We start from the raw sequence: 70,401 nt of genomic DNA, 5'->3' as shown, positions 1-70,401 counted from the left end.
TGGTTTGTGACACAAACTTTCTCATCTGACTAAAACGAGACCACCTTTGCAAACTCATTTGCTTGTACAATCTAGTCAAGGCTTTCAAACGTGGAAGTTTAGAGCACTAGACTGTTTTGGTCCATGTCCTATAATTATATGCGGTAGATATATTTTTTAATATTCCAGTCTTGAATACTCACATGCTTAGAGAAGTTCACAATTGCCAACTTTTTTCCCGTGTGCAATAAATCTGCTCCACTTGCCCAAACTTTTCAAAATGCTTCTTCAGGATATTCTTCCTCTTCAGGTTGGTGGGAACATTTTTGCATTTGACCATTGTAATTATTTCTGCAGATAAGCATCAGGAACTCAATACGGAGGCCCCGATTCAGCAAAGCACTTAGCATGTACTTAAATTCATGGGCGACCCTCAAAAAGGAGGTGGAAAAAACGAAGCAAGCAGAGTCATGGTTCATGGTTGTATCCCCTAAAGAGGGCTGTAGCAAATTACTTCTTCACCCCCTCCACACATAAGCAGCAAAATCCAGGAGAAAATGTGCTTCTTGCAAGCCAAATGCCTTTTGATGCCTCCCCTTCAAGGCAGAGTTACTCAGCACTGCCACTAATGCAGGGCTATGGCTAAATGCCACAGTTTAACTTAATATGCACAATGGATATGAATTTCCACTGTGCTGATGCAATAGTGTGATATATTACATCAAAGACAAGTATTGACATTTTAATCTTGTGTGTGTGCATGCGTGTGTGTGTCCTTCCTAGAGAGAGAGAAAACTGATTTACATAGTGTGTGTCCTTTAGGCTGGACATGTCTATGAATTACAGTAGATTCTTGGAGGATACACAGATTTAATGAATACTATGCTCCAAATTCATAATGAATCTAGGAAGCTTTAAGGAAGTCTAAGCTGGGATAATGTGTGTCTTCCTTTGACCCCCTCAGTACACAAGATATAACATGTAGACAAAGCTTAAACTCAGACTCCCTTAGACCCAGCTGGATTCACAGTTGGCTAGAAATGTGTAATTTGCATTCCCTTACATCACCTAGAATTTGGACCACTGTACCCAGATGGCTCAAGGAGAGTCTATTGCCCAGTCACCATTGCCCTGCACCTTCTGTTGTCATTTACACCAGTGCAACACGACCATTATGACTTGGTAGCATTTACACCCACTTTGCACAGGTGTAGATCACTACTCAAGGTACAGGGCAACACAGCTCAGAGTAGGCGTTGGTGTAACACACATGACAAGGGGGCCACAGAGAGGCAGAAGCAACTAACAGAAGGATGTAAGAAAGTGTTATTTACACCCTTTTTATTGATGGCTTTTTCTGCCATACCTTCAAAGGCAGTCTTCCTTAGCAACCACCTCAAAGGCAGGAGGTGTAAAACAGAAAGTTTTACAGATGAAACGCAGAAGAAAAACTGCAAACAAGCCACCCTGCTACCTTATGCTGCTAGAGGTATTCATTTCCAATCACCTGATTCACAGACTACTATTAGTTCCTGGTGTTCACCTTCCTTAGTTTCCCTGTTAGTTTCTTCCTCCTTTAATGCCACTGAAAGCCAGGGCATTGTAAAAACAGGTGGGCTTAGTCCTGGCAAAGCAATTGGCATAGTTTCTCCAGATTCACGAGTAACTCTCTCCTTGGTCAACTCCTTGTCAGTCAGCTGTCCATCATTGTTCCATTATAACCCAATCTGGGATGTTCAGCTCACTCAGCCTCTGCTGGGCCTGTTCCACCTGCCAAACCACTTGCCCTGGGAAGGGTGATGGTCAGTCCCATGTGTCCCATGTTCCTTTTCTCTTTTCACTCTCTTTATGAGGCTGAGAGGCAGCTCAGTCCAACCTGCTGCTTCTTCATGTCTACACTTGGTAGTACGACTCATACTGAAGGACTCCCTCAAAGTCCCACCAGATGGATCAGACAGACTAGTGAAACTAGTTCTTCCATATTGTATTTCTAGTCCTCTCTTTTTGACTCCTATTTTGCTTGATAGAACAGGGGCAAATAAAGAGGGTGTATTATTGCTGCTTTCAGGGGTTATAAAACTGGAATTTGTACTGGGACTCGAGCTGCTCATCTTTTGAGAAAAGCCAAAAGCGCCCAACCCTCCACTTTCACTACTATGTGGATGGAAAACTTTCAAAGAGGTTGGGATGTTCTGGCTCTGTGTTTTCTCTGGCTCAAAACCAGCACCCCAGGTTAGTTTGACCATCTCATGTTCAGATCATTCAAAGCTGAAGTTGCGTACCTTAGTTCGAATTTGGGGGGTAGTGTAGACCAGGCCATAGTGTTATAGATCCCACTGTCTAGATCTGACTCTCCTTTTCTTAATTTTGTCCTGCTACTCCTAGTTTTGTGGAGTTGTACAATACAAAACAATACCCTTCAACTCTCTCTAGAACTAGGTCTCCATCACCTACGTTATACACATCTAGCTCTCAGTTGTTACTCCTAAGTCAATCCGTCCAACCCCATAACTGTGCAGATTGTTTTTTTCACACTTTATCTTTCAGATCTGGGCATCTGGGGTCCAGTCTCGCTCTTTTAAAGTCGATGGAAGGATACCCACTGTTAGAACAGAAATCAATTTTTAAAATACCAATCCAAACAGCTATTGTGCAAATAGTTTGCTATCATATCCGGACAGTACTTGATTTTCTATACATAGTTAGGAGTAAATAGTTCACTAAGCCAACTAAATCATGAACAACAAATTACTAATATAGTTAATATTCCTGTTTTGTTATAAATAAAAGTTTCTATGTTTAAATGAGTGACTGAAAAGCCCATTCTTAACAATATAAATATTCCACTTATGTTAAAATGAAATGTTTAGATGTTTAAAGCACTCACTGCTTGATCCTTCCCCTGATTCGGTGTCCAGGGTAAGGGCTGTGGACGGTTGGTAGGGGATCTTGGTAAGGGTGATGAAGAGCTCCTGGCTGTCGTTGAAATCAGCGGTGCAAGCGCTGTCGACTGCCTCGTCCTCCTCATTTTCTTCCTCATCTTCCCCCTCACCTAACATTTCCGAGGAGGAACCGGCCGTGGACAATATCCCATCCTCGGAGTCCACGGTCACTGGTGGGGTAGTGGTGGCGGCCGCACTTAGGATGGAATGCAGTGCCTCGTAGAAACGTGATGTGTGGGGCTGGGATCCGGAGCGTCGGTTTGCCTCTTTGGTTTTTTGGTAGCCTTGTCTCAGCTCCTTGATTTTCACGCGGCACTGCGTTGCATCCCGGCTGTATCCTCTCTCTGCCATGGCTTTAGAGATCTTCTCGTAGATCTTTGCATTCCTTCTTTTGGAGCGCAGCTCTGAAAGCACGGACTCATCGCCCCACACAGCGATGAGATCCAAGACTTCCCGATCAGTCCATGCTGGGGCCCTCTTTCTATTAGATTGCACGGCCAACTCTGCTGGAGAGCTCTGCATCGTTGCCAGTGCTGCTGAGCTCTCCACGCTGTCCAAACAGAAAATGAGATTCAAACTGGCCAGACAGGAAAAGGAATTCAAATTTTCCCGGGGCTTTTCCTGTGTGGCTGGTCAGAGCATCCGAGCTCGAAGTGCTGTCCAGAGCGTCAACAGAGTGGTGCACTGTGGGATAGCTCCCGGAGCTATTACCGTCGATTTCCATCCACACCTAGCCTAATTCGATATTGCCATTTCGAATTTAGCGCTACTCCTCTCGTTTTCGAGGATTACAGAAGTCGAATTTAAAAGAGCTCTATTTCGAACTAAGTAGCTTCCTGGTGTGGACGGGTGCAGGGTTAATTCGATGTAACGGCGCTAAATTCGATATAAGCTCCTAGTGTAGACCAGGCCTTAGTAAGGACCTAAAGGAGACTGATTGACCATCTAACAGCGTTAGAAACATGCCGCTTAGCTAAGCAACAGCTAGGGGGAGATATGACAGCCATCTACAAATATATGAAGGCTGTAAACCCCCAAGGATGGAGAGGAATTACTGAGCATCATGCAAGTGTGTATAACTGACAGTTAAGTACCAAGAAGAAATTCAGAAGAGGAGTATTTAGGCTAAAATATACAGGAAAATATCTGAAAATCGGATGAAATGGAAGCCCCAATCCAAGAGACGTTCAGCTGGTCTGGTTTAAGACCAGAAGATATATTTTAGGACACTGATAGGGAGATGTATTAAGGGGATGATCCTGCACCCTCTGAAGGCTTTTCTATCTGTAAACTATGAACTATTTTGTGCTCATGAAATTGGGGGACAAATAGTACGGGTAGAGTCAGGCAAAGTTGAGACCTGAGCTGTGCCATCTTACACACACGCACAGCTCCGGCAATACAGCTCCGTTTTGATCTGTAAACATGCTGATTTTCCAGTTGTGGGCCTGTCCGACTGCGAGACTGACAATTCTGAAATGGTTTGTGACACAAACTTTCTCATCTGACTAAAACGAGACCACCTTTGCAAACTCATTTGCTTGTACAATCTAGTCAAGGCTTTCAAACGTGGAAGTTTAGAGCACTAGACTGTTTTGGTCCATGTCCTATAATTATATGCGGTAGATATATTTTTTAATATTCCAGTCTTGAATACTCACATGCTTAGAGAAGTTCACAATTGCCAACTTTTTTCCCGTGTGCAATAAATCTGCTCCACTTGCCCAAACTTTTCAAAATGCTTCTTCAGGATATTCTTCCTCTTCAGGTTGGTGGGAACATTTTTGCGTTTGACCATTGTAATTATTTCTGCAGATAAGCATCAGGAACTCAATACGGAGGCCCCGATTCAGCAAAGCACTTAGCATGTACTTAAATTCATGGGCGACCCTCAAAAAGGAGGTGGAAAAAACGAAGCAAGCAGAGTCATGGTTCATGGTTGTATCCCCTAAAGAGGGCTGTAGCAAATTACTTCTTCACCCCCTCCCCACATAAGCAGCAAAATCCAGGAGAAAATGCGCTTCTTGCAAGCCAAATGCCTTTTGATGCCTCCCCTTCAAGGCAGAGTTACTCAGCACTGCCACTAATGCAGGGCTATGGCTAAATGCCACAGTTTAACTTAATATGCACAATGGATATGAATTTCCACTGTGCTGATGCAATAGTGTGATATATTACATCAAAGACAAGTATTGACATTTTAATCTTGTATGTGTGCATGCGTGTGTGTGTCCTTCCTAGAGAGAGAGAAAACTGATTTACATAGTGTGTGTCCTTTAGGCTGGACATGTCTATGAATTACAGTAGATTCTTGGAGGATACACAGATTTAATGAATACTATGCTCCAAATTCATAATGAATCTAGGAAGCTTTAAGGAAGTCTAAGCTGGGATAATGTGTGTCTTCCTTTGACCCCCTCAGTACACAAGATATAACATGTAGACAAAGCTTAAACTCAGACTCCCTTAGACCCAGCTGGATTCACAGTTGGCTAGAAATGTGTAATTTGCATTCCCTTACATCACCTAGAATTTGGACCACTGTACCCAGATGGCTCAAGGAGAGTCTATTGCCCAGTCACCATTGCCCTGCACCTTCTGTTGTCATTTACACCAGTGCAACACGACCATTATGACTTGGTAGCATTTACACCCACTTTGCACAGGTGTAGATCACTACTCAAGGTACAGGGCAACACAGCTCAGAGTAGGCGTTGGTGTAACACACATGACAAGGGGGCCACAGAGAGGCAGAAGCAACTAACAGAAGGATGTAAGAAAGTGTTATTTACACCCTTTTTATTGATGGCTTTTTCTGCCATACCTTCAAAGGCAGTCTTCCTTAGCAACCACCTCAAAGGCAGGAGGTGTAAAACAGAAAGTTTTACAGATGAAACGCAGAAGAAAAACTGCAAACAAGCCACCCTGCTACCTTATGCTGCTAGAGGTATTCATTTCCAATCACCTGATTCACAGACTACTATTAGTTCCTGGTGTTCACCTTCCTTAGTTTCCCTGTTAGTTTCTTCCTCCTTTAATGCCACTGAAAGCCAGGGCATTGTAAAAACAGGTGGGCTTAGTCCTGGCAAAGCAATTGGCATAGTTTCTCCAGATTCACGAGTAACTCTCTCCTTGGTCAACTCCTTGTCAGTCAGCTGTCCATCATTGTTCCATTATAACCCAATCTGGGATGTTCAGCTCACTCAGCCTCTGCTGGGCCTGTTCCACCTGCCAAACCAATTGCCCTGGGAAGGGTGATGGTCAGTCCCATGTGTCCCATGTTCCTTTTCTCTTTTCACTCTCTTTATGAGGCTGAGAGGCAGCTCAGTCCAACCTGCTGCTTCTTCATGTCTACACTTGGTAGTACGACTCATACTGAAGGACTCCCTCAAAGTCCCACCAGATGGATCAGACAGACTAGTGAAACTAGTTCTTCCATATTGTATTTCTAGTCCTCTCTTTTTGACTCCTATTTTGCTTGATAGAACAGGGGCAAATAAAGAGGGTGTATTATTGCTGCTTTCAGGGGTTATAAAACTGGAATTTGTACTGGGACTCGAGCTGCTCATCTCTTGAGAAAAGCCAAAAGCGCCCAACCCTCCACTTTCACTACTATGTGGATGGAAAACTTTCAAAGAGGTTGGGATGTTCTGGCTCTGTGTTTTCTCTGGCTCAAAACCAGCACCCCAGGTTAGTTTGACCATCTCATGTTCAGATCATTCAAAGCTGAATTCTGCTTTTTTCAAGACCATTACTTAACATGCCTTCAGATGAAAGTCCAAAGTCAGGTATATTCAGAAGAGTTCCATGTTTAGCAGATTGTTTAAGACTGATGCTTTGGTTGCCAGCAACAGGAGACCTGGCTGGTGGGGAAGAAACCACAAAAGGTGTAGTTTGTTCATGCCCATAACACTCTTTATACGCAGATGTTGTCCAGAAGTCACTGTGCTGCCCAAATCCCAAGGTTTGCCTTGCTCCTAACGGCTGGGTAAAGCTGAATGACTGTGCAAACTCCGGGTTCTGTGCCGACCCTCCACAGCTCTGTCCAAAATGGGAAGGCTGACTGAACCTATATGTTTCCTGAGCAATGAGACATATTCCAATATACAGTTAAAACCAATAGAGAGTCAATATTTGCACCCACCCAGTCCCTGAACCATTGCTGCTTCTCACCACACTTGGCTGGGGAGGTAGAGTCCATACACGGAGAACACGTTCCTTACCCATTGCTCTGACCACAACCACCCCTTCTTGGAGACCCTCCACTAGCTTCCACTTCATCAAATATAAATATCAGCTGTGCTTTGCCCAGTCCACTTCTAAGTATTTCAAGGTAGGAGGCTTCCACTGCTTCCCTGTCAGATTACATCATAGGCCAGGTCTACACCCAGCCGCTAGTTCGGCGGCTGGGAATCGAAGTTCCGGGTTCGATTTATCGCGTCTGGTCTGGACGCGATAAATCGATCCCGGAAGCGCTCGCCGTCGACTGCGGTACTCCAGCTCGGCGAGAGGAGTACCGCGGAGTCGACGGGGAGCCTGCCTGCCGCGTGTGGACCGCGTCTGAACCGCGGTAAGTTCGAACTAAGGTATGTCGACTTCAGCTACGTTATTCACGTAGCTGAAGTTGCGTACCTTAGTTCGAATTTGGGGGGTAGTGTAGACCAGGCCATAGTGTTATAGATCCCACTGTCTAGATCTGACTCTCCTTTTCTTAATTTTGTCCTGCTACTCCTAGTTTTGCGGAGTTGTACAATACAAAACAATACCCTTCAACTCTCTCTAGAACTATGTCTCCATCACCTACGTTATACACATCTAGCTCTCAGTTGTTACTCCTAAGTCAATCCGTCCAACCCCATAACTGTGCAGATTGTTTTTTTCACACTTTATCTTTCAGATCTGGGCATCTGGGGTCCAGTCTAGCTCTTTTAAAGTCGATGGAAGGATACCCACTGTTAGAACAGAAATCAATTTTTAAAATACCAATCAAAACAGCTATTGTGCAAATAGTTTGCTATCATTTTAAACAACAGCAGTGTGTTTGCTAGATTTGTAATTTGTTTTATACATATGGCATTACCAACCCAAAATGGTCTAAAAGCATAAGTCAGGCCACCAAAGATCATGGGTTTGGCTTCCAGAAAAGCATCCAGTCTGGATTTAAAGCTATCAAGAGATAGAGAACCCTCCCTTTCCCTTAATAACCTTAACATTAAAAATACATGCCTTCTTTCTAATTTGAATTGGGCTTTAGCTTCCAGCCATTGGTTCTTGGTATGCCTTACTCCACTACAAGCTCATGAGTACTCAGTATATTTTCCCTGTGAAGACACTGTGATCAAGTCACCTCCCATTCTTCTTTTTGATAAGCTAAACAGATTGAGATTTTCAAGTCTCGCACTTCAAAGCATTTTCTCCAGCCCTCAAATCATTTTTGTGGTTGTTTTCTGCACCCTCTCAAATTTTTCAAAATCCTTTTATAAACTGGACACAGTATTCCAGTATCAGTCTCTCCAACACCATATACGGGGTAAAATCATCTCCGCATTGCTTACATCTGCAAGGATTCCATTAGCACTTTGTCACAGCATGGCTCTAGGAACTCAAATTGAATAGCTTGTCCCATATGACATCTAAAGGGTATCCATGTTACCACATCCACTGGCACTACAGGGGTGGGATTTGAACTCTGTACTTTTGACATCCTAGGCTAGGATGTTTTCTCCACACAAGGAAGACACCTCATAAAGTCAGAGTCCATATTATTGTACAGACACCGAACTGTGGACACTAGTATTGTTATTTATAACTTGTATTACCTCTCACGTCTGGGGATGGAGCTGGGCATTATCCAAGATAAAAGTGTAAGTTCTCTTTTGTTATATTGAGGGAGTATATCTCATGGGGGAATATTCTCTTAAGGCTGCATTCTCAATGGCTGAATATCCTTCACTAGAGATGTTTTCCTCATTTCTTACTTTACACTAACGGAGATCAGGTGGTAACAGGCAGCAATCCCAAGCGAGTGCATGCAAAGACAAGTTTGGATCTTCACGTGTGTACAGGGCCAATTCAACAAGGCTCATTTGAAATAAAAAAACAAACCAGCTTAGTAAGTAACTTCTTACTAGGCTTGGATAAATACTGCAAAACAATTTCCATTAATATTTGTTTGAATTTTAAACACATTTCCACTGGCTGTGTTCACACTCCTGTTGTGTTTGCTCTCCACAAACACTGGTGTAATTGAGAATTAATAGCATAAATGATCAGAGAAAGCAAATGTTAAGCATACACATTTGCAGGTATTTGTAATGAGTGAACATAAAATTTACTTTCTGAGAGTGTTTGCAGATGACATCTGGTTTCATAAATTATGCCCATCTACTCAGGGACAAAAGCTATATCATATGACTTATGGCCTGCTGGGTGACCTTGGGCAAGTCACTTCACTGCTCTGTGCCTCAGTTTCCACATGTGTAAAATGTGGATAATGATACTACTGTCCTTTTCTAAAGCACGTTAAGGTTTACTGATGAAAAACACTATATAACAGCTAGGTATTATTATGAAGCCATTCAGTTTTAGGTCTCATAGCTCAAATGTAATGTTGTGTTGACTAACAAGCCATAGGGTAAACAAAATGATGTTGAATGTTTTCCCATCACAACATTCTCAAGTGTGTTTGTTATTGGTTTGCAGGAATGTGCAAACAGAAATAGAGGCAAAATTCCCTGGCTGTGAATCACTCACTCAGCTCTAATTGTTGGACGGGGTGCTCTCCACACACACAAACAGAAGTCCTGCATGCAGCCAGCCCTACAATGAGCATTTTTCTGTTTATCCTCACAGGAGACTAACTTAAGATTGCTGATCATTGCAAACAGGACCCCAGACATGACATGGAGCAAACACAGCCCCCACCAGCTCCCTTCTTTTCCAACTGATGGTATGTGATGCTCAATCCTTACCTGCAGCTCAGCTCCAAAGCAACCACTGCACCCTGGCTACATGCAAGGAATATGTTCAGATGCTTTTGATTTCCTCCAACCTGGAGACAGAGGGGGCAGACTTGTGAGCTACCAACCAATGACCCAGTTCCATAATTCTCCTAATAGTGGTCCCTTTACCATACACATAGTAATACTGTAGCCCTACAATGCACAGTATTACATATGGCTCAGCATAAATTCTTATAACAGAAGGGATGTAATATAAGCCATGCCCCTGTGAGTGCAATGAACCTGTTGCCAATGGGGGCGGAGGGGCTCCCTGCCCCCAGAGTATGGAGCTGAATTGTGACAAGGAGCTGGTGGGTTGTGCTGGGGCCAGCGCGGCTCTGGGCAGGCCCAGTCAGCTCCAAGGACCACGCTCTCAGCCCATCTAGGCTGATGTGGCTTCATCCCAGCAGCAGGATGCGCATGTTTCGGGCGGGGAGCGTTCCTCTCCCAAATCCTTAGCGCTTGATACTGTAGTTTCCTCCCCTGCACTCAGAAGTGCACTGCCTCACAGCCCAGCTCCCTTCCCCAGAGCCAGACTTCACCCCCCATTCCCTGCTCCCTATAACATCCTGAGTCCCTCTTCCATCCCCCTCAGCTTAGCTTCTCATAAGCCAGAAGATGGCCACCATTTTCAACTCCACACCAGGCTCTAGAACCTGCCTCTGTGACCCCCATGGCTCCACCCCCACACTGCCCCCAGGGGTCCACACCCCCTGCTTCTGTGACACCCTCACCTCCAACCCCCACACTGCCCCCAGGGCCCCACACATCCTGCCTCTGTGACACCCCCTACCTCCAACCACCCCAAGTACCCACACCCCCTGCCTCTGTGACACCTTCCCCTCCAACCCCCCCAGGTCCCCAGGTCTCCACACACAGTGCCTCTGTGACACCTCCCTGCCTCCAACTCCCCCAGGTCCCCACACCCCTGCCTTTGTAACACCCCCACCTCCAACCCCCACACTGCCCTCAGGGCCCAACACATTCTGCCTTTGTGACATTCCCTACCTCCAACCACCCCAGGTACCCACACTCCCTGCCTCTGTGACACCCCCCTGCCTCTGACCCCCCCACATCCCCACACCCCTGCCTTTGTAACACCCCCACCTCCAACCCCCACACTGCCCCCAGGGGCCCACATCCTGCTGCTGTGATTACCTCCTCCCCCAACTGTCCCAGATCCTTCACCTGGTTGCCACTTATCACCCCTGAGGAAAACTGCATCAACCAATCCCTTATATGAACTTTCCCCATCTGTTCTCTGCTGGCCTGTTAATGTTCGGCGAATAGCTCACCCCAGTCAGGGGACCCGGGCCGCTCCTTTCCCTCCTCATCCACCCCCATGGGAAGGCCATTCTCTGCTCCTACCTCCCTTGTCTCCTAGGCTGCTGTTGCCAACTGGGTTTTACTCCTCCTGGTCTGGGTGATGCTGGTACCAATCACCGGGCAATACCACCACCACCTGCCTCTTCTGATGTGTTACCAAGCCTGGAGCTCCTGCATTTAACGTCCCACAGCTCGGCTCCCTCCAGAGGTGGTGGAATGAGGGGCGGTACTGAGCACAAAATAGGACCCTTAGGTGTCTTGTTCTCAAATTCCAAATTTGCAGGACAGCCCCTTGAGATATGGGACTATCCTGGTAAAAGGCACGTTGTCTTGCAGTACTGCCAGCCCTTGTGAGTTTTTCTGTATCTTGTGATATTTTGTGTTATTTTTAAAGCTACAGCTCCTGGAGTCAAGTGATTATTTAAAATAAAAAAGTACATTTCTAGCCCTCATGGTTGAGGAAAAAAGCTTACAAACGTGACTCCCAAAAGTAATCACTGTTGATTTGGTAGCATTTTGCAATAGTATAAATAACAAATCCAAGTGCAAGGTAGCAATATTGCCCACCCCCAAAGATTCACAAATCATGAAAACCCTAAACATCATGAGATTAGACCAACAATCATGAGATTTAAAAAAAAGAATATGCTGTAGTTTTTTGGTTGGTCTTTTGTACTCTCCTGTCCCCCCAGTGTGTTTGTGAGATAGCGTTGCCAACACTTCCATATTTATTGTGTAAGGTGCTTGTGCCCCTCCACAGCCCACCCCATACCCAACAATTAATTCTGCACCCTGTCCCCAAATCAATCCTCTCTCCAGATCAACACTGCTCGTCCCCCTGTGTCCTCATCATTTCTGCCCCACCTCTTCTCCGTCTCCTCCGTTCCTTCTGAAGCTGCTGTGTCTCTTCCTCTCCCCTCTCCCAGAGATGGGTGTTGCAGGGAGTGGAGCCTCTCTGAGCTCCTCTCTCCTCCACTCCTGTGACAGTGGTGTTGGCAACTAAGGGGCAGAGACCTCTGACTGCTTCCTGCACAGCCTTGATTGGCCACTCTTCCTCACGACCGGAGATAGTGGGAAAGACAGCCAATCAGAAGCCAGGCTGAAATTCCCAAGAGGGCTGGAGATTCTCACATCATCACCAGACAGGCTTCAGCCCTGGCTAAAATCCTGCAACCTGTGAAAAAGTCACAAGCGCTGACACCACTGCGGCAGCAGAGAATCAGGCTTTTTATATAGTGCATATAATAATATTAATAATACCCAGCTCTTATAGAGTGCTTTTTTACTGGTAGCTCTCAAAGCACTTTACAAAGGAATTCAGTATCATTATTCCCATTTTACAGATGGAGAAACTGAGGTACAGAGCAGTGAAGTGACTTACCCAACGTCATCCACCACTCCCAGCAGGTCAGTGGCAGAGCTGGGAAGAGAATTAAGGTTTCCTGAGGGCCACTCCCCAGTATCTATCCCCCTAAGACAAAAACAGGGCAAATTGCAGCCACTATGTACTGTGCAACAGCAGGTGAATACTTTTTCCAGAGCTGTGTCTTCACACTGATTTCAATGCATACAAATAAAAAGGAAGTAAACAACAATACATGTTACATTCAAGCTCCAGTTAAAACAGCAGCATTTTACTCTAGCGGAGTATGTCACATATTATGTGGTAAGTATAGGATACTAATTATAGTAGGTGCTTTTTGGACAATTTAAAGGCCCCATCATATTCAGTCCTGCCACCAGGGGTTCCCTGGGATTTGCTATAGTGGGATCAAACCTATAACTTTACACTTTTCATTATTTTAAGTATCTCTGTTATGTCCCCTCTCACCATCCAGCTAATCTAAGCAACATGAATGTCTTCAATTTCTCCTCATCTGGAAGTACTTCCCTGCCTCTAATTACTTTTGCTGTTTTCTATTTTTGGAGGTGACGAGATCAGAACATAATGCAGTTAGGAAGCAGAGGGTCAACCACGAATTTATATCATATCAGTTTTTATTTTACATCTTCCAGTTTTACATTACATATTATAAAAACAGTCCATTTGATAAATATGCACATAAATAAATGATAGATACAATAAATAACTTAAATAAAAATCAGATTTGTTTAAATAAGGATCGCATCAGATGGCTTAACATTATGTCAGCCAGTAAAACAAAAATAGATTCTAGGAATCTTATACAGCAACACCTTCTATGCATGAAAATTATTGCATTTTCCAGCATCTTTCTAAGACACTAATGAAATACTCACTAGTCTGTAAATCAAAGAAACAGGGTGAAAAAACTAGTCCTTTAAATTAAAATAAATAACGGCAACACTTAACATACTATTGGCAAATATTTTTGTGTAGCAATAAACCAATACAATAAATAATAATATCCTCTAGGGCCAAATTTTAATCCCACTGAAATCAGTGGCCAATCTCCCATTGATTTCAGGGGGAACAGGCCCTACACTTTAGCTGCAGTTAAGGAATTGGCCTACAACCAATCAGCTACTGGCAATTGGAGTCAGACAGGTCTGTTCCTGAAGATCAGTTGTATGTGAATCTTTTGTTCAGAGATCATGGGTGATGGGTATCCGTGGTAAAATGCCAAGATGGAAAGAGCATCACGCCTGGTTAAAATACAGTGTCCTGTAGGAAGGATTCAGGGTTCCCATTCGCTGGGCTCTCCAGTGTCTGATTACATGCATGAGGTGAGACAGTGTAAAGATCTGGCGTTTAGGTGCAGGACTCCATGTAGGCTGCGCACTTCAAGTCATTGTTCAGCAGTCGGAAGAGATTGAGGATCACAGATGCTTCCAGGCATCCTGGAGTTTCCTGGGACAGGAGAGAGGGAGTGAACACATTTGTAACAGAGAATGGCTGGCTAGCAATGGGCCAGCGAAAGCTACTGCACACAGGCCTGATGGAGGGGGGAGGTGTAAATAGATAGGGAGCACAGAGCATGCAGAAAAAGGGTGAACAGAGCAGTGTCTACACAGGAACTTCAAGGAAAGCTAATCTGAACTAACTGTGTGAATTTGAAGTGGGTTAGTTAAATGGCATTAAATTCCTGTGTGAACACCCTCATTCAAAATTAAAGTGGTCTAATTTGGTTACTTTACTTCACTTCCAGAGATCACTTAAACTCTGAATAACAGCATCAATACAGGGCTTTAAAGCAGTTTAACTAATCCACTTTGAACTCACAACTTTAGTTAATTCAGATTAATTTTCCTGGATGTCCTTGTGTAGACAAGACCTTACAAACACTCTAAGGGTACGTCTATACTACCCGCCAGATTGGCGGGTAGAGTTCGATGTAATGGGGATCAATTTATCGCATCTCGTCTCGATGCGATAAATCGATCCGCGAATCGACGCCCGTACTCCACCTCGGCAGGAGGAGTAAGCGGCGTCGACGGGGGAGCTGTGGCAGTCGACTCGCCACCGTGAGGACGGCCAGGTAAGTCGAACTAAGATACTTCAACTTCAGCTACGCGAATAGCGTAGCTGAAGTTGCGTATCTTAGTTCGAACCACCCCACTAGTGTAGCCCAGGCCTACTCTAAGTAAATACTCATTTACACGGTGGTCTAATGTCCTGTAATTCTTAGTATACAACAATGTGTGCTGTAGTCTATTACATTAACCAGTGAGTTTGAATGAAGCAAAAGGCACAGTGATCTGGGGTAATAGTAAATTTGAAGGGTATTATCTTTGGCTCTATCTGATTCCGAAGAAGGGCTGGGCATTGGCAGATCTGTACGAATGAATTATCTCTGGGCCTCTTTTCCCATTGCCCAGCCCAGCATCTACACCTCTTCAAAGTGAATAGCAAGTTAGTGTAAAGCTTTACCCACAGTGTGAGAGAGGGGTTTTTCAGATTTGGCAGCATTTTGTAAAAATATAAATGATTCCACAAGGTACAAGGTGCAAAGCAATGGAGGATCAGATGCCACATGTTTATCTGAAACTCTGCTATTTGCATCCTATGCAAGGACCCAAGCTAGGCCACAAGGGAAAGGCTGTTTTCTGGATGCCTGGTCCATTACAGTCTGCAGCAGATGTAATGACCCTTCCTGATATGAGAAATTTACCAACTTTCTGAACTAATTCAGTCTCAGGACACCTGGACTGCAGAAGCCCCTGGACAATATACAGGGCACCATCCTGCACTGGCCCCATGGGAAGGGAATGGAGCTGATGATCCTGTACAGATTTGTTCCCACTAACATGTGATGAAAGTTTGTCTTGTGTGTTTGCCAAATGTACTCACCATCTTCTTGGCTGCGTGGAATTTTTGGAGCCAGCTAGTCAGCCTCCCGGAGCGTCGATGGGAGTCAGGCTGATGTCTGGTCTGAAAAGAAAATCAATACATGAAGCAGACTGGCACATGAGTAGAGATTTCAGGAACAGTGGCTGAGCCTCCTACCTCTCGGTACAAGCCCCAAGGCACAAATTGGTTTGATTGAGTTTATCTCGTTCTTTAGACGTGTGGATTCCATGTTAACCTGCCATGTTCTATTAATAATACAATACCAAGCATTTGTATGGTACTTTTCAACTTCAGAAGTGTTTGAAGCATTAACTAAGGGCTTTACTGAGCCACGTGGGAATGGCCCTGTGTAGGGGGAGGTATGCCTTGTGCTGCCCAGAAGAGCTCTGGGAGGAACTCCCATGAATAGAAACCGAACATGCCCTGGAGCTGAGCAGGAGTGCAGCATACTCCTCCAGTGTATGCAGCCGCCCATGGGTCTGTCTCCTCCCGGTTCCTCCCCACTTCCACTGCGATGTTCTGGGGGGCACATGGAAACAACAGTAGCTGTGCTACAGAGAGAATAGTATCTGCAGTGATACCAAACTACAGCCCACGAGCTGAAGGAGGGGACGTACCTGCTTGCACAGTAGCAGAGCAGCCGGGCATCATCTGTCCCTAACTAGTTAATCAAGTTAATTAGCTAATTAGATTATGTATATAAGCAAGGCATACGGCAGCTACGTAATCCGGACACTTTCATTGTTATAAAAGGGGGTACAAACCAAAGTCCACAATTACTGGCACAAGGATGACTAGATCCTGGATCCACTTAAGAAATTAATGCTGTTGGGAGTTCAATAGACAACTCCCAGTCCCACTGTGGCGAGAGACATTTGCAATCCAATACTCACGCAGCTCTTCAAGTCCTCTCTGATGTGCCTCAGGATTTCTAATGGCCTCACGAGCGGCTCGGACAGACTGGGATCCTCAAAGTTCTCCAGCACGTCAATAACGAGGTGCAGCTCCTCCTTTACCAGGATCACTCTGTCGTGCACCTAGGGAGAGAATGTGCAGGTAAAACAGTGTGTCCAGGGGAGTCGCAGACACGGAGATAAGGAATGTCTGTGTTAGCAGCAGGTAGGCGTGGCCTGCTTAGGGAGACTTTCCAAAGCCATGGCCAATGGGAAGACACCTAAGACGCAGGGAAGGTGTGAATCCACTCTGTACACAGAGCCTGCTAATCATGAACCTTTGGACTCTGTTGCTTACACCTTCCTTCCTTGGAATCCAACAACATTTTGTGCTTCAGATCAATCTCAAACCTTTTTTATCTTACAAAAATCTGAAGATATATTTGGCCTGTGCAAGTATTTTTTTTTTTGCTGGTGATTTGGTGAACGGTTTCTGGATCTTCAAAGTGGCTGTACATAGATGTGGATATGATTTTAGAGTACTAAAATATTCTCTCATGGGAAACCAAAATACAGAAACTGAGGATTTCCTGCCACACGACCTGGAGCTGCTTATGTGAGGGAGGTTAACCAAGTTCAGTCTGGAAATAGATGATAAAGACAGGTGTGGATGAGTTGGCGGTGACAAAGCCTTTGGTTTGTTGAACACTGAGGATAACGTTAGTATCATGCCTTGTATTAACAGGGAACAAGGTAGAGATGTTGAGATGTAAATTGTTTCCTGGCTCAATTATTTGTTAAACTGATTCACAGTCTCAACGTTTGTCTGGCTTCCCAGCCCTAAGGATGTACAAAATATAGAAATAGAAAAAGGGCCAGATTCCAACCTCAGCTGACTCCTGTGTCATTTGGGAATAAATTCCCTGTCCATGTTACTCTGAATCTACAAAAGGATCACCTGAAATCAGCATCCAGCTTGGAAAGAGACAGTTCTGCAACTTTGGAAAGAAGCAAGTGCTATTTTGTAACTTCGTCTCTCTTGGCAGAGGTCTTGCTTACCGACAGCTCTTTGACTTCCCAGTTCCGGTGGAAAATCTTGGTGTTGCATTTTCGGTCTGACAACAGCACGATGTCCTCCTGGAGGCACAAAATGAGAACACGGGGAAATGTGTAAGTGGAGGCAAAGCAGGGGAGAAAGTGCCAAATTCTGCCAACAGTTACATCATATAACCCCATTCAGCCATGCGAAGGGTGACCAGATGTCCCGATTTTATAGGGACAGTCCCGATTTTGGGGTCTTTTTCTCACATAGGCACCTATTACCCCCATCTCCTGTCCCGATTTTTCACACTTGCTATCTAGTCAGCCTAGCCATGCGCAGGTGCCAAATCCTGGCAGAATTTGACTCAACACTTTGATCCCCTAACAATGCTGCTGTCCTAGAGTCTTGGCTCTTTCCAAGAAGGTGCCAAAGATGGGACAGGCGTCAATAACACGCTCTTGTCATATTGCTTTGCTGGTTTCAGGTTGTGAACTGCATTTGTGCAGGAGTTTAACTGAGAACCGGCATCCTTTAACTCTTGACACGGAGGATAACTTGACCACTAATCTGAGTGGTGCACTTCCTCAGCTTCAGTGTTAGTTAACATGGAATGTTTGCACGACTTAAAAATAAGTGACTGGATTTCTCTAATGCTGCTTGGTGGCATGACATGAATTTGGGGTCCTCAGATTGTCTGTTTAAGGGACTAGACTCGGTTTTCTCTGGAAGGGAAAGACCGCAGATAGTTAAAAACTGGGTCTCATTCTCTAGGTTTGATGGTAACTCAGGACAGAGTTTGAACCCCTTTCAGAACTTTTTGAGATTTAAGATTAAGGACGGTTGACTCTATAAGAAATCTGAGATGGCCAGGCCCTAACGTCCTTAGACCGACTCAGATCAGAAACACCCACTTAGACAGATTGTCCCTTCTTTCTCTCCTCGCTCTTTTCTAACAGTAAGAATCCCATTCTTTCCCTGTTATTGTCTAATCTGTGATTCTGCCCTAGATCAGTTCCAACCTTCCTGCCCTGAACATGACTCTGCCTCTCTCCACATCTATGATCCCCAGTCCCCAAATATCTGAATACTTGCCGGAGCTGAACATTCTGAGCTTTGCCCTTTCATAATTAAGACTGGGTGAGGGATCACCAACAAAGAAGATCCAGACAGAGAGACTTCTCTCTATTGTATCTGCAACCCTACACCCCAACCTTACCTAAGCATATGCCTCCCATCTTATTTCATCTGCCCATAGTAATATGCCGAGAAGGCTGCTGTTGAAACTACAGCCTAGCACTCACATTGCCATTATTGCCCCACTTATGTGTCTTGTTTGCACTTACAAATCTGTCCTTGACATTCTTGAAGGTCTCCAGTTCCCGGGGTGGCAGGGACTTGTATTTTGAGAGGTGGCACTTCTTCATCTGAGCACCTTTGGGAAAGGCCTCTGTAGACACTGTCCATAGGGTCAGGACCAGGAGCAGTTTGCAACCCATCATTTTTCCTATTGAATCAGAAAGGGGAATAACACGCATCACTCCATTTCCAGGCTACAAGGATTATAAACTGTATTTTTGACAGTCTGACAAAGTGGGGAAAGAAGGGGTGCAGGAAGATGAGGGCTACAATCAAATATTTACATTGGTGGGTTGACCCCAAAGATCACAGCTGAGCAAACTCAACTCTTCTATTCACAAATGTTTTCAGATCCGGCCTCTTAATTTACAGCCCCAGCACTAATAATAAAAAATAAACTGGTAAGGTACTTAGAGGAATGGATAGTGTTGGATCCTTACTCTTTAGAGTAGATCACAGCAGATCAGTCTAGTAAGCCCATGTGCTAGACAGAAGCCCCAGACTTAGTGGCACGTACCTTGGAGCATGTTTGCTGGGAAATCGCTTTAGTCTCTTCTTCTTCTTCCTCAGGATTGCTTGGCCTCCCTCTGGTCTGTGAATGTAGCCTCGCTTTGCCATTGCTCTTGCTTTTATACTCTTTAGGAAAAAATAAAATTAAATCTTGTTTTGCTTTAGTCATAGGAGAAAACCCCACACGTTAATGCTGCTGTTTGATCAATGGAAACTGGAAAGTGAAAGTACGGCAGGTGTATCTAGCTCCTAACCCTCTGCCCTCACCAGGGATTCCCAGGTGAGGGAACCTCTGCATGACATCATGACCAAATGATGCAAGGTTTTCCTGCCTAGAGTAGGTGAGTTCTGTTTCTAATCTTAGCATTGCCCAGCTTCCGGGTTTGCCTGTTATTGTAACGATCCACTGAGCAGCCTTTTCATTCATTTTTCCCCCGCCCCCTGCGAGTCATCACTGATCAGCGAAGGGGAGGACGACGGTGCTCTCAAAAATGGGCAGAAAGGGACTGTTCCCAGAAGGGAGCCTTCCCCTGCAGTCTTGATAACATACAGGTTAACGATCCATGTTTGTGATTTACCTGGCCTGGGGGAAGGAGAACCTGGGAAGCACTTTTGGCACTAGTCCAAGGGGGAAGAGCCAGCCACAGGCTGTCTGAGATCTGGGCCAGGAAGCCTGAGAACCAGCAGCCTGAGAGCTGGGCCAGGCTGAATGGGAGTGTGGCAGGGGAGCAGGCCGGGGCTGGCAGGAAGTTAGTAGAAGCTGCAGCAATAGTACTATACAGCCCGGGGGAAACAGCAGAGACTGGAGGGGGGAGGCACAGAGGTAGCAGCCTTCCAAGATACTCCAGACCCAGGGCACTGGTCTAGAGAAGGACTCTTCTTCACCACTGGGGACGGGCTGTGTGTTTTCAGAGGCACTGACATAAATAAGGGCCGTGTGTCAAGAGGGGTTTGTTAGCAGGTAGCTTGCAACAGAGGCTCTGACAGGTGGCCAACAGGAAGACAAGTCACAGACTCTGAGTGAAATCACCAGCAACGAGCCTGAACTGTGGCCAGTGGGCCCTACAAGCCAATACTTAATTTCCCTCCACAAAGGGATGGCTTACCAAGGGCAGGCCAAGGTCTCGGCCTGAGTCGCCCCTAGGGCAAGGATACACTTGTATTCAGCATGAGGAGTGGCCGAAGTTGCAGAGTTAGGAACTAGCACATGTATCTTTTCTTGTAACCGTTCAAACCACTGTAGTGAGGGAACTCGCCCCCTTTCATTTCTTCCAGGCCTAGTAAGGAATCGTTGCAGCTGGGCTGTGAGTGCATGGGCCTGTTGGGTAGAGAAGCTGGTTGACAAAGACTCTGCAGAATACTTCTTCCTTCGGCCTTACATCCTCTTCTGTTGTCCTCTCACACCAGTCACATCTCTGACTGTTTCTGCCTACATCTAGCTCCGAACCCTCTACCCAGTCTGACTTGCACTCAGCCTATACAGGTCATGCCTGGTGAGCGTCTTACTCCCATGGACTCTTTTAATTAACTGAGATGATTGTGATGTCAGTTCCTGAGTTAATTTTAAAGTGAACATTCCTGCCATAAATATTCAGTTTCGCTCGCGAGGCAGGCTCTATATCATCACAAGTGATAGATCCCAGAAACAATGGCTCTTAATTGTCTGTAATATGATCAACTCCCTGACTGCTTTGATGCAGCAAACAGGTGCAAAATGTCCATATTTTGTGCATTTAGTACACCATGTGTCTCTGGCTGGACATGCATCATCTCTGGAACTATGACTTTTTCCACACCTTGTTGATGTAGGCTGAATCTGTCCCTCTTAGTCGCGGAGCTCTCTGGTAATGACTTTTAATACTCATGCTGCATCTGTTAACAGCTTCTAAGCTAGTTTTTTTTGCTTAATGGCTTTGTTATTTGAAAAGCTGTGGCTAAGATTAAACCTTTCAATGGTAGCTGCTGTGAAAGGTTTTTAATCTGTTAATGCAATAACTAGACTGTCTGATCTTTCATGTTTTGCATTCCCATGATCACAGTTTTCAGCCAGAGTATGCAGAAGTCTTATGAAACATTCAACATTTTCCCATGGCTCTTGAATTCTCGAGTTTTCATAAACCACTTATCTCTGAGGTATAAAGTACGCATGAAACATAGCCAGAACGCTTGCATAGTCATGTTTGTGACTGTCTTGAGTAAAAATCAAAGGATTTAGAGATATGCTCTGCCTGCGTCTCCACGGCATAAATGAAAGAATATACCTGCATATCTCCAGTTTCTTTGTGGACCTTGGTAGCAATGTGAAATCTTGCAAAATATTGTTTCCAGCCTGTCCATTGTAAAGGTTTGTCAAAGTGGACATTTTCTGAGGCATTGAAGACGTGGCATGTTGATGAAATCCTGCAACCTTTCTTGCTTTGTTCCTTCTGTCTGCAACTTTTGTTGCTGTTTCCTTCTGTTTCTGTTCTTAGTTTACTCCTGACAACAAGTCACGTTCTCCTGTACCAGCAATGGCCTGGTCACAGAGCTTGCTTATATATACCGGATATGTTCATCATAAGATTCTTTAATACTCTACCAGGTATGGCTCAGTAAGCTTTAAATAAAGTATTTTGCACACAGCACTACGTGACTGAACAGTATAATACAGTTTAGCATCCATTACTGCCTGTTCCAGCCAAAAACCAGCCGGTAGCAAGTGAAGCCATGCCTTTGTGGTCAGGTCAAGCACAGTACACCAGAGTGGCAGTGCCAACACTACCATCCAACAGAGACATCGGGCCTGCATCCTCTAAGGCAAGGAGTGGAGATTAGAGGGAGAGTGAATGACTCTTGCACTCAGGAAAAAATGTGACAGTCCTCCCGGTTGGTATTTTAAAAGTCTCCGATCAGTGTGTAGTTAAAGCAGGTGTCTTGGGGAAAGCAATCTACATTCAGCTCCAGGAGGCAGCGCTGTCAGTTCAGGGGTATTGCTGTCAGTTCAGTGGGAACCTGTCTGTTTCTCAATCTTGTCACGTGTGAACTTTGCAAGCCACACAGTAGGAGCTTAGTTTTTGCTTTGACTTTGCTGCAAGTGCAGAAGTCCTCTCAGGGTTGCTCTGAAATGTTGTGCAATCTGCGAGCTTGGTCCGAGGTTCCAGCTTCTTACGGAATTAACAGTCACAGGAATTTAGTCTGGGCTCCCCAGGGAACATTTGTTTGGCTCTAATGGTAATGCCAAAAGGAAGGAGAAAGACAAGAGTCACATCTCTCTTTGGCCTTTTAGTTGCGTGTTTGGAAATGCAGTGAGGGGGATCCAAAAGCAAGCAGCTTCGCAATGCAAAAGGGAGGCAGTGTGGCCTAGTGGCTACAGTGTAAGATCAGCTCTCAGGATTCTTGGCTCTGCCACTGGCCTGCTGAGTGATCTTGGACAAGTCACTTTGCCTCTCTGTGCCTTAGTTCCCCATCTGTGCAATCAGGAATAATGAGAATGACTTTGGGATCTACTCCTGCACAGAACTGTATAGGAGCTGGGTTTTATTACTCCAGTGCACCCAATAGTCTGTTTACAAATTAAAAGACAGGAATGCCAAGGTCTGGGAAACAATTTTATTTGTTCACAATTATAGATAAAAAGGCACCATCTTAGTAATAGATAAATACATAAAAATAAATAGCTGATCCATAATAAATAACACTTTGGTTCAAGTCGGGAAGCTATAGAAATCAATTACTCTTCTTAGTTTTGTAATAATAGATAAAGAAGCAGCAAGATAAAAATACACTCTGTATAAATACATCTGTCGAGGATCTGTACAGTAAGAACTTCCTAAGTTCAATATTAATGCATTTCCTGAGGTTGTTTCTAAGAGATCCGAAGCCATGACTAGTGTGTAAATCCTAGAACTGGAGTGTGTTTTTTATTAAAATTAAAACTTATTAAATGTTTCCAATATTTTTGGTTATGTTACCTTGACTAAAATGCTTTCATATAGGGACAATACAATTACATCCAATAAATAATATCCCCAGAGGGCCAAATCCCTGTGAAGTCTAAGGAGTCTAGAGTGCTGCACCAGCTGGAAATCGGAGCAACCTGGAGGCCAACTGTTGTGTAATTCTTTGGTATAAAAGGATGGAATCCGTTTGCTCGGGGATCTATGATCAGCAGCCGGAGGGAGAAGATGAATGTTCCTGGTTCACACACAACTTCTCCCAATATGTATGCGGTGCTCTCAGGCTAGGGACTCTCCAGTCTCTAAGTAGATGTGGACACGGGCACTGCAGAGACCAGATGGCTACACACACAGCTCAATGTAGGCTTCGTATCTCAAGTCTTCGTTCAGCAGTCGGAAGAGATTGAGGATCACAGATGCTTCCAGGCAGCCAGGTGTTTCCTGGGAAATGAGAGAATATTTACAACAGGAAGTGTGAATGGGGCTAAATTAAAGCCACCACGGATATGTTGCATAATTAGGAGGCAAGTGCATATCTATAAGAAGCACAGAAGATGTGGAAAGAGGGTGAGTGCTGGAAACAGAGCAATGTGCATGCGGATTTCTGGAACCCAAGCAGATGCACACGCAAACTGCAGTTTAACGTACTATCATGAAATGCAGCATAATTCAAACCATACATTAGCTGTTGCTGTAGTCTGTGACATCATTGCACAATGGATCCCGGCCTGGCCTCTGGGATGGAAACCTAGTAGGCGTGTTCCTTCTCTAATTTGTATGGAAGTTCACTTTCCTCATTGTCTCCAATGACTACTCACCGTCTCCTTGCTCTTATGGAAATTTTGGAGCCAATTGTTCAGCCTCCTGGAGTGTCGATGAGAATGAGTTTGTCTGGTCTGAAAACAAAGTTGATACAGACTGGTTGGTGCCCAGAGATTTCAGCCGACAGTGGACCAAAGCCCTTTCTCTACAGGCGCAGAGCAGTTCTTGCCCTGACATAGTCTAGGCGGCTTCCCTTGTGCATGTCATATCAACTACCCCCGCTTTCAATGTCCCATATATGGATGGGCCCAAAGCAAGAGCCACATGCTGGCACTGCTGGCACTGAAAGAGAAATCTGGCACTGAATACTCACACAGTCCCTCAGGTCCCCTCTGATCTGTGTCAGGATTTCTAGCGGCCTTGAGAGCAGCTTGGACAGACTGGGGTCCTCAACGTTCTCCAGCACGTTAATGGTAAAGTCCAGCTCCTTCTCTACCAGGATGACTCTATCGTGCACCTGGGGAGAGAAACTTGTAGGTAAGAGAGTGTCTGTGGGAGAAAGAGGCACAGCTGTGCAGATACAGGACTAGAAATTCCCATGCGTAGGGGCTGGCAGACTAGGTTGAAACAGGAGATTTTCCAAAGCCACTCAGGGCTTTCATGATTTGTCAATAAATGAAATATTAAAATCACTCCTGACTGGAAACAACTTCATCTCCACGTCTTCCTTGACACCAGTTTATAGCCAGTGAGAAGGCACCTGAACTGAAGGTGAGGGGTGACCCTTATTTACACCGAGAAAGAGCCACTGTCAGATCTGACATGCTCCTGACTAAATCAGTGACTACAAAGTCAATGGTCAAAGTGCCTTGTGTCAGATTAGCACAAGGGTAAGTGAGATCAGATTCAGCGAGAAAGGGACACATGTTAGGAAGGAACCATCTGCTAGAATAGTTGTTCTCAAACATTTCTACTGGTGACCCCTTTCACATAGCCAGCCTCTGAGTGCGACCCCCCCTCTATAAATTAAAAACCCTTTCAAATATATTTAACACCATTATAAATGCTGGCGGCAAATCAGGGTTTGGGATGGAGGCTGACAGCTCGCGACACCCCATGTAATAACCTTGCAGCCCCCTGAGGGGTCCCAAACCCCAGTTTGAGAACCCCTGTGCTAGCATGTGACCTTCTTGTGCCCCTTGGCTGAGATTTTTCGTACCGACAGCTCTTTGATTTCCCAGTTCCGGTGGAAAATCCTGGTGCTGCATTTTCGGTCTGACGACAGCATCATGTCCTCCTGGAAGCAGAAGGAAAGAACAGAGACCCATATTTATGTAGGAGCAGGAACAAACCTGCACTAGTTCTTCCCTCAGTTCTCTCCACGCAATCCCAGCGGTGATGCAGGGAGACGAGATGCTGACATCAAATGTCTCCCTTGTACCTCGAGGGCTGGTATCCACAAGGGATATGACAGGGATATGCATCACCAAGTTCAAACTGTGCTTTGTCGTTCTCCTCCAGCGAGGAGAGGACCTGGGCTCAGCAGGCGCTGTGCTAGAGCCTGCTGCTGGCCAGCAGGGTGCTCGAGCTGGCAGAAAAGTAAAACCAAATCCTTCTTGGTAGTTGGTTTTGAGCTTCTTCCCTGAGTCCAGAGGGACATGCAGAGCGGGCCACTGTTCCGATGACAGCCTAGGGCTCACAGTGCTGTTATTGCCCAGTGTGTGTTCTTCACACTTACAAATTTGTCCTTGGCTTTCTTGAAGGCCTCCAGTTCCCGAGGTGGCAGGGACTTGTATTTTGCGAGGTGGCATTTTGTCCTCTCAGTGCCTTTGGGAAAGGCCTCTGTAGTCATCGTCCAGATGGCCAGAGCAAAGAGAACTTTGTCGCCTACTGTAAAAGGGTTTGCGCCGGGGCTCGACCCTTCAGGACAGGAGGGGAGCCACACCGACGCCCTACTTCACGAATTAAACAGTCAGTTAGCTTAGGACTCAGGCCCCCTGGTCCAGGGGGCTGAGTAAACCATAGTCAAAGAACCCAGGCCCTCTGGCGCAGGGTTGGGCGAGCAAGTAGTTTGGGGGCCCAGGTCCTCTGGAGCAGGGGCTGGGCAGGCAAACAGTCACTTAGCTCAGGCCCTCTGATGCAGGGGCTGAGCACAGACAGTTAACTAACTCAGGCCCTCCTGTAGCAGGGGCTGAGCACAAACAGTCAATAAGCTCGGGCCCTTGGATGCAGGGGCTGAGCGCAAACAGTTAATAAGCTCAGGCCCTTGGATGCGGGGGCTGAGCACAACAGCTAATTGGCTCAGGCCTTCTATAGCAGGAACTGAGCACAAGTAGTTAATAAGCTCAGGCCTTCTGTAGCAGGGGCTGAGCACAAGCAGTCACTAAGCTCAGGCCTCTGTAGCAGGGGCTGAGCAGGTAGGCAGTTTAGGAGCTCTGGCCCTGGTTCAGGGTGGAGCACCAACAGGCAATTAGCCCCGGCAGGTAAGGGGCTCAGGTTCCTACCTGAGCGTTGGGTGAGGGGGAAGCCTGCCACCCGTGTGTAGGGGTGGCAGGGGGGGGACACAGGCCCACCCACTCCACTGTGTCCCAGCCCGGGGCCCTAGCAGCGATTGGTGTCGCTGCCGGTCAGTGGGGTATCCTGACCGAAACACACTGCCATGGGCTCACAGGCCTCTGTAGCCTGACTGGGGTCGGCTACCCCCGGGCTACTTCCATTATCCCCCTCGGGGCCTACCTCGTCCGTGGCACCGGGTGCGGTCCAGTCCATCAGTGGAGCCTCCTCTCGGCCGGGGCTTGGTGGCAGATCCGGTAGCTCTGTAGGGAAATCCGGCCACTGTCCCTCGGGCGGCTCCTCCGGATAACAGCAGGGCTGCAAGGGTTCTGGCGGGGCCTCCCCTTCAGGGTTGCTGTGGGGGAGTTCCACGGGCGCCTCCCAGCGACGGGACCGGACGGGCTCCAGCGGCTCCTCCTCGTAATGAGCTCGGGGCAGCTCCGGCCAGCTAGGGCATCCACCTCGGGCCTCCGAGGTATCCTGGCGGGGAGCTCCCGACCGCACGTCTGCTCCCTGCGGTGGCCGGCGCCTGACTGAGCTCTGGCTGCCGGCCTTTATACTTCCTGTCCCGCCCCGTGACTTCCGGGGGGCGGGGACAGGCGGCGGGGGCTGCGCCCACTTGGGTGTTTGCGCCGGTGCTCCCTCTTCAGGACAGGAGGGGAGCCACACCGACTCACTACACCTACGTTCCCCATTTTCCCTAAGGGAGACAGAACGGGAGAGATACATCACTGACATGCCAGGCTGCCAGGCTTACCAGCCAGCGAGTTGGACGCTGTCTCATAAGCTAGGCCTGCACTGGAGACAAACCTAGCTCTAAATTTTCTTTTTACTGTTTCTTAAAACATGGTTAAATCTACTGCAGGAGGCAGCTGGTGACACAGAATCAGTGAAATGCCCAGCTCTGAGCTGTGGCTTCCTATAGGGGACTGGGAAGTAAAACAATTGTTACCATTTCTCAAGCCTTCCTCAAGCCAACCAGTTAATTTGATCAGCTGTGAAATGAAACAGCTGGCGAAAGTGATGCTTTCTTCTTTTTCTTAAAACTAACTTATTGACATTCAGCAGAATTATCTGGTCTTTTCAAACCACCCTTCAGACTTTAGCTGTTGTAAATACTTGCACACTATGTAGTCAAACAATAAAGTATCTAGTAGGTGCAGCAGGGTACATCATCCTACGGCATTTGTTACAAATTTATCCTGCTTCTTTTAGTATAGCAAAGTATGAACGAATCCTAATTTTACGCAAATATATATCTGCCACTTGCAAAATAGTTCTGATAAATAATTTTCAGGCTACTGACTCTTTTTGTCTGTTAACAATTTGATAGTCATTGTATTTTCTTGCTGGTCTCCTAAGTCACGACATTGTTTCTTCTCCATAATTTGATGACTGAACTATTTTTAATCCATGCACATTTTTGTATGAAATATCAGTTGTGAAAGTTTTGGGGTAGGCAAACACTTTTTGCAAGTACCCAACAATTCTCCAGATACAAAACTAAAACACCCACAAATCATAGCAACCTGAACTCATTACAGGTGTAACGCACTTTGCTTGTACAACATATATTCCTTGCTGTCTACCATAGAGCACAATATAATCACTCGGTAAAGAGAAACTGTGTAGTAAGGAGAGGCTCCAGACTAGTCACTCTTACCTTGCCGTGTATTTGCTGGGATGTTGCTTTAGTTGCCTCTTGTGTCTCAGGGCTGCTTTGCCGCTCTCTTGGCTCTGAATGTGGTTTTTCTTCTCCATGGCTCTTGCTTTTATACCAAAAGGCTCTTTCTGGTTAAGAAAAATAACATGAAACCTCATTTTGCTTTAGTCTAGGGCAGAAAAACCCAGCTCTGCTGTCACCCAGCAAAGTGTTTGGAAAGGGAAAGCGAAAGTGAGGCAGGTATCACACCTGAGTTCAGAGCCCTGAGGGATTTCCACCTGATGAAAACACGGTGATGTCACAAGTGAATTATGCAAGAGTTCCCTGCCTAGAGTAGGTATGTATGTAGACTTGGCCTTTGCTGAATTGCTAAGCCAGAAGAATCTCAGCCCCTTTTGTTTTTAAAGTCCTCTTCCTTGCAGATACAGCCTCGAAAATGTAAAATGATCAGGAGGGTTGGAACCTTTTGCCAATCTCCTGCAGATCACAGGTTACTTACAGCAAACCAGGGCTTGCCTTTAACGTCTAGATACATCATAGATGTGCACTGAGGACTACAGTTAAGGCCGACATGCAGGAATTTCGAGCTGGGTGGGTATTCGTTTGTCCATCCCATTTGTTTTACTTTTCACCACAAAGCCAAGAACATACGGTCCCTGTGGAGGTCTTCTGTACTCTAACATTACCAGTTAGCTGCAGTAGCATTTATTCCACTCGTTCACTGAGGCCCCAGTCAGGTTCTGGGCCTCATTATATAAGCATCGTACACATAAAATACAGGCAGTCCCCTATATACGTTTACAGTCTAAATGGAGCCTTGTCACAATGGGGTTGTAGAACACAAGTGAGGGGGAGAGACAAGGACGGCAGTAATAGGAGCAAAGCTTTGCCCGGATTAATGAAGAGTACATGTGCTATTGTCTCCTTTCCTAGGTACAGCTCTTTGCAGTCCTCCCCTCCCCCCACCTGCCACCCCTAGGCCTCACGCTGTACTCGTACGTGTGTTATGATCTGTTTCCTGTCTTTTGTTCTGATCTTTTTGCTGTATTCAATGGCTGTTGTCTCCTTGCCTCGGTCAAGGCTGAGCTCCATTATTCAGACAGACTCTGAGGAATACAGCCAGACAACTTTTAAAGTAACAGATCTCATGCTCCCTTTCCTCATTTAAACGCGACCCAAACGGGTCTCTGAAATAACAAAGCTACATCACATCAAATAAATATTTTTTAAAAGTTATTTCTCCTTTGCTTACCTGGCAGTATGTAGAATGGTACAATTTTCAAGTGTCAATCAGGCCTGACTGTGATTTCTTAATTGATACAATTATACCAATACAACAAAGTGTGGATGCAGTTATCTCAGCATAACGGTGCCTGATACCTGTACAGGCAGAGCTATTGCCGGTATAAAGCATCTGCATTCCTTTAGGGGGGCTGAGGGGTACAGTAAGGGAGGTTGTACTGTTTAACCATACCAGCATACCGCTATAGTCAAAGCAGTACAACGTACTAGTTGTGAAATTCTTTGATTTCAGGGGCTTGCATTTGACTAGAGCAAAGGGCTCTAGAAACACATAAAAACACAGCTCACTCTTTTCTAGGAAACAGACTCTTGAATGACTACACTCAGGTTTTGGAAGGTAGAAAAACCCTTTGATTCACCTTTGAAGTCTGCCAGTACTTACTCAGACAAAACACCCATTAACTTCCGTAGTATTCAGCCTATGAAAGCACTGCAGACCCAAAGCTAACCAGCTTCCCATGCCTAACTCTCTCAATAATGGGATTTGATGATTTTTTAAACTAACAATTTGTTAAGAAGATTTCACTCCCTTCCACTTGCTGGCCTGTACGTTTCATTGCCTTTGCAGCAACTTCCTTTTATTAGCCCTGATTCCTGTTCACCTTCTATGCATTATTCTCTCTCTCTGTGTTAAGCATAACCAGGTCACTGGTAGGTGTAGTTATCAGTTATGTCGACACAGGTGTTTAAATTCCTGGTGCTACCTGTGCCATTGTAGGATGTGTATGTTCTGCGCACAACGCTTCTAATGAATAAAAGGAAACCTGTGTGTATTTGTGCGGCTTGCCATGTGCAAAGCAAACCAGAACATGCATTAGATCAGGGCTTCTTATTCAGAGTAAGGGGAAAATCCACAACTATATGGAAACAATTCTTAGCCCAAATAATTGAAAGATAACTGGGTTCAGTCAGGGGGACCCTTTCAGGTAGCTGACAAAAGAGAGATGTTTCCTGATGTATGAAAAGCGGCTTTCTGACACCACTAAAGTAAACCGTAGGGGACACTATTAGCAGACCACACACTACACTGAATGGAATTCTACTGTATGTATCAACTCAGGACTCTGTGACATGTGCCTTGCTGAGATAAGGTTAGGAGCTAATGAAGCAAAACTGAAACTGGTTGAGTTACATCAACATATTGCTTCCGAACTCCAGCTACGCAGGCGACCTATTCAAGAAGGAGACATGGATTAATGGTATTCAAGAGGTGAAATGTCCAAAAGAAATTTTTAACCCATTTGGATGCAGCTATTATTTCACAAGAGTTTTTAAAAGAACTTTTCAGGTGTGTTGTTTAATTATTCAGGATTGTTAATTGCCTATTGTGGCTATGATAGAGTTAGAAGCAACTAGCAATAATAGTACCTAACTCTTATCTAGCAGTTTCATCTTTGGATCTCAAAGCGCTATACGAAGGAGGTCAGTATCATCACCGTGTTACAGATGGGGAAACTGAGGTACAGTGAGGGAATTGATGTGGCCGGGGTCGCTCAGCAACTCACTGGCAGAGCTGGGAATTAACCCACACCTCCTGCGTTCTACGTCAGTTCCCTAACCACTAGGTGACACATGGCAGATGCATGCAGCTGTATAGGAACGGGGTGGGGGCGGAGAAGAATGCTTCCATTTTAAGCTCACTATAGAACCCTAATACTTTCCATTAAGGGAAAAATTCTGCTCATCTTATGCGAGTCACATCGAAGTCTAGTTGTATGCGTCAGGCGAACAGGATCTGACCCTATGTCTGGAAAGCATGTTTGCTAGAGAGCCGTTACGGGACTTTAAGGGCTTTGCAGCAGAAAGACAGAAAGCTGACAGGCATAATGCAGGCACCCCTAACCCTCCGATCATAATGCCTCTATATAAATCCATGGTGCACCCACATCTTGAATTCTGCGTGCAGATCTGGTCATCTCTAAAAGATATATTGGAACTGGAAAAAGTACAGAAAAGGGCAACAAAAATGATTAGGGATGTGGAACAACTTCCATCTGAGGAGAAATTATAAAGACTGGGACTTTTCAGCTTGGAAAAGAGATGACTAAGGGGGGGATACGATAGAGGTTTATAAAATCATGACTGGTGTGGAGAAAGTAGAAAGTGTTATTTACTTTTTCTCATAACACAAGAACTAGGGGTCACCAAATGAAATAAATAGCCAACAGGTTTAAAACAATCAAAAGGAAGTATTTTTTCACACAACGCACAGTCAACCTGTGGAACTCTTTGCCAGAGGATGTTGTGAAGGCCAAGACTATAACAGAGTTTAAAAAAAGAACTAGACAAGTTCATAAAGGATAGATCCGGCAATGGCGTTTAGCCAGGATAGGCCGGCATGGTGTTCCTAGCCTCTGTTTGCCAGAAGCTGGGAATGGGTGACCTGGGACAAATCACTTGATGATTACCTGTTCTGTTCATTCCCTCTGAAGCACCGGCAGTGGCCACAGTCGGAAGATGGGATACTGGGCTAGATGGACCTTTGGTCTGACCCAGTCTGGCTGTTCTTATGTTCTTAACACAGGAAATAAATGACCTGAGCATTGTTCTGTGTCTGTACCGCTCTAGCGCAAAGGGGTCCTGGTCCACTGTCAGGGCCAGGTCATGGGCAGCCAGACCTAGTGGTCAGAGCCAAGCAATAATTAATTATTGTACCTCTGACTTCAGTGGGAGCTGGATCAGCCCCTAAACCAGGAGACTGTCTGCTCAAGAACTAGAAGGGCAAGTTGATGGAAAATGATAGGCAGGGTGGGTAATAAGCAAAGTGTTGTGCAGATAACCAGGAGGAAGAGTGCATAAATAATTAGCTATGCAAGGTGCTAGGCAGAGTTATTGTAAATGGATGAGATTTCTCGGTGTGCATTTCACTGACCTATATCTCATTTGCATGCATTGCACTGCATCTTCTCACATGTGTAGGCAAAACCAAGATTAGCTGGGGAACATTCGGTGAGTTGGAGTTCACCTTGTCAGAAAGTTAAGATGGAAACAATCAAAGTCATCTTTCATTTCTGACTACAAACACCCTGGAAGTAAAGCCGAGACAAAGTAATAGCAGAAGTCCAAATTTCTCTTCTAGGGTATGCATTTCTTAATAGTTGGCTGTGTTGCTAAGAAACAGCTGAAATGAGTTGACTTTCATCTCCTGGCTGATTCCCATGATTAGGACTCATCAGCGAGGCTCTGAATTCACAGACCCTGTTGCATTATGGTTGATTGGGCTGTAATATCTCTGAGGACAGTTTTGTGTTCTAATTCTCTTCTAATTTTCTTATTAACTAGAAGCTGCAGTTAATTCATTGTATTGAGATCAAAATATCGCACGGTCATCAGAGTTTCAAAGCAACGTCCTTTTCACAGCACCATTACGTCTGTTACTTCCCGGAGTCAAACATTTTCCTTATCTTGGGTCAAACGCTGGCTATTTTACACATGGTGCAGGGGCAGCCAGGGAAGCCCCTCTGAGATCCATGGAGAGGCCCATGGAGAGCCTGTGTTGACTGTGTTTATTTTAATTGGGCCACCGTAGCTCTGCCCCTGTGCTGACCACACTAAAATGCAAAGCAGTCAGTGCTCCATAAGCCTCCATTTGGATCTGAGAGAGGCCATCTCGCACAGAATCACTATGGGGGCCTGCTCAACTGAGATCCAGCCCATCTTCCAGCAGCTACAAGACCTCCCCCGCTCTGGGGATCACTCTTCTTCCTGGATGATGTAATGTACACACCTGGCTGGGAGAATTTGGGGCAAAATACAGTTGTGAAAATTACTCTCAGGAACGACTTCTGCTGCTGGTGTCTGAGCCTCCTGCTTCTTGTATTGACTGTGCTGGAGGGGAGCTGTTATTCCTTTTGAGCCATCAGCCATCAGCAGGCAGAGAATGCCTTCCATCCTTTCCATTTACTAGGAGTGGGGGCCCCACCAGACACCCAAGGCCCAATCCTTGGCCCGTGTTCTCCACCACATGGAAGCTGCTGGGTTCCCACTAGCCAAGGAAGCATCAATATCATCCCAGCGTCGGTTTCAGGCCCTTTCCTCAGGGCATAATGTATTGGCTAACCACAAGTGTTGTCAAAGATGTCAGAACAAAGTAGATCCTCAGCCCAACATGGGCTACAGTTCCCAGGGACGGTCCCCTCACCTCGTTCGCCCCACCCACCCCCTTGTCCTGAGCCTTGGACTCCTACAAGAGCCAGACAGGCTTGCTTTCCCTTGCTACTGCAGTCAACTAATCTGCTAATTAGTCACAGGTGGGGACCAGCTCCCCTAGAGGGGCCAATCCCCATGTGATAGGGTAATAAGGAATGAAAGTTTCACAGACAAGTATTTAGTCACCTCTTCCACCTGCAAAGTCTCTGGCCCCTGCCATACAGATATGTGATTCTTGCATGTATTGTCTTTGATGAAAGCACATTCAGAAATGCCCCGAAGATGCTGAAGGAATAATGCTTTACCATTTCCAGTAGTGAAGTCCTCAGGAGAACATTGGGTACTTAGGGAATATACCAGGGTAAAGGGTACATGATCTGCAAAACAACAGAGTACATTTGTAAGCATCTTTTTGGGAATCAGTACACTCACTTTTCACTGTTCTCAAAACAACTGCAAGCAACTTCCTCACCTTAATTTCTGGAAATGAAGGTGGTATCTCTGAACATACAGCTCATGAAAGAGACCTCCAGAGAACAGGGAGACTTATACAAATTTTACTCTAAGGAACATTAGATACTGTAGATATAATTCATGATTTGAATAACACCTTTTCCAAGCCCACATTAACGTGTTTTGTACATAAATAGGTCACTCTTATTAGTTGGGTATTTTGTTTCTGTGTTTGTTTTAGGTGAGGGATTTTGGAAAAAAAACATTCAAAAGGGCCTACGTGATTTTGTGCCTTTCACCAACAGAAGTTGGTCCAATAAAAGAAATTACCTCATCACCGTGTCTCTCGAATATCCTGGCTACAACACTGCAAACAACTATGGTAAACGACCTAGTCAGTTTAGCTCAAATCTCCTCAAAGGTACTTTGGTGCCTAACTCCCATTGGAATCAATTGATGCCTTCGGGAATCTGAGTCTCTCAGTCAAACTCTTACTGGACTATCTGATACCAGACACCTCTGTGTTCTTGGGGAACCAGGGTGCAGTATCCAGCCTCACTCATGAAAGACACCCTGCCCCCAGCCTCTGCTTAAACCAAAACCCATCAGAGGAAAAAAAAACTTGCAGAGAGCAGTGAAGGGCGTTGGGAGACACACCTAGACCCCTCCTGACAAGGGTGACAAGATTAAGACATCTTCATTAGCATACAGAATGGAGAGCAGAGACAACTCCCCTAGCCTCATCCGCATGAAAGATGGGACAGGAAGACATCTCAATTTACATACAGAATGGAGAACAGAGAACCGCACTGAACTCTGGGACCAGAAAAAGCAGGGAAGCACTGCATCATGGGAATCTCTGCTCCAGATGTTAATGAAGCTATGTCTGCCCACACCCAGCTCAGCAATTATCAGACCAATTCTAGTAATGAATCCTTAATTGATATCCAAATACTGAAGCAGCCTAGTTGCATTGTGAGCTCCCTGGAAGAAAACACCACCCATAGCCAAGAGTGATCAGCTCCTATTGTCTAGCCTAAAGAAAACCCTTGAGTCATCAGCTTACCTATAAACAAATCTAGTGTTCTCCCTTCAACCATTGTATTTTCTCTACAAAAATCCCTACTCGCCCTCTAGCCAGGATTCTGATGCTTAGATCCAAACTATGCATCAGTTCCACTAGAACTCCATCTTCTTCTGACTGATGGTGCTGGGGGCTCTGCCTGTCTCCAGCATTCAGGACCCTCAGCTACCACCATCACCTGGGCACCCCGACCACTTCAAGCCTCATGGAGTGGGTGAGATCCCCCCTCCTTCTCTCTCTCTGTTTTCCTTTCTACCTTAGGTATTAACCTTTAATCATGTATGTTAGGTTGGTTTAGCTCTCCTTGTGTAGTTATCACTATTATTCAATAAATAACTTGTATGGTTCAGCTGGTTGCTTCTCTCTGTCTTGCTGAACTTTACTCGTTTGTGTTTTTAGCTTCCCCCATTCACTCTACAGCATCGCTTCTTGTACCTAAGCTAAAGAAGCCTGCAGCGCCCAAAATACCGTGGGGTTTGCTCATCGAGTAGGTTACAGCCAGTACAATTGTGATGTGAGAGTGGGGATAGGGATGTGCTGAATCTGGGATGCATAAGGGTAACAGCTTGAAAGTGCTGCTTGACCCAGTCCATGGAGCCCAGGGGCATATAAGGAGAGACAGCTTGAAAGTGCTGCTTCATCCAGCCCAGTGAGTCCAGAGACCTATAAGGGGTCAGCTTGACAGTGCTGATTGACCCGGTCCGCTCAGACTTGCTCTGTTAGTGTGTGTGTGTGTGTGTGTGTGTGTGTGTGTGTGTGTGTGTGTGTGTGTGTGTGTGTGTGTGTGTGTGTGTGTGTGTGTGTGTGTTCATCCGGTTCTGGGGCTGGAGAAATCCAGCCCTAGGGAACCTAGGTCCTGCAGGATTCCTCCATTGGGAGGGGACTTGCAGCAGGGAGAAGTAGAGCTCCATATGAACACACAAGTGACACAAGCAGGACATGGATAGGATTACAGAATCCCTTCCCCAGAGGAGTAACCCGAATAAATGACCTTACCCCAAAGTAATGGGCAAATCTGGTAGCTTATCATTTACATCATAATCCCCTCTTCTACACTTGCAAACTTCCTTTGCAATGTAATTGCTATAGAAACGCTCATGTGCATAGCACGCCCAGATATATTTGCAGATAAAAGTCAACTTCACGCTCCACTCTACTGGCATCTCTCTCAAGCACTACTTTTCTTTTGTTCCTTTACACCAAGAACAATATACAACATTCTCACAAGACCCCTGCAACAAAGGTATTTAGCCACCTAAATTCCACTGATTTCAGTGGATGGGAGGAGCCTAAATATCTTTGAGGATCTGGGCCCACATTTTAAAGGGGTTTCAACTGGGCCTCCAACCTGCTCACTCCCCTCAGGGCTCACACCTGCTGCCTCTGTGACACCCTCATCTCCAACCCCCAGGGCCCCACACCCTTCATCTTTGTAATACCCTCGCCTCCAACCCTCACATTGCCCCACACCCCATGCCACTGTTAGACTCTCCCCTCCAACCCTCGCCCCCAGGGCCCCACACATCCTGTCTCTGTGACCCCCCTTCCTTCCTTCCTTCAACCCCCACCCTGCCCCCCAGGGCCTCACACACCCTGCCCCTGTGATTACCCCCTCCCCCAACTCTCACAGATCATTCGCCTGGTTGCCACTTATCACCCCTGAGGAAACCTGCATCAACCAATCCCTTATGTGACGTCTCCCCATCTGTTCCCTGCTGGCCTGTTAATGTTCAGCAAATAGCTCACCCCAGTCAGGGGACCAGGGCCTCTCCGTTTCCTCCTCATCCACCTTCATGGGAAGGCCATTCTCTGCACCTACCTCCCTTGTCTCCTGGGCTGCTGTTGCCAACTGGGTTTTACTCCTCCTGGCCTGGGGGATGCCGGTACCAATCACTGGGCAATACCACCACCACCTGCCTCTTCTGATGTGTTACCAAGCCTGGAGCTCCTGCATTTGACCTCCCACAGCTCGGCTCCCTCCAGAGGTGGTGGAATGAGGGGCGGTACTGAGCACAAAATAGGACCCTTAGGTGCCTTGTTCTCAAATTCCAAATTTGCTGGACAGCCCCTTGAGACATGGGACTATCCTGGTAAAAGGCAGGTTGTCTTGCAGTGCTGCCAGTCCTTGTGAGTTTTTCTGAATCTTGTGATATTTGGTGTTATTCTTAAAGCCCCAGCTCCTGGAGTCAAGTCATTATGTGTGACTCTCAGCTTTGATTTAAAATAAGAAAGTATATTTCTAGGCCTCATGATTGAGGAAAAAGGCTTATAAACGTGACTCCCAAAAGTCCCAGCAGGTAATTACAAAAGAACCGATCATGTATTATTTAAAAAAAAATCTCATGATTTTAAAGGCAATCTTGTGATTTGGGGGGACCTGACTAATGATTTTTGAATTCTTGGGGTTGGCAATACTGTCACTTTAAATCAAATTGGGAATATGTCCTTCAGAGCTGAAATATTTTTTGCTTTTAATTCCAGAATTTCATCCTCATGGAGAAGTCGATGATACTTTAGAGAGTCCAGGCTTGAACCTCTGCTTTCCTAAATCGTGAAGAGTCATTTACACACTTGCAAAGTGATGCAAAATGGGTAGAAAAAGTGATCCCTGTTGATTTGGTAGCATTTTGCAATAGTGTAAATAACAAATCCAAGTGCAAGGTTGCAATATTGCCGACACCCAAAGATCCACAAATCATGTGGATCCCAAAACATCATGAGATTTTTTTTAAAAGATTCTACTGTCGTTTTTTTGAACTCCCCTGTCCCCCCAGTGTGTTTGTGAGATAGTGTTGCCAACACTTCCATATTTATTGTGTACGGTGATTGTGCCCCTCCACAGCCCATCCCATACTCTGAAAATAATTCTGCACCCTGGCCCCAAATCAATCCTCTCTCCAGATCAACTCTGCTCGTCCCCCTGTGTCCCCATCATTTCTGCCCCTCCTTCCTTCACTGCAGCTCCTCCTGAAGCTGCTGTGACTCTTCCCCTCCCCTCTCCCAGGGACAGGGGTTGCAGGGAGTGGAGGAGGGAGTGGAGCCTCTCTGAGCTCCTCTCTCCTCCACTCCTGTGACAGTGGTATTGGCAGCTAAGGGGCAGAGATCTCTGACTGCTTCCTGCAGCAGCCTTGATTGGCCGCTCTTCCCCAAGACCGGAGATAGTGGGAAAGACAGCCAATCAGAAGCCAGGCTGAAAGTCCCAAGAGCGCTGGAGATTCTCACATCATCACCAGAAAGGTTCCAGCCCTGGCTAAAATCCTGCAACCTGTGAAAAAGTCATGAGCGCTGACAATACCGGGGCAGAAGAGAATCAGGCTTTTTATATAGTGCATATAATTATATTAATAATAGACAGCTCTTATAGAGTGTTTTTTACTGGTAGCTCTCAAAGCACTGTACAAAGGAATTCAGTATCATTATTCCCATTTTACAGATGGAGAAACTGAGGTACAGAGCAGTGAAGTGACTTACCCAACGTCATCCACCACTTCAGCAGGTCAGTGGCAGAGCTGGGAAGAGAATTAAGGTTTCCTGAGGGCCACTCCCCAGTATCTATCCCCCTAAGACAAAAACAGGGCAAATTGCAGCCACTATGTACTCTGCAACAGCAGGTGAATACTTTTTCCAGAGCTGTGTCTTCACACTGATTTCAATGCATACAAATCAAAAGGAAGTAAACAACAATCCATGTTACATTCAAGCTCCAGTTAAAACAGCAGCATTTTACTCTAGCGGAGTGTGTCACATATTATGTGGTAAGTATAGGATACTAATTATAGTAGCTGCTTTTTGGACAATTGAAAGGCCCCATAATATTCAGTCCTGCCACCAGGGGTTCCCTGGGATTTGCTATAGTGGGATCAAACCTATAACTTTACACTTTTCATTATTTTAAGTATCTCTGTTATGTCCCCTCTCACCATCCAGCTAATCTAAGCAACATGAATGTCTTCAATTTCTCCTCATCTGGAAGTACTTCCCTGCCTCTAATTACTTTTGCTGTTTTCTATTTGTGGAGGTGACGAGATCAGAACATAATGCAGTTAGGAAGCAGAGGGTCAACCATCAATTTATATCATTTCAGTTTTTATTTTACATCTTCCAGTTTTATTAAATATTAAAAAAAATATATTTTAAAAATATTAAAAACATTAAATATTATAAAAACAGTCCATTTGATAAATATGCACATAAATAAATGATAGATACAATAAATAACTTAAATAAAAATCAGATTTGTTTAAATAAGGATCGCATCAGATGCCTTAACATTATGTCAGCCAGTAAAACAAAAATAGATTCTAGGAATCTTATACAGCAACACCTTCTATGCATGAAAATTATTGCATTTTCCAGCATCTTTCTAAAACACTAATGAAATACTCACTAGTCTGTAAATCAAAGAAACAGGGTGAAAAAACTAGTCCTTTAAATTAAAATAAATAACGGCAACACTTAACATACTATTGGCAAATATTTGTGTGTAGCAATAAACCAATACAATAAATAATAATATCCTCTAGGGCTAAATTTTAATCCCGCTGAAATCAGTGGCCAATCTCCCATTGATTTCAGAGGGAACAGGCCCTACACTTTAGCTGCACTTAAGGAATTGGCCTAGAACCAATCAGCTACTGGCAATTGGAGTCGGACAGGTCTGTTCCTGAAGATCAGTTGTATGTGAATCTTTTGTTCAGAGATCATGGGTGATGGGTATCCATGGTAAAATGCCAAGGAGGAAAGAGCATCACGCCTGGTTAAAATACAGTGTCCTGCAGGAAGGATTCAGGGTTCCCATTCCCTGGGCTCGCCAGTGTCTGATTAGACGCATGAGGTGAGACAGTGTAAAGATCTGGCGTTTAGGTGCAGGACTCCATGTAGGCTGCGCACTTCAAGTCATTGTTCAGCAGTCGGAAGAGATTGAAGACCACAGATGCTTCCAGGCACCCCGGAGTTTCCTGGGACAGGAGAGAGGGAGTGAACACATTTGTAACAGAGAATGGCTGGCTAGCAATGGGCCAGCTAAAGCTACCGTGGGCCTGATGGATGCGGGAGGTGCAAATAAATAGGGAGAACAGAGCATGCAGAAAAAGGGTGAACAGAGCAGTGTCTACACAGGAACATCCAGGAAAGATATTCTGAATTAACTGTGTGAATTTGAAGTGGGTTAGTTAAATGGCATTAAATTCCTGTGTAAACACCCTCATTCAAAATTTAAGTGGTCTTAATTTGGTTACTTTACTTCACTTCCAGAAATCACTTTAACTCTGAATAACAGCATCCATACAGGGATTTAATGCAGTTTAACTAATCCACTTCAAACTCACACCTCTAATTAATTCAGATTCATCTTCCTGGATGTCTCCGTGTAGACAAGACCTTACAAACACTCTAACCTAAGGAAATACTCATGTACACAGTGCTCTAACGTGCTGTAATTCTAAGTATATAACAACGTGTGCATAGAAGGTATTGCTGAATAAGGTGTTCTGCAGTCCAGGTGTCCTGAGACTGAATTAGTTCAGAAAGCTGGTAAATCTCTCACATCAGGAAGGGTCATTACATCTGCTGCAGACTATAACGGACCAGGCATCCAGAAAACAGCCTTTACCTTGTGACCTAGTTTGGGTCCAAATTGCCCCTGGACAATTTTCATGCATAGAAGGTGTTGCTGTATAAGATTCCATAACAATGAACCAGTGAGTTTGAACCAGTGAAGCAAAGGGCACAATGATCTGGGGTAATAGTAAATTTGAAGGGTATTATCTTTGGCTATATCTGATTCCTAAGAAGGCCTGGGCATTGGCAGATATGTACGAATGAATTGTCTCGGGGCCTCTTTTCCCATTGCCCAGCCCAGCATCTACAGCTCTTCAAAGCAAATGGCAAGTTGGTGTAAAGCTCTGTCAATAGTGTGAGGGAGGGGGGATTTCAGATTCAGCAGCATTTTGCACAAATATAAATGACTCCACCAGGTATAAAGTGCAAAGCAATGGAGTATCAGATGCTACATGAAATTCTGCTATTTGCATCCTATGGAAGGACCCAAACTAGGTCACAAGGTAAAGGCTGTTTTCTGGATGCCTGGTCCGTTATAGTCTGCAGCAGATGTAATGACACTTCCTGATGTGAGAGATTTACCAGCTTTCTGAACTAATTCAGTCTCAGGACACCTGGACTGCAGAAGCCCCTGGACAATATACAGGGCACCATCCTGCACTGGCCCCATGGGAAGGAAATGGAGCTGATGATCCTGTACAGATTTGTTCCCACTAACATGTGATGAAAGTTTGTCTTGTGTGTTTGCCAAATGTACTCACCATCTTCTTGGCTGAGTGGAATTTTTGGAGCCAGCTAGTCAGCCTCCCGGAGCGTCGATGGGAGTCAGGCTGATGTCTGGTCTGAAAAGAAAATCAATACATGAAGCAGACTGGCACATGAGTAGAGATTTCAGGAACAGTGGCTGAGCCTCCTACCTCTCGGTACAAGCCCAAGGCACAAATTGGTTTGATTGAGTTTATCTTGTTCTTTAGACGTGTGGATTCCATGTTAACCTGCCGGGTTCTATTAATAATACCAAGTATGTGTTTGGTATTGTTCAACTTCAGAAGCGTTTGAAGCGTTAACTAAGGGCTTTCCTGAGCCACGTGGGAATGGCCCTGTGTAGGGGGAGGTATGCCTTGTGCTGCCCAGAGGAGCACTGGGAGGAACTCCACCGAATAGAAACTGAACATGCCCTGGAGCTGAGCAGGAGTGCAGCATACTCCCCCAAAAATAACAGGAGTACTTGTGGCACCTTAGAGACTAACAAATTTATTAGAGCATAAGCTTTCGTGGGCTACAACCCACTTCTTCGGATGCATACTCCCCCAGTGTATGCAGCCGCCCATGGGTCTGTCTCCTCCCGGCTCCTCCCCACCTCCACTGCGATGTTCTGGGGGGCACATAGAAACAACAGTAGCTGTGCTACAGAGAGCAGTGTCTGCAGTGATACCAAACTACAGCCCAGGAGCTGAAGGAGGGGACGTACCTGCTTGCACAGTAGCAGAGCAGCCGGGCATCATCTGTCCCTAACTAGTTAATCAAGTTAATTGGCTAATTAGATTATGTATATGAGCAAGGCATACAGCAGCTACGTAATCCGGACACTTTCATTGTTATAAAGGGGGGTGCAAAGCAAAGTCCACAATTACTGGCACAAGGATGACTAGATCCTGGATTCACTTAAGAAATTAATGCTGTTGGGAGTTCAATAGACAACTCCCAGTCCCACTGTGGCGAGAGACATTTGCAATCCAATACTCACGCAGCTCTTCAAGTCCTCTCTGATGTGCCTCAGGATTTCTAATGGCCTCGCGAGCGGCTCGGACAGATTGGGATCCCCAAAGTTCTCCAGCACGTCAATAACGAGGTGCAGCTCCTCCTTTACCAGGATCACTCTGTCGTGCACCTAGGGAGAGAATGTGCAGGTAAAACAGTGTGTCCAGGGGAGTCGCAGACACGGAGATAAGGAATGTCTGTGTTAGCAGCAGGTAGGCGTGGCCTGCTTAGGGAGACTTTCCAAAGCCATGGCCAATGGGAAGACACCTAAGACGCAGGGGAGGTGTGAATCCACTCTGTACACAGAGCCTGCTACTCATGAACCTTTGGACTCTGTTACTTCCTTCCTTGGAATCCAACAACATTTTGTGCTTCAGATCAATCTCATACCTTTTTTATGTTACAAAAATCTGAAGACATATTTGAGGAGTGCAAGTTTTTTTTTTTGCTGGTGATTTGGAGAACGGTTTCTGGGGAACGGTTTCTGGATCTTCAAAGTGGCTGTACATAGATGTGGATATGGTTTTAGAGAACTAAAATATTCTCTGGTGGGAAACCAAAATACAGAAACTGAGGATTTCCTGCCACATGACCTGGAGCTGCTTTTGTGAGGGTGGTTTGAAAAGTTAACCAAGTTCAGTTTGGAAATAGATGATAAAGACAGGTGTGGATGAGTTGGCGGTGAAAAAGCCTTTGGTTTGTTGAGCACTGAGGATAAGGTTAGTACCATGCCTTGTATTAACAGGGAACAGTGATTTCAATTTCTCAGGGCCAAGCTAGAGATGTTGAGATGTAAATTGTTTCCTGGCTCAATTATTTGATACCATCTGAAGCCAGACAATATATTGTTCTGTCTCCTGCCCCTGTTTTTCAGTGGCTTGCCTTAACATGTGCTAAATATTGTGCTGCAATATTTAAACTGATTCACAGTCTCAACATTTGTCTGGCTTCCCAGCCCTAAGGATGTACAAAATATAGAAATAGAAAAAGGGCCAGATTCCAACCTCAGCTGACTCCTGTGTCATTTGGGAATAAATTCCCTGTCCATGTTACTCTGAATCTACAAAAGGATCACCTGAAATCAGCATCCAGCTTGGAAAGAGACAGTTCTGCAACTTTGGAAAGAAGCAAGTGCTATTTTGTAACTGCGTCTCTCTTGGCAGAGGTCTTGCTTACCGACAGCTCTTTGACTTCCCACTTCCGGTGGAAAATCTTGGTGTTGCATTTTCGGTCTGACAACAGCACGATGTCCTCCTGGAGGCACAAAATGAGAACACGGGGAAATGTGTAAGTGGAGGCAAAGCAGGGGAGAAAGTGCCAAATTCCGCCAAATGTTACATCATATAACCCCATTCAGCCATGCGAAGGGTGACCAGATGTCCCGATTTTATAGGGACAGTCCCGATTTTGGGGTCTTTTTCTCACATAGGCACCTATTACCCCCACCTCCCGTCCCGATTTTTCACACTTGCTATCTAGTCAGCCTAGCCATGCGAAGGTGCCAAATCCTGGCAGAATTTGACTCAACACCTTGATCCCCTAACAATGCTGCTGTCCTAGAGTCCTGGCTCTTTCCAAGAAGGTGCCAAAGACGGGACAGACGTCAATAACACGCTCTTGTCATATTGCTTTGCTGGTTTCAGGTTGTGAACTGCATTTGTGCAGGAGTTTAACTGAGAACCGGCATCCTTTAACTCTTGACACGGAGGATAACTTGACAACTAATCTGAGCGGTGCACTTCCTCAGCTTCAGCCTTAGTTAACATGGAATGTTTGCACGACTGGATCTCTCTAATGCTGCTTGATGGCATGAGATGAATTTGGGGTCCTCAGATTGTCTGTTTAAAGGACTAGACCCAGTTTTCTTTGGAAGGGAAAGACCGCAGATAGTTAAAAACTGGGTCTCATTCTCTAGGTTTGATGATAACTCAGGACAGAGTTTGAACCCCCTTCAGAACTTTTTGAGATTTAAGATTAAGGACGGTTGACTCTGTAAGAAATCCAAGCTGGCCAGGCCCTAACGTCCTTAGACTGACTCAGATTAGGAACACCCACTTAGACAGATTGTCCCTTCTTTCTCTCCTCGCTCTTTTCTAATAGTAAGAATCCCATTCTTTCCCTGCTATTGTCTACTCTGTGATTCTGCCTTACATCAGTTCCCACCTTCCTGCCCTGTCCATGACTCTGCCTCTCTCCACATCTATGTTCCCTATTCCCCATTCCCCAAATATCTGAGCTTTGCCCTTTTTTAACTACGACTGGGTGGGGGATCACCAACAAAGAAGATCCAGACAGAGAGACTTCTCTCTATTGTATCTGCAACCCTACACCCCAACCTCAGGGCCGCCCGGGGAGGACGGGGGGCAAGTGGGGCAATTTGCCCCAGACCCCGGGCCCTGCAGGGGCCCCCACGAGAGTTTTTCGGGGCCCCTGGAGTGGGGTCCTTCACTCGCTCTGGGGGCCCCAGAAAACTCTCGCGGGGCCCGGGCCCCCAGAGCTTCTTCCGCTCCGGGTCTTTGGCGGCAGTTCGGTGACGGGGGATCCTTCCGCCCCGGGACCCTCCGCCGAAGTGCCCTGAAGACCCGCGGCGGGGGGTCCTTCTGCTCCAGGACCCGCCACTGAAATGCCCTGAAGATCCACGGCGGGGGTCCTTCCGCCCCGGGACCCACTGCCGAAGTGCCCTGAAGACCCGCGGCGGGGGGTCCTTCCGCCCCGGGACCCGCCCCCGGCCGCCGAAGACACCAGGCCCCCTGAATCCTCTGGGCGGCCCTGCCCAACCTTACCTAAGCATATGCCTCCCATCTAATTTCATCTGCCCATAGTAATATGCCGAGAAGGCTGCTGTTGAAACTACAGCCTAGCACTCACATTGCCATTATTGCCCCACTTATGTGTCTTCTTTGCACTTACAAATCTGTCTGTGACATTCTTGAAGGTCTCCAGTTCCCGGGGTGGCAGGGACTTGTATTTTGAGAGGTGGCACTTCTTCATCTGAGCACCTTTGGGAAAGGCCTCTGTAGACACTGTCCATAGGGTCAGGACCAGGAGCAGTTTGCAACCCATCATTTTTCCTATTGAATCAGAAAGGGGAATAACACGCATCACTCCATTTCCAGGTTACAAGGATTATAAACTGTATTTTTGACAGTCTGACAAAGTGGGGAAAGAAGGGGTGCAGGAAGATGAGGGCTACAATCAAATATTTACATTGGTGGGTTGACCCCAAAGATCACAGCTGAGCAAACTCAACTCTTCTATTCACAAATGTTTTCAGATCCGGCCTCTTAATTTACAGCCGCAGCACTAATAATAAAAAATAAACTGGTAAGGTACTTAGAGGAATGGATAGTGTTGGATCCTTACTCTTTAGAGTAGATCACAGCAGATCAGTCTAGTAAGCCCATGTGCTAGACAGAAGCCCCAGACTTAGTGGCACGTACCTTGGAGCATGTTTGCTGGGAAATCGCTTTAGTCTCTTCTTCTTCCTCAGGGTTGCTTGGCCTCCCTCTGGTCTGTGAATGTAGCCTCGCTTTGCCATTGCTCTTGCTTTTATACTCTTTAGGAAAAAATAAAATGGAATCTTGTTTTCCTTTAGTCATAGGAGAAAACCCCACACGTTAATGCTGCTGCTTGATCACTGGAAACTGGAAGGTGAAAGTACGGCAAGTGCATCTAGCTCCTAACCCTCTGCCCTCACCAGGGATTCCCAGGTGAGGGAACCTCTGCATGACATCATGACCAAATGATGCAAGGTTTCCCTGCCTAGAGTAGGCGAGTTCTGTTTCTAATCTTAGCATTGCCCAGCTTCCGGGTTTGCCGTGTTATTGTAATAATCCACTGAGCAGCCTTTTCATTCATTTTTTCCCCCGCCCTCAGGAGTGACTCTGCGAATCATCACTGATCAGCGAAGGGGAGGAGGAGAGTGGTTTCAGTGCTCTCACAAATGGGCAGAAAGGGACTGTTCCCAGAAGGGAGCCTTCCCTTGCAGTCTCGATAACATCCAGGTTAACTATCCATGTTTGTGATTTACCTGGGAAGCAACGGCCTGGGGGAAGGAGAACCTGGGAAGCACTTTTGGCACTAGTCCAAGGGATAGTCTGAGATCAGGGCCTGTCTGAGATCTGGGCCAGGGTGGCTGAGAACCAGCAGCCTGAGAGCTGGGCCAGGCTGAATGGGAGTGTGGCAGGGGAGCAGGCCGGGGCTGGCAGGAGGTTAGTAGAAGCTGCAGCAATAGTACAATACAGCCTGGGGGAAACAGCAGAGAATGGAGGGTGGAGGCACAGAGGTAGCAGCCTTCCAAGGTACTCCAGACCCAGGGCACTGGTCTAGAGAAGGACTCTTCTTCACCACTGGGGAGGGGCTGTGTGTTTTCAGAGGCACTGACATAAATAAGGGCCGTGTGTCAAGAGGGGTTTGTTAGCAGGTAGCTTGCAACAGAGGCTCTGACAGGTGGCCAACAGGAAGACAACTCACAGTTAAATCACCAGCAACAAGCCTGAACTGTGGCCAGTGGGACCTACAAGCCAATACTTAATTTCCCTCCACAAAGGGATGGCTTACCAAGGGCAGGCCAAGGTCTCGGCCTGAGTCGCCCCTAGGGCAAGGATACACTTGTATTCAGCATGAGGAGTGGCCGAAGTTGCAGAGTTAGGAACTAGCACATGTATCTTTTCTTGTAACCGTTCAAACCACTGTAGTGAGGGAACTCGCCCCCTTTTATTTCTTCCAGGCCTAGTAAGGAATCGTTGGAGCTGGGCTGTGAGTACATGGGCCTGTTGGGTAGAGAAGCTGGTTGAGAAAGACTCTGCAGAATACTTCTTTCTTCAGCCTTACAGCCTCTTCCGTTGTCCTCTCACACCAGTCACATCTCTGACTGTTTCTGCCTGCATCTAGCTCAGAACCCTCTACCCAGTCTGACTTGCACTCAGCCTATTCAGGTCATGCCTGGTGAGCGTCTTACTCCCATGAACTCTTTTAATTAACTGAGATGATTGTGATGTCAGTTCCTGAGTTAATTTTAAAGTCAACATTCCTGCCATAAATATTCAGTTTCGCTCGCCAGGCAGGCTCTAGATCATCAGAAGTGATAGATCCCAGAAACAATGGCTCTTAATTGTCTGTATTATGATCGACTCCCTGACTGCTTTGATGCAGCAAACAGGTGCAAAATGTCCATATTTTGTGCATTTAGTTCACCATGTGTCTCTGGCTTGACATGCATCATTTCTGGGACTATGACTTTTTCCACCCCTTGTTGATGTAGGCTGAATCTGTCCCTCTTAATCACAGAGCTCTCTGGTAATGCCTTTTAATACTCATGCTGCATCTGTTAACAGCTTCTAAGCTAGTTTTTTTGCTTAATGGCTTTATTATTTGAATAGCTGTGGCTAAGATTAAACCTTTCAATGGTAGCTGCTGTGAAAGGTTTTTAATCTGTTAATGCAATAACTAGACTGTCTGATCTTTCATGTTTTGCATTCCCATGATCACAGTTTTCAGCCAGAGTATGCAGAATTCTTATGAAACATTCAACATTTTCCCATGGCTCTTGAATTCTCGCGTTTTCATAAACCTATATTTCTGAGGTATAAAGAACGCATGAAACATAGCCAGAACGCTTGCATAGTCATGTTTGTGACTGTCTCGAGTAAAAATCAAAGGATTTAGAGATATGCTCTGTCTGCGTCTCCACAGCATAAATGAAAGAATATACCTGCATATCTCCAGTTTCTTTGTGGACCTTGGTAGCAATGTGAAATCTTGAAAAATATTATTTCCAGCCTGTCCATTGTAAAGGTTTGTCAAAGTGGACATTTTCTGAGGCATTGAAGAGGTGGCATGTTGATGAGATCCTGCAACCTTTCTTGCTTTGTTCCTTCAGTCTGCAGCTTTTGTTACTCATAGACTCATAGACTTTAAGGTCAGAAGGGACCATTATGATCATCTAGTCTGACCTCCCGCATGATGCAGGCCACAAACTCTGACCCACCCACTCCTCAAATAATTCTCTCCCATGACTCAGCTGTTGAAGTCCCCAAATCATGATTTAAAGACTTTAAGTCGCAGAGAATCCTCCAGCAAGCGACCCCTGCCCCATGCTGCAGAGGAAGGCGAAAAACCTCCAGGGCCTCTGCCAATCTACCCTGAAGGAAAATTCCTTCCCGACCCCAAATATGGCGATCAGCAGAACCCCGAGTATGCGGGCAAGATTCTCCAGCCAGACCCACATTGACCATTGATACTAATTACCAGCGATGGCACGTTATTGACTTATTGACTAAAATCACATTATCCCATCAAACCATCCCCTCCATAAACTTATCAAGCTTAATCTTAAAGCCAGAGAGGTCTTTCGCCCCCACCGTTTCCCTCGGAAGGCTATTCCAGAACTTCACCCCTCTGACGGTTAGAAACCGTCGTCTAATTTCAAGCCTAAACTTCCCGACGGCCAGTTTATATCCATTTGTTCTCGTGTCCACATTAGTACTAAGCTGAAATAATTCCTCTCCCTCCCTGGTATTTATCCCTCTGATATATTTAAAGAGAGCAATCATATCCCCCCTCAGCCTCCTTTTGGTTAGGGTAAACAAACCGAGCTCCTCGAGTCTCCTTTCATACGACAGGTTTTCCATTCCTCGGAACATCCTAGTAGCCCTTCTCTGTACCCGTTCCAGTTTGAGTTCATCCTTCTTAAACATGGGAGACCAGAACTGCACACAGTACTCCAAATGAGGTCTCACCAGCGCCTTGTATAACGGAAGCAGCACCTCCTTATCCCTACTAGAAATACCTCGCCTAATGCATCCCAAGACCGCATTAGCTTTTTTCACGGCCACGTCGCATTGCCGACTCATAGTCATCCTGCGATCAACCAGGACTCCGAGGTCCTTCTCCTCCTCCGTTACTTCCAACCGATGCGTCCCTAGCTTATAACTAAAATTCTTGTTAGTCATCCCTAAATGCATCACCTTACACTTCTCACTATTAAATTTCATCCTATTACTATTACTCCAGTTTACCAGGTCATCCAAGTCTCCCTGCAGGATATCCCGATCCTTCTCCGAATTGGCAATACCTCCCAACTTTGTGTCATCTGCAAACGTTATCAGCCCACTTCTACATTTGGTTCCGAGGTCAGTAATAAATAGATTAAATAAAATCGGACTCAAAACTGAACCTTGAGGAACTCCACTGGTCACCTCCCTCCAACCTGACAGTTCACCTTTCAGTACGACCCGCTGCAGTCTCCCTTTTAACCAGTTCTTTATCCACCCCTGGATTTTCATATCGATCCCCATCTTTTCCAATTTAACCAATAATTCCTCATGCGGTACCGTATCAAACGCTTTACTGAAATCGAGGTAAATTAGATCCACCGCATTTCCTTTATCTAAAAAATCTGTTACTTTCTCAAAGAAGGAGATCAGGTTGGTTTGGCATGATCTGCCTTTCGTAAACCCATGTTGTAATTTCTCCCAATTGCCATTGACCTCAAGGTCCTTAACCACTTTCTCCTTCAAAATTTTTTCCAAGACCTTGCCTATTACAGATGTTAAACTAACAGGCCTGTAGTTACCCGGGTCACTTTTTTTCCCCTTCTTGAAAATAGGAACCACATTAGCTATTCTCCAGTCCAACGGTACCACCCCCGAGTTTACAGATTCATTAAAAATTATCGCTAACGGGCTTCCAATTTCTCTCGCCAGTTCCTTTAATATTCTCGGATGAAGATCATCCGGTCCGCCCGATTTAGTCCCGTTAAGCTGTTTGAGTTTGGCTTCTACCTGTTTCCTTCTGTTTCTGTTCTTAGTTTACTCCTGACAACAAGTCACGTTCTCCTGTACCAGCAATGGCCTGGTCACAGAGCTTGCTTATATATACCAGATATGTTCATCATAAGATTCTTTAATACTCTACCAGGTATGGCTCAGTAAGCTTTAAATAAAGTATTTTGCACACAGCACTACGTGACTGAACAGTATAATACAGTTTAGCATCCATTACTGCCTGTTCCAGCCAAAAACCAGCCAGTAGCAAGTGAAGCCATGCCTTTGTGGTCAGGTCAAGCACAGTACACCAGAGTGGCAGTGCCAACACTACCATCCAACAGAGACATCGGGCCTCCATCCTCTAAGGCAAGGAGTGGAGATTAGAGGGAGGGTGAATGACTCTTGCACTCAGGAAAAAATGTGACAGTCCTCCCAGTTGGTATTTTAAAAGTCTCCGATCAGTGTGTAGTTAAAGCAGGTGTCTTGGGGAAAGCAATCTACATTCAGCTCCAGGAGGCAGCGCTGTCAGTTCAGGGGTATTGCTGTCAGTTCAGTGGGAACCTGTCTGTTTCTCAATCTTGTCACGTGTGAACTTTGCAAACAACACAGTAGGAGCTTAGTTTTTGCTTGGACTTTGCCGCAAGTGCAGAAGTCCTCTCAGGGTTGCTCTGAAATGGTGTGCAATCTGCGAGCTTGGTCTGAGGTTCCAGCTTCTTACGGAATTGACAGTCACAGGAATTTAGTCTGGGCTCCGCAGGGAACATTTGTTTGGCTCTAATGGTAATGCCAAAAGGAAGGAGAAAGACAAGAGTCACATCTCTCTTTGGCCTTTTAGTTGCGTGTTTGGAAATGCAGTGAGGCTGATACAAAAGCAAGCAGCTTCACAATGCAAACGGGAGGCAGTGTGGCCTAGTGGCTACAGTGTAAGATCAGCTCTCAGGATTCTTGGCTCTGCCACTGGCCTGCTGAGTGATCTTGGACAAGTCACTTTGCCTCTCTGTGCCTTAGTTCCCCATCTGCGAAATGAGGAATAATGAGAATGACTTTGGGATCTACTCCTGCACAGAACTGTATAGGAGCTGGGTTTTATTACTCCAGTGCACCCAATATTCTGTTTACAAATTAAAAGACAGGAATGCCAAGGTCTGGGAAAACAATTTTATTTGTTCACAATTATAGATAAAAAGGCACCATCTTAGTAATAGATAAATACATAAAAATAAATAGCTGATCCATAAAAAATAACACTTTGGTTCAAGTCGGGAAGTTATACAAATCAGTTACCCTTCTTAGTTTTGTAATAATACGTAAAGAAGCAACAAGATAAAAATACACTCTGTATAAATACATCTGTCGAGGATCTGTACAGTAAGAATTTCCTAAGTTCAATATTAATGCATTTCCTGAGGTTGTTTCTAAGAGATCGGAAGCCATGACTAGTGTGTAAATCCTAGAACTGGAGTGTGTTTTTTATTAAAATTAAAGCTTATTAAATGTTTCCAATATTTTTGGTTATGTTACCTTGACTAAAATGCTTTCATATAGGGACAATACAATTACATCCAATAAATAATATCCCCAGAGGGCCAAATCCCTGTGAAGTCTAAGGAGTCTAGAGTGCTGCACCAGCTGGAAATCGGAGCAACCTGGAGGCCAACTGTTGTGTAATTCTTTGGTATAAAAGGATGGAATCCGTTTGCTCGGGGATCTATGATCAGCAGCCGGAGGGAGAAGATGAATGTTCCTGGTTCACACACAACTTCTCCCAATATGTATGCGGTGCTCTCAGGCTAGGGACTCTCCAGTCTCTAAGTAGATGTGGACACGGGCACTGCAGAGACCAGATGGCTACACACAGAGCTCCATGTAGGCTGTGCATCTCAAGTCTTCGTTCAGCAGTCGGAAGAGATTGAGGATCACAGATGCTTCCAGGCAGCCAGGTGTTTCCTGGGAAATGAGAGAATATTTACAACAGGAAGTGTGAATGGGGCTAAATTAAAGCTAATTTGCATGGTAGTTCACTTTCCTCATTGTCTCCAATGACTACTCACCGTCTCCTTGCTCTTATGGAAATTTTGGAGCCAATTGTTCAGCCTCCTGGAGTGTCGATGAGAATGAGTTTGTCTGGTCTGAAAACAAAGTTGATAGAGACTGGTTGGTGCCCAGAGATTTCAGCCGACAGTGGACCAAAGCCCTTTCTCTACAGGTGCAGAGCAGTTCTTGCCCTGACATAGTCTAGGCGGCTACCCTTGTGCATGTCATATCAACTACCCCTGCTTTCAATGTCCCATATACGGATGGGCCCAAAGCAAGAGCCACATGCAAGTATTTGCTGGCACTGAAAGAGAAATCTGGCACTGAATACTCACACAGTCCCTCAGGTCCCCTCTGATCTGTGTCAGGATTTCTAGTGGCCTTGAGAGCAGGTTGGACAGACTGGGGTCCTCAACGTTCTCCAGCATGTTAATGGTAAAGTCCAGCTCCTTCTCTACCAGGATGACTCTATCGTGCACCTGGGGAGAGAAACTTGTAGGTAAGAGAGTGTCTGTGGGAGAAAGAGGCACAGCTGTGCAGATACAGGACTAGAAATTCCCATGCGTAGGGGCTGGCAGACTAGGTTGAAACAGGAGATTTTCCAAAGCCACTCAGGGCTTTCTTGATTTGTCAATAAATGAAATATTAAAATCATTCCTGACTGGAAACAACTTCATCTCCACATGTCTTTCTTGGCACCAGTTTATAGCCAGTGAGAAGGCACCTGAACTGAAGGTGAGGGGTGACCCTTATTTACACCGAGAAAGAGCCACTGTCAGATCTGACATGCTCCTGACTAAATCAGTGACTACAAAGTCAATGGTCAAAGTGCCTTGTGTCAGATTAGCACAAGGGTAAGTGAGATCAGATTCAGCGAGAAAGGGACACATGTTAGGAAGGAACCATCTGCTAGAATAGTTGTTCTCAAACATTTCTACTGGTGACCCCTTTCACATAGCCAGCCTCTGAGTGCGACCCCCCCTTATAAATTAAAAACCCTGTCAAATATATTTAACACCATTATAAATGCTGGCGGCAAATCAGGGTTTGGGATGGAGGCTGACAGCTCGCGACCCCCCATGTAATAACCTTGCAGCCCCCTGAGGGGTCCCAAACCCCAGTTTGAGAACCCCTGTGCTAGCATGTGACCTTCTTGTGCCCCTTGGCTGAGATTTTTCGTACCGACAGCTCTTTGACTTCCCAGTTCCGGTGGAAAATCCTGGTGCTGCATTTTCGGTCTGACGACAGCATCATGTCCTCCTGGAGGCAGAAGGAAAGAACAGAGACCCATATTTATGTAGGAGCAGGAACAAACCTGTACTAGTTCTTCCCTCAGTTCTCTCCACGCAATCCCAGCGGTGATGCAGGGAGACGAGATGCTGACATCAAATGTCTCCCTTGTACCTCGAGGGCTGGTATCCACAAGGGATATGACAGGGATATGCATGACCAAGTTCAAACTGTGCTTTGTCGCTCTCCTCCAGCGAGGAGAGGACCTGGGCTCAGCAGGCGCTGTGCTAGAGCCTGCTGCTGGCCAGCAGGGTGCTCGAGCTGGCAGAAAAGTAAAACCAAATCCTTCTTGGTAGTTGGTTTTGAGCTTCTTCCCTGAGTGCAGAGGGACATGCAGAGCGGGCCGCTGTTCCGATGACAGCCTAGGGCTCACAGTGCTGTTATTGCCCAGTGTGTGTTCTTCACACTTACAAATTTGTCCTTGGCTTTCTTGAAGGCCTCCAGTTCCCGAGGTGGCAGGGACTTGTATTTTGCGAGGTGGCATTTTGTCCTCTCAGTGCCTTTGGGAAAGGCCTCTGTAGTCATCGTCCAGATGGCCAGAGCAAAGAGAACTTTGTCGCCTACGTTCCCCATTTTCCCTAAGGGAGACAGAACGGGAGAGATACATCACTGACATGCCAGGCTGCCAGGCTTACCAGCCAGCGAGTTGGACGCTGTCTCATAAGCTAGGCCTGCACTGGAGACAAACCTAGCTCTAAATTTTCTTTTTACTGTTCCTTAAAACATGGTTAAATCTACTGCAGGAGGCAGCTGGTGACACAGAATCAGTGAAATGCCCAGCTCTGAGCTGTGGCTTCCTATAGGGGACTGGGAAGTAAAACAATTGTTACCATTTCTCAAGCCTTCCTCAAGCCAACCAGTTAATTTGATCAGCTGTGAAATGAAACAGCTGGCGAAAGTGATGTTTTCTTCTTTTTCTTAAAACTAACTTATTGACATTCAGCAGAATTATCTATTCTTTTCAAACCACCCTTCAGACTTTAGCTGTTGTAAATACTTGCACACTATGTACTCAAACAATAAAGTATCTAGTAGGTGCAGCAGGGTACATCATCCTACAGCATTTGTTACAAATTTATCCTGCTTCTTTTAGTATAGCAAAGTATGAACGAATCCTAATTTTACGCAAATATATATCTGCCACTTGCAAAATAGTTCTGATAAATAATTTTCAGGCTACTGACTCTTTTTGTCTGTTAGCAATTTGATAGTCATTGTATTTTCTTGCTGGTCTCCTAAGTCACGACATTGTTTCTTCTCCATAATTTGATGACTGAACTATTTTTAATCCATGCACATTTTTGTATGAAATATCAGTTGTGAAAGTTTTGGGGTAGGCAAACACTTTTTGCAAGTACCCAACAATTCTCCAGATACAAAACTAAAACACCCTACAAATCATAGCAACTTAAACTCTGATTTTCTCCAGGAAAATATTCATGAATCACAGGGTTTTTTTGTTTAACTATTCAACCATTAATAATACATTACAGGTGTAACGCACTTTGCTTGTACAACATATATTCCTTGCTGTCTACCATAGAGCACAATATAATCACTCGGTAAAGAGAAATTGTGTAGCAAGGAGAGGCTCCAGACTAGTCACTCTTACCTTGCCGTGTATTTGCTGGGATGTTGCTTTAGTTGCCTCTTGTGTCTCAGGGCTGCTTTGCCGCTCTCTTGGCTCTGAATGTGGTTTTTCTTCTCCATGGCTCTTGCTTTTATACCAAAAGGCTCTTTCTGGTTAAGAAAAATAACATGAAACCTCATTTTGCTTTAGTCTAGGGCAGAAAAACCCAGCTCTGCTGTCACCCAGCAAAGAGCAGCAAAGTGTTTGGAAAGGGAAAGTGAGAGTGAGGCAGGTATCACACCTGAGCTCAGAGCTCTGAGCGATTTCCAAGTGATGAAAACACTGTGATGTCACAAGTGAATTATGCAAGAGTTCCCTGCCTAGAGTAGGTATGTATGTAGACTTGGCCTTTGCTGAATTGCAAAGACAGAAGAATCTCAGCCCCTTTTGTTTTTAAAGTCCTCTTCCTTGCAGATATAGCCTCAAAAATGTAAAATGATCAGGAGGGTTGGAACCTTCTTGCCAATCTCCTGCAGATCACAGGTTACTTACAGCAAACCAGGGCTTGCCTTTAATGTCTAGATACACTATAGATGTGCACTGAGGACTACAGTTAAGCCCAACATGCAGGAATTTCGAGCTGGGTGGGTATTCGTTTGTCCATCCCATTTGTTTTACTTTTCACCACAAAGCCAAGAACATACGGTCCCTGTGGAGGTCTTCTGTACTCTAACATTACCAGTTAGCATTTATTCCACTCATGCACAGAGGCCCCAGTCAGGATCAGGGCCTCATTATATAAGCATCGTACACATAAAATACAGGCAGTCCCCTATATACGTTTACAGTCTAAATGGAGCCTTGTCACAATGGGGTTGTAGAACACAAGTGAGGGGGAAAGACAAGGACGGCAGTAATAGGAGCAAAGCTTTGCCCGGATTAATGAAGAGTACATGTGCTATTGTCTCCGTTCCTAGGTACAGCTCTTTGCAGTCCTCCCCTCCCCGCACCTGCCACCCCTAGGCCTCACGCTGTACTCGTACGTGTGTTATGATCTGTTTCCTGTCTTTTGTTCTGATCTTTTTGCTGTATTCAATGGCTGTTGTCTCCTTGCCTCGGTCAAGGCTGAGCTCCATTATTCAGACAGACTCTGAGGAATACAGCCAGACAACTTTTAAAGTAACAGATCTCATGCTCCCTTTCCTCATTTAAACGCGACCCAAACGGGTCTCTGAAATAACAAAGCTACATCACATCAAATAAATATTTTTTAAAAGTTATTTCTCCTTTGCTTACCTGGCAGTATGTAGAATGGTACAACTTTCAAGTGTCAATCAGGCCTGACTGTGATTTCTTAATTGATACAATTATACCAATACAACAAAGTGTGGATGCAGTTATCTCAGCATAACGGTGCCTGATACCTGTACAGGCAGAGCTATTGCCGGTATAAAGCATCTGCATTCCTTTAGGGGGGCTGAGGGGTACAGTAAGGGAGGTTGTACTGTTTAACCATACCAGCATACCGCTATAGTCAAAGCAGTACAACGTACTAGTTGTGAAAAAACTTTGATTTCAGGGGCTTGCATTTGACTATAGCAAAGGGCTCTAGAAACACATGAAAAACACAGCTCACTCCTTTCTAGGAAACAGACTCTTGAATGACTACACTCAGGTTTTGGAAGGTAGAAGAACCCTTTGATTCACCTTTGAAGTCTGCCAGTACTTACTCAGACAAAACACCCATTAACTTCCGTAGTATTCAGCCTACGAAAGCACTGCAGACCCAAAGCTAACCAGCTTCCCATGCCTAACTCTCTCAATAATGGGATTTGATGATTTTTTAAACTAACAGTTTGTTAAGAAGATTTCACTCCCTTCCACTTGCTGGCCTGTACGTTTCATTGCCTTTCCAGCAACTTCCTTTTATTAGCCCTGATTCCTGTTCACCTTCTATGCATTATTCTCTCTCTCTGTGTTAAGCATAACCAGGTCACTGGCAGGTGTAGTTATCAGTTATGTCGACACAGGTGTTTAAATTCCTGGTGCTACCTGTGCCATTGTAGGATGTGCATGATCTGCGCACAACGCTTCTAATGAATAAAAGGAAACCTGTGTGTATTTGTGCGGCTTGCCACGTGCAAAGCAAACCAGAACATGCATTAGATCAGGGCTTCTTATTCAGAGTAAGGGGAAAATCCACAACTATATGGAAACAATTCTTAGCCCAAATAATTGAAAGAGAACTGGGTTCAGTCAGTGGGACCCTTTCAGGTAGCTGACAAAAGAGAGATGTTTCCTGATGTATGAAAAGCGGCTTTCTGACACCACTAAAGTAAACCGTAGGGGACACTATTAGCAGACCACACACTACACTGAATGGAATTCTACTGTATGTATCAACTCAGGACTCTGTGACATGTGCCTTGCTGAGATAATGAAGCAAAACTGAAACTGGTTGAGTTACATCAACATATTGCTTCCGAACTCCAGCTACGCAGGCGACCTATCCAAGAAGGAGACATGGATTAATGGTATTCAAGAGGTGAAATGTCCAAAAGAAATTTTTAACCCATTTGGATGCAGCTATTATTTCACAAGAGTTTTTAAAAGAACTTTTCAGGTGTGTTGTTTAATTATTCAGGATTGTTAATTGCCTATTGTGGCTATGATAGAGTTAGAAGCAACTAGCAATAATAGTACCTAACTCTTATCTAGCAGTTTCATCTTTGGATCTCAAAGCGCTATACGAAGGAGGTCAGTATCATCGCCGTGTTACAGATGGGGAAACTGAGGTACAGTAAGGGAATTGATGTGGCCGGGGTCACTCAGCAACTCACTGGCAGAGCTGGGAATTAACCCACACCTCCTGCGTTCTACGTCAGTTCCCTAACCACTAGGTGACACATGGCAGATGCATGCAGCTGTATAGGAACGGGGTGGGGGCGGAGAAGAATGCTTCCATTTTAAGCTCACTATAGAACCCTAATACTTTCCATTAAGGGAAAAATTCTGCTCATCTTATGCGAGTCACATCGAAGTCTAGTTGTATGCGTCAGGCAAACAGGATCTGACCCTATGTCTGGAAAGCATGTTTGCTAGAGAGCCGTTACGGGACTTTAAGGGCTTTGCAGCAGAAAGACAGAAAGCTGACAGGCATAATGCAGGCACCCCTAACCCTCCGATCATAATGCCTCTATATAAATCCATGGTGCACCCACATCTTGAATTCTGCGTGCAGATCTGGTCATCTCTAAAAGATATATTGGAACTGGAAAAAGTACAGAAAAGGGCAACAAAAATGATTAGGGATGTGGAACAACTTCCATATGAGGAGAAAATATAAAGACTGGGACTTTTCAGCTTGGAAAAGAGATGACTAAGGGGGGGATACGATAGAGGTTTATAAAATCATGACTGGTGTGGAGAAAGTAGAAAGTGTTATTTACTTTTTCTCATAACACAAGAACTAGGGGTCACCAAATGAAATAAATAGGCAACAGGTTTAAAACAATCAAAAGGAAGTATTTTTCCACACAACGCACAGTCAACCTGTGGAACTCTTTGCCAGAGGATGTTGTGAAGGCCAAGACTATAACAGAGTTAAAAAAAAGAACTAGACAAGTTCATAAAGGATAGATCCGGCAATGGCGTTTAGCCAGGATAGGCCGGCATGGTATTCCTAGCCTCTGTTTGCCAGAAGCTGGGAATGGGTGACCTGGGACAAATCACTTGATGATTACCTGTTCTGTTCATTCCCTCTGAAGCACCGGCAGTGGCCACAGTCGGAAGATGGGATACTGGGCTAGATGGACCTTTGGTCTGACCCAGTCTGGCTGTTCTTAGGTTCTTAACACAGGAAATAAATGACCTGAGCATTGTTCTGTGTCTGTACTGCTCTAGCGCAAAGGGGTCCTGGTCCACTGTCAGGGCCAGGTCATGGGCAGCCAGACCTAGTGGTCAGAGCCAAGCAATAATTAATTATTGTACCTCTGACTTCAGTGGGAGCTGGATCAGCCCCTAAACCAGGAGACTGTCTGCTCAAGAACTAGAAGGGCAAGTTGATGGAAAATGATAGGCAGGGTGGGTAATAAGCAAAGTGTTGTGCAGATAACCAGGAGGAAGAGTGCATAAATAATTAGCTATGCAAGGTGCTAGGCAGAGTTATTGTAAATGGATGAGATTTCTCGGTGTGCATTTCACTGACCTATATCTCATTTGCATGCATTGCACTGCATCTTCTCACATGTGTAGGCAAAACCAAGATTAGCTGGGGAACATTCGGTGAGTTGGAGTTCACCTTGTCAGAAAGTTAAGATGGAAACAATCAAAGTCATCTTTCATTTCTGACTACAAACACCCTGGAAGTAAAGCCGAGACAAAGTAATAGCAGAAGTCCAAATTTCTCTTCTAGGGTATGCATTTCTTAATAGTTGGCTGTGTTACTAAGAAACTGCTGAAATGAGCTGACTTTCATCTCCTGGCTGATTTCCATGATTAGGACTCAGCGTCTCATCAGCGAGGCTCTGAATTCACAGACCCTGTTGCATTATGGTTGATTGGGCTGTAATATCTCTGAGGACAGTTTTGAGTTCTAATTCTCTTCTAATTTTCTTATTAACTAGAAGCTGCAGTTAATTCATTGTATTGAGATCAAAATATCGCACGGTTACCAGAGTTTCAAAGCAACGTCCTTTTCACAGCACCATTACGTCTGTTACTTCCCGGAGTCAAACATTTTCCTTATCTTGGGTCAAACGCTGGCTATTTTACACATGGTGCAGGGGCAGCCAGGGAAGCCCCTCTGAGATCCATGGAGAGCCTGTGTTGACTGTGTGGATTTTAGTTGGGCCACCGTAGCTCTGCCCCTGTGCTGACCACACTAAAATGCAAAGCAGTCAGTGCTCCATAAGCCTCCATTTGGATCTGAGAGAGGCCATCTCGCACAGAATCACTATGGGGGCCTGCTCAACTGAGATCCAGCCCATCTTCCAGCAGCTACAAGTCCTCCCCCGCTCTGGGGATCACTCTTCTTCCTGGATGATGTAATGTACACACCTGGCTGGGAGAATTTGGGGCAAAATACAGTTGTGAAAATTACTCTCAGGAATGACTTCTGCTGCTGGTGTCTGAGCCTCCTGCTTCTTGTGTTGACTGTGCTGGAAGGGAGCTGTTATTCCTTTTGAGCCATCAGCAGGCAGAGAATGCCTTCCATCCTTTCCATTTACTAGGAGTGGGGGCCCCACCAGACACTCAAGGCCCAATCCTTGGCCCGCGTTCTCCACCACATGGAAGCTGCTGGGTTCCCACTAGCCAAGGAAGCATCAATATCATCCCAGCGTCGGTTTCAGGCCCTTTCCTCAGGGCATAATGTATTGGCTAACCACAAGTGTTGTCAAAGATGTCAGAACAAAGTAGATCCTCAGCCCAACATGGGCTACAGTTCCCAGGGACGGTCCCCTCACCTCGTTCGCCCCACCCACTCCCTTATCCTGAGCCTTGGACTCCTACAAGAGCCAGACAGGCTTGCTTTCCCTTGCTCCTGCAGTCAACTAATCTGCTAATTAGTCACAGGTGGGGACCAGCTCCCCTAGAGGGGCCAATCCCCATGTGATAGGGTAATAAGGAATGAAAGTTTCACAGACAAGTATTTAGTCACCTCTTCCACCTGCAAAGTCTCTGGCCCCTGCCATACAGATATGTGATTCTTGCATGTATTGTCTTTGATGAAAGCACATTCAGAAATGCCCCGAAGATGCTGAAGGAATAATGCTTTACCATTTCCAGTAGTGAAGTCCTCAGGAGAACATTGGGTACTTAGGGAATATACCAGGGTAAAGGGTACATGATCTGCAAAACAACAGAGTACATTTGTAAGCATCTTTTTGGGAATCAGTACACTCACTTTTCACTGTTCTCAAAACAACTGCAAGCAACTTCCTCACCTTAATTTCTGGAAATGAAGGTGGTATCTCTGAACATACAGCTCATGAAAGAGACCTCCAGAGAAGAGGGAGACTTATCACTTATACAAATTTTACTCTAAGGAACATTAGATACTGTAGATATAATTCATTATTTGAATAACACCTTTTCCAAGCCCACATTAACGTGTTTTGTACATAAATAGGTCACTCTTATTAGTTGGGTATTGTGTTTCTGTGTTTGTTTTAGGTGAGGGATTTTGGAAAAAAACCATTCAAAAGGGCCTACGTGATTTTGTGCCTTTCACCAACAGAAGTTGGTCCAATAAAAGAAATTACCTCATCACCTTGTCTCTCGAATATCCTGGCTACAACACTGCAAACAACTATGGTAAACGACCTAGTCAGTTTAGCTCAAATCTCCTCAAAGGTACTTTGGTGCCTAACTCCCATTGGAATCAATTGATGCCTTCGGGAATCTGAGTCTCTCAGTCAAACTCTTACTGGACTATCTGATACCAGACACCTCTGTGTTCTTGGGGAACCAGGGTGCAGTATGCAGCCTCACTCATGAAAGACACCCTGCCCCCAGCCTCTGCTTAAACCAAAACCCATCAGAGGAAAAAAAAACTTGCAGAGAGCAGTGAAGGGCGTTGGGAGACACACCTAGACCCCTCCTGACAAGGGTGACAAGATTAAGACATCTCCATTAGCATACAGAATGGAGAGCAGAGACAACTCCCCTAGCCTCATCTGCATGAAAGATGGGACAGGAAGACATCTCAATTTACATAAAGAATGGAGAACAGAGAACCACACTGAACTCTGGGACCAGAAAAAGCAGGGAAGCACTGCATCATGGGAATCTCTGCTCCAGATGTTAATGAACCTATGTCTGCACACACCCAGCTCAGCAATTATCAGACCAATTCTAGTAATGAATCCTTAATTGATATCCAAATACTGAAGCAGCCTAGTTGCATTGTGAGCTCTCTGGAAGAAAACACCACCCATAGCCAAGAGTGATCAGCTCCTATTGTCTAGCCTAAAGAAAACCCTTGAGTCATCAGCTTACCTATAAACAAATCTAGTGTTCTCCCTTCAACCATTGTATTTTCTCTACAAAAATCCCTACTCGCCCTCTAGCCAGGGTTCTGATGCTTAGATCCAAACTATGTATCAGTTCCACTAGAACTCCATCTTCTTCTGACTGATGGTGCTGGGGGCTCTGCCTGTCTCCAGCATTCAGGACCCTCAGCTACCACCATCACCTGGGCACCCCGACCAGTTCAAGCCTCATGGAGTGGGTGAGATCCCCCCTCCTTCTCTCTCTCTGTTTTCCTTTCTACCTTAGGTATTAACCTTTAATCATGTATGTTAGGTTGGTTTAGCCCTCCTTGTGTAGTTATCACTATTATTCAATAAATAACTTGTATGGTTCAGCTGGTTGCTTCTCTCTGTCTTGCTGAACTTTACTCGTTTGTGTTTTTAGCTTCCCCCATTCACTCTACAGCAACGCTTCTTTTACCTAAGCTAAAGATCCCTGCAGCGCCCAAAATACTGTGGGGTTTGCTCATCGAGTAGGTTACTGCCAGTACAATTGTGTTGGGGGAGTGGGGATAGGGATGTGCTGAATCTGGGACGCATAAGGGTAACAGCTTGAAAGTGCTGCTTGACCCAGTCCATGGAGCCCAGGGGTATATAAGGAGAGGCAGCTTGAAAGTGCTGCTTCATCCAGCCCAGTGAGTCCAGAGACCTATAAGGGGTCAGCTTGACAGTGCTGATTGACCCGGTCCGCTCAGACTTGCTCTGTTAATGTGTGTGTGTGTGTGTGTGTGTGTGTGTGTGTGTGTGTGTGTGTGTGTGTGTGCGCGTGTGCGCGTGTGCGCGTGTGCGTGTGTGTGTGTGTGTGTGTGTGTTCATCCGGTTCTGGGGCTGGAGTAACCCAGCCCTAGGGAGCCTAGGTCCTGCAGGATTCCTCCATTGGGAGGGGACTTGCAGCAGGGAGAAGTAGAGCGTCATATGAACACACACGTGACACAAGCCGGACATGGATAGTATTACAGAATCCCTTCCCCAGAGGAGTAACCCGAATAAATGAGTTTACCCCAAAGTAATGGGCACATCTGGTAACATATCATTTACATCATAATCCCCTCTTCTACACTTGCAAACTTCCTTTGCAATGTAATTGCTATAGAAACGCTCATGTGCATAGCACGCCCAGATATATTTGCAGATAAAAGTCAACTTCACGCTCCACTCTACTGGCATCTCTCTCAAGCACGACTTTTCTTTTCTTCCTTTACACCAAGAACAATATACAACATTCTCACAAGACCCCTGCAATAAAGGTATTTAGCCACCTAAATTCCACTGATTTCAGTGGATGGGAGGAGCCTAAATATCTTTGAGGATCTGGGCCCACATTTTAAAGGGGTTTCAACTGGGCCTCCAACCTGCTCACTCCCCTCAGGGCTCACACCTGCTGCCTCTGTGACACCCTCATCTCCAACCCCCAGGGCCCCACACCCTTCATCTTTGTAATACCCTCACCTCCAACCCTCACATTGCCCCACACCCCATGCCACTGTTAGACTCTCCCCTCCAACCCTCGCCCCCAGGGCCCCACACATCCTGTCTCTGTGACCCCCCTTCCTTCCTTCCTTCCTTCCTTCCTTCCTTCAACCCCCAACCTGCCCCCCAGGGCCTCACACACCCTGCCCCTGTGATTACCCCCTCCCCCAACTCTCACAGATCATTCACCTGGTTGCCACTTATCACCCCTGAGGAAACCTGCATCAACCAATCGCTTATGTGACGTCTCCCCATCTGTTCCCTGCTGGCCTGTTAATGTTCAGCAAATAGCTCACCCCAGTCAGGGGCCAGGGCCTCTCCGTTTCCTCCTCATCCACCTGCTTCATCCAGCCCAGTGAGTCCAGAGACATATAAGGGGTCAGCTTGACAGTGCTGATTGACCCGGTCCGCTCAGACTTACTGTGTGTGTGTGTGTGTGTGTGTGTGTGTGTGTGTGTGTGTGTGTGTCTGTGTGTGTGTGTGTGTGTGTGTGTGTGTGTGTGTGAGTTCATCCGGTTCTGGAGCTGGAGAAATCCAGCCCTAGGGAACCTAGGTCCTGCAGGATTCCTCCATTGGGAAATGTCTTCAATTTCTCCTCATCTGGAAGTACTTCCCTGCCTCTAATTACTTTTGCTGTTTTCTATTTTTCGAGGTGACGAGATCAGAACATAATGCAGTTAGGAAGCAGAGGGTCAATCATCAATTTATATCATTTCAGTTTTTATTTTACATCTTCCAGTTTTATTAAATATTAAAAAAAATAAATATTTTAAAAATATTAAAAACATTAAATATTATAAAAACAGTCCATTTGATAAATATGCACATAAATAAATGTTAGATACAATAAATAACTTAAATAAAAACCAGATTTGTTTAAATAAGGATCGCATCAGATGCCTTAACATTATGTCAGCCAGTAAAACAAAAATAGATTCTAGGAATCTTATACAGCAACACCTTCTATGCATGAAAATTATTGCATTTTCCAGCATCTTTCTAAGACACTAATGAAATACTCACTAGTCTGTAAATCAAAGAAACAGGGTGAAAAAACTAGTCCTTTCAATTAAAATAAATAACGGCAACACTTAACATACTATTGGCAAATATTTTTGTGTAGCAATAAACCAATACAATAAATAATAATATCCTCTAGGGCCAAATTTTAATCCCACTGAAATCAGTGGCCAATCTCCCATTGATTTCAGGGGGAACAGGCCCTACACTTTAGCTGCAGTTAAGGAATTGGCCTAGAACCAATCAGCTACTGGCAATTGGAGTCGGACAGGTCTGTTCCTGAAGATCAATTGTATGTGAATCTTTTGATCTGAGATCATGGGTGATGGGTATCCGTGGTAAAATGCCAAGATGGAAAGAGCATCACACCTGGTTAAAATACAGTGTCCTGTAGGAAGGATTCAGGGTTCCCATTCGCTGGGCTCTCCAGTGTCTGATTACATGCATGAGGTGAGACAGTGTAAAGATCTGGCGTTTAGGTGCAGGACTCCATGTAGGCTGCGCACTTCAAGTCATTGTTCAGCAGTCGGAAGAGATTGAGGATCACAGATGCTTCCAGGCATCCTGGAGTTTCCTGGGACAGGAGAGAGGGAGTGAACACATTTGTAACAGAGAATGGCTGGCTAGCAATGGGCCAGCGAAAGCTACTGCACACAGGCCTGATGGAGGGGGGAGGTGTAAATAGATAGGGAGCACAGAGCATGCAGAAAAAGGGTGAACAGAGCAGTGTCTACACAGGAACTTCAAGGAAAGCTAATCTGAACTAACTGTGTGAATTTGAAGTGGGTTAGTTAAATGGCATTAAATTCCTGTGTGAACACCCTCATTCAAAATTAAAGTGGTCTAATTTGGTTACTTTACTTCACTTCCAGAGATCACTTAAACTCTGAATAACAGCATCAATACAGGGCTTTAAAGCAGTTTAACTAATCCACTTTGAACTCACAACTTTAGTTAATTCAGATTAATTTTCCTGGATGTCCTTGTGTAGACAAGACCTTACAAACACTCTAAGGGTACGTCTATACTACCCGCCAGATTGGCGGGTAGAGTTCGATGTAATGGGGATCAATTTATCGCATCTCGTCTGGATGCGATAAATCGATCCGCGAATCGACGCCCGTACTCCACCTCGGCAGGAGGAGTAAGCGGCGTCGACGGGGGAGCTGTGGCAGTCGACTCGCCACCGTGAGGACGGCCAGGTAAGTCGAACTAAGATACTTCAACTTCAGCTACGCGAATAGTTTGAACCACCCCACTAGAGTAGCCCAGGCCTACTTACACAGTGGTCTAATGTCCTGTAATTCTTAGTATACAACAATGTGTGCTGTAGTCTATTACGTTAACCAGTGAGTTTGAATGAAGCAAAAGGCACAGTGATCTGGGGTAATAGTAAATTTGAAGGGTATTATCTTTGGCTCTATCTGATTCCGAAGAAGGGCTGGGCATTGGCAGATCTGAACGAATGAATTATCTCTGGGCCTCTTTTCCCATTGCCCAGCCCAGCATCTACACCTCTTCAAAGTGAATAGCAAGTTAGTGTAAAGCTTTACCCACAGTGTGAGAGAGGGGTTTTTCAGATTTGGCAGCATTTTGTAAAAATATAAATGATTCCACAAGGTACAAGGTGCAAAGCAATGGAGGATCAGATGCCACATATTTATCTGAAACTCTGCTATTTGCATCCTATGGAAGGACCCAAGCTAGGCCACAAGGTAAAGGCTGTTTTCTGGATGCCTGGTCCATTACAGTCTGCAGCAGATGTAATGACCCTTCCTGATATGAGAAATTTACCAGCTTTCTAAACTAATTCAGTCTCAGGACACCTGGACTGCAGAAGACCCTGGACAATATACAGGGCACCATCCTGCACTGGCCCCATGGGAAGGGAATGGAGCTGATGATCCTGTACAGATTTGTTCCCACTAACATGTGATGAAAGTTTGTCTTGTGTGTTTGCCAAATGTACTCACCATCTTCTTGGCTGCGTGGAATTTTTGGAGCCAGCTAGTCAGCCTCCCGGAGCGTCGATGGGAGTCAGGCTGATGTCTGGTCTGAAAAGAAAATCAATACATGAAGCAGACTGGCACATGAGTAGAGATTTCAGGAACAGTGGCTGAGCCTCCTACCTCTCGGTACAAGCCCAAGGCACAAATTGGTTTGATTGAGTTTATCTCGTTCTTTAGACGTGTGGATTCCATGTTAACCTGCCATGTTCTATTAATAATACAATACCAAGCATTTGTATGGTACTTTTCAACTTCAGAAGCGTTTGAAGCGTTAACTAAGGGCTTTCCTGAGCCACGTGGGAATGGCCCTGTGTAGGGGGAGGTATGCCTTGTGCTGCCCAGAGGAGCTCTGGGAGGAACTCCACCGAATAGAAACCGAACATGCCCTGGAGCTGAGCAGGAGTGCAGCATACTCCCCCAGTGTATGCAGCCCTCCATGGGTCTGTCTCCTCCCGGCTCCTCCCCACCTCCTCTGCGATGTTCTGGGGGGCACATGGAAACAACAGTAGCTGTGCTACAGAGAGAACAGTATCTGCAGTGATACCAAACTACAGCCCAGGAGCCGAAGGTGGGGACGTACCCGCTTGCACAGCAGCAGAGCAGCCGGGCATCATCTGTCCCTAACTAGTTAATCAAGTTAATTAGCTAATTAGATTATGTATATAAGCAAGGCATACAGCAGCTACGTAATCCGGACACGTTCATTGTTATAAAGGGGGGTGCAAAGCAAAGTCCACAATTACTGGCACAAGGATGACTAGATCCCGGATCCACTTAAGAAATTAATGCTGTTGGGAGTTCAATAGACAACTCCCAGACCCACTGTGGCGAGAGACATTTGCAATCCAATACTCACGCAGCTCTTCAAGTCCTCTCTGATGTGCCTCAGGATTTCTAATGGCCTCACGAGCGGCTCGGACAGATTGGGATCCCCAAAGTTCTCCAGCACGTCAATAACGAGGTGCAGCTCCTACTTTACCAGGATCACTCTGTCGTGCACCTAGGGAGAAAATGTGCAGGTAAAACAGTGTGTCCAGGGGAGTCGCAGACACGGAGATAAGGAATGTCTGTGTTAGCAGCAGGTAGGCGTGGCCTGCTTAGGGAGACTTTCCAAAGACATGGCCAATGGGAAGAGACCTAAGACGCAGGGGAGGTGTGAATCCACTCTGTACACAGAGCCTGCTAATCATGAACCTTTGGACTCTGTTGCTTACACCTTCCTTCCTTGGAATCCAACATTTTGTGCTTCAGATCAATCTCAAACCTTTTTTATGTTACAAAAATCTGAAGATATATTTGGCCTGTGCAAGTATTTTTTTTTTTTGCTGGTGATTTGGTGAACGGTTTCTGGATCTTCAAAGTGGCTGTACATAGATGTGGATATGATTTTAGAGTACTAAAATATTCTCTCATGGGAAACCAAAATACAGAAACTGAGGATTTCCTGCCACACGACCTGGAGCTGCTTATGTGAGGGAGGTTAACCAAGTTCAGTCTGGAAATAGATGATAAAGACAGGTGTGGATGAGTTGGCGGTGACAAAGCCTTTGGTTTGTTGAACACTGAGGATAAAGTTAGTATCATGCCTTGTATTAAGAGGGAATAAGGTAGAGATGTTGAGATGTAAATTGTTTCCTGGCTCAATTATTTGTTAAACTGATTCACAGTCTCAACGTTTGTCTGGCTTCCCAGCCCTAAGGATGTACAAAATATAGAAATAGAAAAAGGGCCAGATTCCAACCTCAGCTGACTCCTGTGTCATTTGGGAATAAATTCCCTGTCCATGTTACTCTGAATCTACAAAAGGATCACCTGAAATCAGCATCCAGCTTGGAAAGAGACAGTTCTGCAACTTTGGAAAGAAGCAAGTGCTATTTTGTAACTGCGTCTCTCTTGGCAGAGGTCTTGCTTACCGACAGCTCTTTGACTTCCCAGTTCCGGTGGAAAATCTTGGTGTTGCATTTTCGGTCTGACAACAGCACGATGTCCTCCTGGAGGCACAAAATGAGAACACAGGGAAATATGTAAGTGGAGGCAAAGCAGGGGAGAAAGTGCCAAATTCTGCCAACAGTTACATCATATAACCCCATTCAGCCATGCGAACGTGCCAAATCCTGGCAGAATTTGACACAACACTTTGATCCCCTAATAATGCTGCTGTCCTAGAGTCTTGGCTCTTTCCAAGAAGGTGCCAAAGATGGGACAGGCGTCAATAACACGCTCTTGTCATATTGCTTTGCTGGTTTCAGGTTGTGAACTGCATTTGTACAGGAGTTTAACTGAGAACCGGCATCCTTTAACTCTTGACACGGAGGATAACTTGACCACTAATCTGAGTGGTGCACTTCCTCAGCTTCAGCGTTAGTTAACATGGAATGTTTGCACGACTTAAAAATAAGTGACTGGATCTCTCTAATGCTGCTTGGTGGCATGACATGAATTTGGGGTCCTCAGATTGTCTGTTTAAGGGACTAGACTCGGTTTTCTCTGGAAGGGAAAGACCGCAGATAGTTAAAAACTGGGTCTCATTCTCTAGGTTTGATGGTAACTCAGGACAGAGTTTGAACCCCTTTCAGAACTTTTTGAGATTTAAGATTAAGGACGGTTGACTCTATAAGAAATCTGAGATGGCCAGGCCCTAACGTCCTTAGACTGACTCAGATCAGAAACACCCACTTAGACAGATTGTCCCTTCTTTCTCTCCTCGCTCTTTTCTAACAGTAAGAATCCCATTCTTTCCCTGTTATTGTCTAATCTGTGATTCTGCCCTAGATCAGTTCCAACCTTCCTGCCCTGAACATGACTCTGCCTCTCTCCACATCTATGATCCCCATTCCCCAAATATCTGAATACTTGCCGGAGCTGAACATTCTGAGCTTTGCCCTTTCATAATTAAGACTGGGTGAGGGATCACCAACAAAGAAGATCCAGACAGAGAGACTTCTCTCTATTGTATCTGCAACCCTACACCCCAACCTTACCTAAGCATATGCCTCCCATCTTATTTCATCTGCCCATAGTAATATGCCGAGAAGGCTGCTGTTGAAACTACAGCCTAGCACTCACATTGCCATTATTACCCTACTTATGTGTCTTCTTTGCACTTACAAATCTGTCCTTGACATTCTTGAAGGTCTCCAGTTCCCGGGGTGGCAGGGACTTGTATTTTGAGAGGTGGCACTTCTTCATCTGAGCACCTTTGGGAAAGGCCTCTGTAGACACTGTCCATAGGGTCAGGACCAGGAGCAGTTTGCAACCCATCATTTTTCCTATTGAATCAGAAAGGGGAATAACACGCATCACTCCATTTCCAGGTTACAAGGATTATAAACTGTATTTTTGACAGTCTGACAAAGTGGGGAAAGAAGGGGTGCAGGAAGATGAGGGCTACAATCAAATATATACATTGGTGGGTTGACCCCAAAGATCACAGCTGAGCAAACTCAACTCTTCTATTCACAAATGTTTTCAGATCCGGCCTCTTAATTTACAGCCCCAGCACTAAAAATAAAAAATAAACTGGTAAGGTACTTAGAGGAATGGATAGTGTTGGATCCTTACTCTTTAGAGTAGATCACAGCAGATCAGTCTAGTAAGCCCATGTGCTAGACAGAAGCCCCAGACTTAGTGGCACGTACCTTGGAGCATGTTTGCTGGGAAATCGCTTT

At 45.4% G+C, this 70,401-nt stretch overlaps 4 protein-coding genes and 1 pseudogene across 4 annotated transcripts; all 5 read right to left on the bottom strand.

The window, feature by feature from the left end:
* Positions 1-13,979: 13,979 nt before the first annotated feature.
* On the bottom strand, positions 13,980-19,336 carry LOC135885333 (interferon lambda-3-like). Its single transcript, XM_065413007.1, has 6 exons — positions 19,327-19,336; positions 18,797-18,957; positions 17,471-17,548; positions 16,412-16,555; positions 15,519-15,599; positions 13,980-14,078 (listed from the first exon to the last, which is right to left on the bottom strand). The coding sequence occupies exons 1-6, from the start codon at positions 19,334-19,336 to the stop codon at positions 13,980-13,982; spliced, it is 573 nt and encodes a 190-aa protein (XP_065269079.1).
* Positions 19,337-23,596: 4,260 nt separating this feature from the next.
* Positions 23,597-28,330, bottom strand: LOC135885332 (interferon lambda-3-like). The gene is made up of 7 exons (XM_065413006.1): positions 28,233-28,330; positions 27,256-27,269; positions 25,755-25,936; positions 25,236-25,313; positions 24,390-24,533; positions 24,073-24,150; positions 23,597-23,695 (listed from the first exon to the last, which is right to left on the bottom strand). The coding sequence occupies exons 1-7, from the start codon at positions 28,328-28,330 to the stop codon at positions 23,597-23,599; spliced, it is 693 nt and encodes a 230-aa protein (XP_065269078.1).
* An 11,749-nt stretch (positions 28,331-40,079) lies between these two features.
* LOC135885331 (interferon lambda-3-like) lies at positions 40,080-45,990 on the bottom strand. Its single transcript, XM_065413005.1, has 6 exons — positions 45,981-45,990; positions 45,451-45,611; positions 43,717-43,794; positions 42,527-42,670; positions 41,541-41,621; positions 40,080-40,178 (listed from the first exon to the last, which is right to left on the bottom strand). The coding sequence occupies exons 1-6, from the start codon at positions 45,988-45,990 to the stop codon at positions 40,080-40,082; spliced, it is 573 nt and encodes a 190-aa protein (XP_065269077.1).
* Positions 45,991-52,017: 6,027 nt separating this feature from the next.
* Positions 52,018-54,206, bottom strand: LOC135885906 (interferon lambda-3-like). The gene is made up of 5 exons (XM_065413835.1): positions 54,045-54,206; positions 53,526-53,603; positions 52,679-52,822; positions 52,361-52,438; positions 52,018-52,256 (listed from the first exon to the last, which is right to left on the bottom strand). Exons 1-5 carry the CDS (start codon positions 54,204-54,206, stop codon positions 52,158-52,160), a joined length of 561 nt encoding a protein of 186 aa, XP_065269907.1. The 3' UTR covers positions 52,018-52,157.
* Positions 54,207-65,199: 10,993 nt separating this feature from the next.
* On the bottom strand, positions 65,200-70,381 carry LOC135885330 (interferon lambda-3-like; annotated as a pseudogene).
* Positions 70,382-70,401: the final 20 nt, after the last annotated feature.

The sequence above is a fragment of the Emys orbicularis genome, chromosome 11 (assembly GCF_028017835.1).
Source record: "Emys orbicularis isolate rEmyOrb1 chromosome 11, rEmyOrb1.hap1, whole genome shotgun sequence".
Classification (NCBI taxonomy): domain Eukaryota; kingdom Metazoa; phylum Chordata; order Testudines; family Emydidae; genus Emys; species Emys orbicularis.
Note: the sequence above shows the minus strand (reverse complement) of the source record. Positions and strands in the feature narration are given on the sequence as shown.

What these genes read in the sequence shown, in the direction of transcription:
- LOC135885333 (XM_065413007.1), bottom strand. An exon ending in GGGAAGTCAAAGAGCTGTCG is followed by an intron (nt 16,556 to 17,470) that starts GTAAGCAAGACC and finishes TTCTCTCCCTAG; the next exon opens with GTGCACGACAGAGTGATCCT. An exon ending in GAGAGGACTTGAAGAGCTGC is followed by an intron (nt 15,600 to 16,411) that starts GTGAGTATTGGA and finishes TTTTCTTTTCAG; the next exon opens with ACCAGACATCAGCCTGACTC.
- LOC135885332 (XM_065413006.1), bottom strand. Translation starts at nt 28,330, where the DNA reads ATGGAGAAGAAAAACCACATTCAGAGCCAAGAGAGCGGCAAAGCAGCC. An exon ending in GGGAAATCAAAGAGCTGTCG is followed by an intron (nt 24,534 to 25,235) that starts GTACGAAAAATC and finishes TTCTCTCCCCAG; the next exon opens with GTGCACGATAGAGTCATCCT. An exon ending in GAGGGGACCTGAGGGACTGT is followed by an intron (nt 24,151 to 24,389) that starts GTGAGTATTCAG and finishes CTTTGTTTTCAG; the next exon opens with ACCAGACAAACTCATTCTCA.
- LOC135885331 (XM_065413005.1), bottom strand. An exon ending in AGAATGTCACAGACAGATTT is followed by an intron (nt 43,795 to 45,450) that starts GTAAGTGCAAAG and finishes TTGTGCCTCCAG; the next exon opens with GAGGACATCGTGCTGTTGTC. An exon ending in GGGAAGTCAAAGAGCTGTCG is followed by an intron (nt 42,671 to 43,716) that starts GTAAGCAAGACC and finishes TTCTCTCCCTAG; the next exon opens with GTGCACGACAGAGTGATCCT.
- LOC135885906 (XM_065413835.1), bottom strand. Translation starts at nt 54,206, where the DNA reads ATGGGGAACGTAGGCGACAAAGTTCTCTTTGCTCTGGCCATCTGGACG. An exon ending in AGAAAGCCAAGGACAAATTT is followed by an intron (nt 53,604 to 54,044) that starts GTAAGTGTGAAG and finishes TTCTGCCTCCAG; the next exon opens with GAGGACATGATGCTGTCGTC. An exon ending in TCCATAAGAGCAAGGAGACG is followed by an intron (nt 52,257 to 52,360) that starts GTGAGTAGTCAT and finishes CTCATTTCCCAG; the next exon opens with GAAACACCTGGCTGCCTGGA.